This window comes from Ceratotherium simum, chromosome 35 (assembly GCF_057802395.1).
Source record: "Ceratotherium simum simum isolate JZ-2026a chromosome 35, ASM5780239v1, whole genome shotgun sequence".
Taxonomy (NCBI): Eukaryota; Metazoa; Chordata; class Mammalia; order Perissodactyla; family Rhinocerotidae; genus Ceratotherium; species Ceratotherium simum.
In genome coordinates, this window is record NC_141934.1 from 219,034 (window position 1) to 288,223 (window position 69,190).

The 69,190-nt window shown below is 61.7% G+C and overlaps 1 protein-coding gene across 1 annotated transcript; it reads left to right on the forward strand.

Annotated features, from left to right (window-relative positions):
- Positions 1-579: 579 nt before the first annotated feature.
- Positions 580-25,821, forward strand: RTN4R (reticulon 4 receptor). The gene is made up of 2 exons (XM_004442333.3): positions 580-837; positions 24,150-25,821. The coding sequence occupies exons 1-2, from the start codon at positions 816-818 to the stop codon at positions 25,547-25,549; spliced, it is 1,422 nt and encodes a 473-aa protein (XP_004442390.1). The 5' UTR covers positions 580-815; the 3' UTR covers positions 25,550-25,821.
- Positions 25,822-69,190: the final 43,369 nt, after the last annotated feature.

The following is a 69,190-nucleotide window of genomic DNA, read 5'->3' on the forward strand; positions in this document are numbered from 1 at the left end:
CTGGAGCTTGAGGCTCAATTTTCTAACTGAAAAATGGAGCCATCCTACTCCAGCAAAGGGTTGCTGGGTAGGATTTACTGAGGCAGGAAGAGAGTAGGCCAGGCAGAGATGCCGTCCCCCCAACCCCCCCGCGATCCTCAGGCCTCAGGACAAAGCCCTTACCGGTGTCTGGCCGCGTCGGTGACCCCCACACCCGGGCCAGCCCGGCCGCCACGCCCTGAGACGCGCGCTCTCAGCCCTCTCTGGCCCGGGCCGCCATCCCCGCGGCCGCCTGCAGGGGCCGCCGCCTCTTCAGAAACGCGCCGCCTTTGTCTGGGCCGCACGGCGGAGCACCGCCAGCCTGAGCGCTCCTGCGGCTCGGCCCGCGCCCCCGGCCCGCGCCCCCTCCGTCCGGTCCCCACCGCGCCCCGCCCCGGCCCCGCCCGGCCCGGCCCGGCCCGGCCCGCGTGCAGGTGAGCGCCCCGCCCGCCGCGAGGCCACGCCCCGGCCCGCCTCCGCCCCGCCCCGCCGCGCCGCGCCCGGCAGGCGAGGGGACCGGGCGGATTCCTCGCGCGTCAAACCACATGATCCCATAAAACATTCATCCGCCCGGCCCGCGCTGCGAGCGCCCCTCCAGTCCGCGCCGCCGCCCTGCCCTGCCCCGCGCGCCGCGGCCCCGCTGCCCAGGCGCCCAGCGGAGCGGAGCGCACCCAGCCCTGTCCCGCGGCCGGGCCGGGCCGGAGCGGCGACGCCTGGATGCGGACCCGGCCGCGGGGAGACGGGCGCCGGCCCCGACGCGACTTTCGGTCCCCGACGCGCCCTACCCGACCCTTAAGATGAAGAGGGCGTCCGCTGGAGGTGAGTGCCAGGCGGCAGGGGTGGGCGGGGGCGGCCCTCCCCGAGCCGCAGGGCGCGTCCGGGGCTGAGGCAAGCGGGCAGAAGGGTCGCCGGGCGCCGTGAGGGCCACCGCAGTGCCCCGCTGGCTGGGGCAGCGGGCGCCTCGGCCCCGGGAGGGCGGAGCCCGCGGCAGCAGAAAAAGTTGCCGCTTTCCGGGAAAGTTGGCGGCGGCGGGGCCGGGGGCCGCGGGTCAGGGTGGCTCCCGACGCTGGTCCGGGGTTGGAGTGGGGGCTGCCGGCTGGAAGGGCGGGGTCTAGCCTCGGAGGGCCCCGACCGCAAAGGGGTTAATGAGCAGGTTAGCCGAAACGTGGCTACCGAGCAGGTGTCGGGGTATCGGACCGTCTCCACCCTTGCCCGGTGGACTCGGCTCAAGACCTTTCATTTCTCTGGGGTCAAGACGCAGCGGGATGAATGGGGGCGTTGGCGACAGTAGAGGGCGTGGGGGGCGGGGCCGGCCCAGCGCTGTCCCCCGCAGGGCGGGCGATGAGAGGAGGCAGCCAAGCACCCACCATCTGCAGCGTGAGGGCCCCTGTGGGCCGCCGCTGAGGGGGGAGAGGTGGTGGGGCTTGAAGCACTCCCTCCCTGGCAGCCTTCGTGGGACCCCTCCCTCTACCTGGTGTGAGGTCCTGAGAGTGGGGGCTGGGGGGGGGATGACCTCCCTCTGGGGGGGGGCGTTGGGCATGCCCTGCCTAGAGGGTGGTCCCCAGGTGCCCACCGGGGCTCCTCTGCTGATGTCCACGGTGCCGCAGGCTGCACACACGTTTCCTTGCACGTGCACATGTCTACAAGGGCTGCATGCTTGCACACCGCATGTGCACACGCATGCCAGGCTGCCCCAGTGTGCACTCGCACACACACTGAGGGTGCACGCATCTGTGTCCTCGCCCCCGCCTGCACACCCACGGCCACACATGCATGCACATAGCGTGCCTACTGTGGTCTCCATGCCTGGCACATGGGGGGGCCCCTCAGCAGGATCCACTCCTGTGCCTACATGCGCACGTGTTGGGGGGAGGCTCTGGGCAGCCGGCGCTCACAGAGAGAGGGGTGAGAGACCAGCTGCAGGAGCTGGCCCACCTCTGTCCGCCTGCCTTCACGTCCTGGGTGTCTCCCCTTCACAGCCCCTTGGGCCTGTGTGTGTGTGTGTCTGTAACTTGGTGTGCATCTGCACGTGTGTGTCTCTGCTCGCCTGACCATATGTGCCTGTGGGCATATCAGCGTGTATTTCTTTGCCTCCAGGTGTGTGGGGGGCCCTGTGTGCCCAGGTGGGCTCTCCTCGGGTTCTGCCTCAATCTGAGGCAGGGGCATGGGGCCGTGTGTTGGGGGCTAGTTCAGTGCATCCAGCCCAGGGTGTGCCCAAGGGGGCTCCGGCCGCCCCTCCCCCGCTCCCCACGCTGGGCACTGGCGGCCGTGGGGGCTGGAGCTCACCTGGGCAGGGAAGGCCCTTTTCAGACCTCCAGGTCAACACCATGACAAGCAGGCCAGACTCCCCTGCATGCTCAGCAGCCACTGCCACTGGGCCCAGCGGGGGCAGGTCTGTGCCCTCTCTGCGGCTGACCCGGGAAGGCCCTGTGCCCGGTGCGTTGGTTTCTCTGTGGCGGGAGCCTTCATAGTGAGGGGTTCTGTGGTGTGTCAGTTGCCTCAGGGGCTGTGTGGGGAGCTGGGATAAGGGTGCTGGTGACCCGCTCTCGCTGTGGTGAGGCTCCTGACCGGGGCCAGGGCTCGGAGAGGCGGGGCCACACCACCTGCTCCCCCAGCCACCATCAGTCTCCTTGTCTATAGAATGGAAACAAGCAGGTTATCCTTATAGAATGTGGGTGGCGTGGGGACAGAGAGGGGGCTGGAGGTTGGGCCCCATGATGGGGCAGCCAGTGGGGCTGGCCACGCCCCTCTTCTGAGCTTCAGTCTTTCCATCTGTAGAGTGGGCACTGTTCCCACTCCTGCTCCAGTCGAGGTGAGGAGGAGCTAGCGCCCATGTGAGGGGCCGAGCAGGTGGTGGTCAGCACCAGCCCCTGGCTGCAGGCTGTGGGATGGCAGGAGAACAATGGCCTGCATGTGGGTCCTGGCTCAGCCACGCATTCGTGTATAACCTGGGATGTGACAGTTCACTTCTCTGTGCCTCGGTCTCCTCACCTGTGACACGAGCCAGTAATTGGGCCTCCCTCAGGGGTTGTTGGGGGCACTTCAAGGCCGAGGTTCCCGAGGAGTCTGAGCCCAGTGCTTCTGCCTTCAGAATACTCAGGACACTACCACCCACCCTGTCAGCAGTTCCCACGCAGGACAGTCCTCCTGGAACTCTTGCACTGCCAACTAGACCCCTCCCTCCTACCCATTTGCAGATGGGGAAATGAAGGCCCATAGAAGACACAGGCAAGTTAGAGTGAGGGGGTGGGAAAATGGGGGGCAGAGAGGGAGGGAGAGCCCTGCAGGAGGTGGAGGACAGCCACGCTGGGGCAGCATCTGTGCTCTGCCCCCCACCAGCAGGGAGCCAGCAGAAGCCCTGAGCCTCAGTTTCCCTATGTGAAGATTAACGGCTGGCTGGGGGTCCTTCTGTCGGGACTGGCCCTCTCCCTGTGGTCATTGATGAGAGTAGGGGACAGGGCTGAGGGAGGAGAGTCTGAACAAGCAAGCGAGCTTGTGGAGGTCTGTAGGAGACCCCTACCACAGGGTGGGCTGCAGCTCTGGAGGGCAAGGGGCAAGTCCCCCTGTCCTAGGAGGCTGAGGGCTGGCCCGAGGCCCTTGGCAGGGCCAGGTTTGTTTGCTGTGCTTTGTTTCAAGTGACAGACTGTGAGGGGCTGGGCATGTGCTGCTGAGCCTCCCCCACACTATCTGGACCCTGGCCTCCCCCTCCCTCTGCTGCCCCCATGGACAGCTCAGCCCTGGCCTCGGCCCCTCCTCGTGCCCTGCCTGGGCTTGAATTCTTGGCCTTGTGGCATGGACGTCTAAGGCAGGTGGTGCAGCACAGCAGGGGCCAGCTGGTGGGGGAGAGAGAGCCCCCCCAAGGGCCGCCGTTCCTGCTCTCCCGGGCCGGTCGCCAGGAAGCCTCCACGGAACCTCAGTCTGTGCATCCGGAAGGGTCAGGAGAACAGCATGAGGAGGGAGTCCCTCAGTGAATCGAATGGAGGGAGAGCATGCTTGTGTGAGGGAATCAGTGTGTCAGCGAGTGTGGGAAGGAGGCAGTGTGTGAGCGAAGTGCGAGTGTGTGAGGGAGTCTGTGTGTGTGTGAGCGACCCCTCCGCCCCCAGGCTCCGTCATGGGGGTCCTGAGGGCTCCTGGCTCTTGGCTGTGCCTGGTCAGTGAATTTCATGCTGCCCACCCCCAGCCTGGTGGCCCTGGCCTCTGACCCTCTGTGGCCACTGAGCCTGGGCCTCAAGGTCCATAGGAACCAGCCTGGCCACCCCCCACCCCACCTCACAGCCATGCCGCAGCACCAGGCCTGGCCTCCCGCATGCCCAGTCAAGGCCCAGCCTCTGCAGCCTTCAGTGTCCCCCGCCCTGTGGCCTGGCTGCTCCCACTCCCTCCAGCAGCCCAATCCTAGACCTTGCGTTTGCTCCTGACAACCTGTTCGCTCAGACACCCATTCATTCACTCACTCATTGATTCACTCAGTCAGTCATTCATTCCTAGCCTGTCAGACCCTACTCTGAGCCAGGCAAATAAAGGGATGCGATCTTTGCCCTCCTGAATTTATAGGCCTAAATGCTTTAAAGGACAGGCGGTCACAGAGCAGCAAATGGAAGCCCAGCCAGAGGGTGGGCACGCCGTCCACACCCCCTGCACCCTGCATTGTCCCTGGAGCGCGTGGGCCCGGCCGGGTCCCCCCATACCGACTGCTTTGTGCTGCAGTTTCTTCTTTTGTCACTATATTTTAAACATTTTGCACATCGGGAACTATTCTTGTGCATCATGGGTGTCCTGGTGTGTGTGAATCCCTTCCTGAGGATGCACCATCATCTCTTTATCCCAGCCTGCCTTGGCCTCTCACGCTGCCCGGCAGTTGTGTAGCTGGACACCCGGAGATGCACTCTGCATGTGCCCCCACGTGTCCTCAGTGGAGGCCCTGCCAGGTGCCCCGGGGGCGTGGCCACATGCCCCCTCACCTCACGCGGAGGCGGGACCTGATCTCCACCCCTCCCGACCTTTTAGGGGTGTGCTCCGAGGGCCTCTCCCCAGTCCCTGAGGCTGAGTTCCTCACTGGTGGTAAGTGGAATCAGCTTGCCTGCGTTGTCAGGATTCCGGCTCTGAGGATCGCCACGTGTGCAGCCGGCGCTTCAGGTCGCCTCTCTCCTGCCCCTTCTCACAGCCTCTGCCCTCGCTTGCCACGTCCTGACAGTCCTGTCCCCAGGGGGCCTGCTGCCTTGCCCTGCTGGGAGAGGACGGAAGATGGGCGATGCAGCCCCCCAGGACAGGGCAGCCAGGCCCAGGAGATCGAGCGAAAAGGGGGGGCTGTGGGCAGACATCCTGGAGGAGCTGGGGGGAGGGGCTGCATTGGCAGAGACCAGGGTCCCCAATTGGCCCAGGGGGGCCTAGCAGGAGGTAAGCCCCATTCAGGCCCCTGGCACATGGAGCTGGGCCGGTGGTAAGACGGAGCTGGGGTGCAGGGGCCTGGAGTGTCGGGAGCTGGGGTTCTCCTCAGCTCTCTGGCCAGCACTGAGCTGTTTGTAACTGGCCATCACCGTTCATGCTCTGTGGAATTGAAATTCTGCGGAGTGTTGGTGGGGATTGAACGAGGGTTTCGTGGTCACGCGTGTGTGGAGCCGGCTGGGTGGAGTGGCGCTGAGGGAGCTCCTTCACCAAAGGTTTGCACAAGGTGGGGCGGGGCCTCTCTGACGGCTGCTCCTGTCCACACACCGCAGGTGCTGCTGTGCCCAGGAACCCGTTTTGGTTAATGATGGCTGAGGTTCCTCAGAGGGCCTGGGAGGCGGACCTTTGGGCCCCCAGCAAGGGCCCCAGGGATGGGTGGGCAATCCCACACAAGCCGTGCAGCCACGGCCCCTGGTGGGTGGGGGACCACTATTCTCCTGGCAGTGTGAGGCAATGTGCAAATTTAACCTTTGGGTTTATGACTCTATTTCTTTGCAGCAAATGTCACGGGAAATGTCAGGCTGAGCCTGAAGTTGGGTGAGGGGCCTATGGAGGAAGGGAGTGGAGTGCCAAGGGGCTCAGGCCAAGGCGGGGCTCCAGGCCCGTAACCTCCTCCTGGGAGCCCTCTCGGATTGCCCGTTGCTTACCTGGGCCCAGCACCGTGTCCTCAGTCTGTCCCAGCCTGGTGACCTTGTTGAGATGTTGCCTTTGTTCGTTTCCTGCCAGGGCTCAGATGGGGTGGGCTCGGGGACCTGCCAGAAGTCCCCCTGCAGCCCGAGTCTGGGCAGCCATTGGATCAGCCTGTGCAGTGCCAGCTCGCTGTGTGACCTTGGGCAGCACCCGCCAATTCCTGGTCACCAGAGGCCTCATCTGTAATCCACAGCTGTTGACCGCAGGTGGTGTTCCTTGCTCAGTGCCTTCATGGGTGGGAAAATGCTCCAAGTCCGAGGCATGCTGGGTGCTGGGCTCTGGGGGAGGTGAGTGGGGACTGCATGCAGGGCCAGCAAGGGTGGGTCACTGGCTTGTGGCATCCTGTGCCTGTTCCAGGCACACAGTAGGTGCTCAGTAAAGAGCAAGGGGCAGGAGTGGACGTGGAAGTTGGGGAGGGCTCAAGGCCAGTTGAGAATCCACAGTCCCCAGACTTACCTGCCTCCCTGCCCACCCCGACAGGGCCAGCCCTGAGGCCTCAGCCTGGCCTGTCGCCAGTTCTGCTCCAGCTCTCAGTCCCAGTGGTTGATTAGTGAAGTTTACTGCCCCCCTGCTGTGTGTGGGCCGTGTGGCTGGGTGGGGGGTGGCACTCAGGCCCCTAGGCTGCCGCCTCCCAGCAGCTCCACATCTGTCTTCCCTGCTCCACTCCGCTGGGCGTCCCGGGTCCCCCAGATTCAGCTTCAGCCTGTCCGGTGGTGAACACCTCTGTACCACCTGCTCCTCCAAACCCCATATCTGGGCTCAAGGCCCAGGGTCCTGGTCACCTCCCTCTACCCATCCCCAAAGGTAGTCCAGTGTCCAGTGTGACTTGCTCCCTGTCCATCCCCTTTTATCCCTCACTGAGGGCCTGCCTCCAGCCAGGCCCACGGCCACGAACACCCACAGCTCCCTGCCTGCCACCTCGTCCTCCATTCGGGCACTGAGATGCTTTCCTAAAACATGTTGCCAGCCAGGCCCCACTGCCTCAGCCCTCCCACGTCTGCCCTTGGATGAGCCCTCTTTGTTTTCAGGGCCAGGGCGTCTCACTGGGGAACTTGCTCTTCTACTCTCCCTGGGGAAGGCCCTGGCTCCCTGGTCCCAGCGCCCAGCGGGCACTGTGTCTGTCTCCCCATCTCAACGTCCCCACGTCCAGCCCAGGCCTGGGTCCGGGGTGCAGGGAGCCATGAACGGTGGGGGGCCTGACAGGCAGTACCCTGAGTCAGCTCCCAAGGGACGCAGGAGCTGGCAGCCCTGCCCTTGGGGATGGCCACTGCCCGCCAGGCACAGGCCAGTCGTCTAGGGGGCGGCAAGAGGGCTGATGAGCAAAGGCCAGGGTCTGGAGAGCGAGCAGGTGGGCTGACCTGGGGGATGTCCTTCAGGCGGGGGCGGGGAGGTGCTGCGTGCCATTGGGACCCCCTGGGCTTTAGCCCAGAGCCAGCTGTGCACTTGGGCGGGTCACTCTGTTGCGAGAAATATTGTGAAGGAGGAGTCAGTGGTGAAGGCCGCCCACAAGGCCCAGCCCTTCATGGGACCTTGATTGTCCCTGCTCCTGGGGCCCCTTCCCCTTCAGGTGAGACCCTCCTGCCCTGGGCTGGAACTTGCAGTGGGAATAGAGGCTGCTGATGGGGCTTTCAGGGCCCTCAGTGGGCAGTGGGCCCCCCACCAGGGGCCTCCTCGGATTCCCAGTCCTTCCCAGCTGCTCTGCCCTGAGGGGGTCTATGGTGGAACTCAGGCAGACGGGTGGGGAAGAGTGCGTGGGCCCCACTGTGCTCTCAGGAGCAGGAGCCTCTGCTGAGCCTGGGGAGCGCAGAGGAGGAGCCCCTGTCTGGGCCCGCACCTCCTCGCTCCGTCCTTCTGCAATGAGGGTCCAGGCAGGGCCAGCGGCTGGGGAGTCTGGAGGGGAGGCTGGGGCCTGTAGGGGGGGTCTCCACTCTCTGCAAGGAGCCTGAGGCCCAGCGGGGGTCCGGGCAGGTGGGCATTGAGCCTGGCCACAGGAACTCCGCACTGACTTAGAAGGAAATTCAAGTCCCTCTGCCTCACCATGTGGAGGCTTCCGCCACACAAGTAGTCACTTTACACCAGCCTTGTGGTGCGGTGGGAGGGACGGCCCGTGTTCCCGCCGGGTCCTTGGGCAGGGTGGGGTCCAGGCAGTGGGAGGTGGGCCACCTGCCCCCTGGGTATGGTCTCCAGCCCAGAAGCACTTCCCATCCCCAAAGATGTGGCTGGAAACAGAATTCCAGAGACAGGCCAGTGCTGGCCGGCCAGCAGCGTGCTCTGGGTACCACATCACAGCAGTCCTTGGAGGGCTGTGGGGGCCCGAGGTCACACAGGCCACTCTATACCCGGCTCTCCCAGCTGCCTCCATCGCGCACCTGGCCAGGAACCTGGGAGGGGGCCCTAGTGCCCCACCCTGTCGCCACCCTTCTCAGCCTTGCCAAGGTCCCTCCCACACGCTTTCCACTGTCCATTCCTTCCGTCTATGCTGGTTGAGCCCCTGTGCTCTGGCAGGACACATCCAGCCCCCTCTCCTCCTCAGAGAGCACAGAGCTGGCCAGTCACACTCCTGGCTGTCCCCCCGCCCCTGGCTCCCCAGCGTATCCCTGAGAGATGAGGCCGTGTGAGGCAGTGGCCAGTGGCCAGTGAGCCTGGTGGGGACCCTTAAGTCTCCTTGGGGGTGGAGGCCAAGATCCCCAGGGCCATCTGAGGAAGCAGCAGGACTTTCACTGTCCCCCACCCCACCACATGGTTGGCCTTCACCACATGACAGGGGCTGATGGAGGGACCAGGGGCCCCTGGGGCTGTGGTTCCTGAGTATGGCCTGGCAGGTGACCCTGCCAGTGTCCGCTGGGGAGGACCTCCCTGCCCTTGGTGGGGTTAGCTGGGCACCAAGATGCACATTCGGGGTGGGGGTTAGGGGGAGCCCTGGACAGGTCCCCGAGGGCCACTTGCTTTGCTCTCCATTCTCTCAGCAAATGCTTTCTAGCAGCAGGGACCCCTAGATTCTTGTGACATGTTCTTCCGCCAAGGCCCCCCATGTCCTGGGGAGACACCCCAAAGCCCACGAGGTCCCTAGGAGAGAGAATTGCTAGTTGGGTGCCAACAGAATAGTGAGGACCCTGAAGCCTGAGCCCCCCACAGGGCCCCACCAAGGCCGCACTGGCCTCTGGCCTTAAAGAGGCACAGGAGCTGCTGGCCAAGGGGGTGCTCCTGGCAGGAGCAGAAGCCTGGAGACGCTGAGACGTCCCGCTGCGTGAGGCGGGGTGGCTGGGGCCGCTGGGATGGCCCCAGGTCCATGGGCTGAGGGAGAGGGAGATGGGGGTCAGGTGAGGAGCTTGTGGGAGCCAAGAGGGGAGCAGAGGGAGAGGCTTTGGGATCTCAGGCTGGAAACAGGGTGGAGGCCACGGAGGTGGAGGGGATGCCCCTCCCCCGGCCCCACTGGGAGGCCAGCTTGCTGCTCTGTGTGCTCCCGGTCGTGTGGCACATGGCTCCTGCACACCGGCTGTGTCCAGGCTGTCTTTCATCTGCCTGCCTCAGCCCCAATTTATATCAGGCAGAGGCTGACACAGGGACAGGTATGACAAGTATCTAGCTTCCTGTTCAAAAATTAGCAAAAGAAAAACTCTCCCCGTAAAGATATTCCATCTGCATACCTCCTGGCTGTCACCGAGAGGACCCGTCATGGCCAAGACAGATGGTAGCCCCAATGGACTCCAGTCTTCACTGGCTGCTGGGGCCGCGGCCTGGCCCCTGGGTGGCCCGAGGCGGGCGGTTGGGGGAAGGGGATGGATGGCTGTGTCAGTGCCCCTGTGGAGCCCTCTCCGATGCCGTGGCTACCTGTCCCCCACCCCCAGATCACAGGAAGCCTGATATAGGCATGAGCGTCCTCATCAGTGACAAGGGGCCCTGGGGGAGGGGGCAGTATGCTCCTCTGGTGGGTGGTGGGAGTTAGTTAGGGAGGGAGGGGCTGCAGGCCTTCACACTCCGGCCCCTGCAGCTCATTTCCCGCCAGGTGCCTGACACCAGCTTGTTCACTAACCGCACATTGGCCGGAGGCCCAGGCGGGGTCAAGACCCGCCCAGCATGTCACTCACGCAGGACCCTTGGGCCTAGCTGATGCCCTTTCCCTGCCGAGTACCCCGTGGTGGAGCCACAAGCCATGACTCTGGCCAAACTCCACGGGCTCTGCCTGTGCACCTGCTCCCGCAGTGACCCCATCGGGGCTGAGTCCAGGGTGCGGGGTGGGTCTGAGGTTGGACACCCCAGGCAAGGCTGTGGTGTGGGAGGGGGACCGGTTGGGAAGGGTCGGCCTCTGAGGGGTGGTGTGGTGGGGCTCTGGGGAGAAGAGTCCTTCCAGGGGGGTGTGTCTGGGAGTGTGGCGGGCATTCCAAAGCAGGTGCTGCCTGAGCAGAGGCTTGCGGGAGCCACAGGACCCAGTGCATATGCCAGCATCAGGGTCTGGGATCAGGCCTGTCATGTGAATGTAAGGAATCTCCATCAGGTCCCAGCATGCCCTTTGTGGCTATGACTTGACCTCTCCTCTGTCAGATGGGGACGGCGGTCCCTGCTGGGAGCAATGTGAGGTGCCTCTGGGGTGCTCCCCCAGGGCGTGCACCCACCGTGCGCCAGCCCTGCGGCAGCCAAGGGCCTCTACACACCTGTTGGGGGGGGTGGGCCTCGTTATCTGCATTTTCTGGGCGAGGGAATGGTTCCAAGAAGTTGGGAGACCCGGCTGAGGCCCCACCAAGGCAGAGCCAGCGCCCGAAATCCTGGCCTTCTCCCGTTCCCTGTGGGGCCGAGCATGTGGGCAGGGACCCCACAGCACGGGGCTCGTGCAGGGGCTCCCGTTGCCCGAGGACAGCCTCACCAACCCTTCCTGGAGCAGAGCTGCCCCGTCCAGGGTCGGCACACGAGACCAAGCAGAACCAAACTCAGACACTGCCCATTCCACCCGTTCGTATGGATTGTGGAGAATCTGGAAAAGTAGCAGAGCTTTGAGAAAGAAAGCAGTCAGCTCAGGCTGTCGTAACAAAATACCACAGACTGGGTGGCTTAAACAACAGACGTTTCTTTCTCACAGTTCTGGAGGCTGAAAGTCTGAGATCAGGGCGCCAGCGTGGTCGGTTCTGGTGAGAGCTCTCTTCCCGGCTCGCAGACAGCCGCCTTCTTGCAGTGTCCTCATACGGAGAGAACAGAAACAAGCTCTCTGGAGTCTTCTGATACGGCACTAATCCCATCACGGGGCTCCACCCTCATGACCTCACCTCATCCAAACCCCATCACCTCCCAAGGCCCCGCCTCCAAACACCATCATGTTGGGGGTTAGGGCTTCAGCATATGAATTTCAGGGAGATGTCCCCCACAGGGATGTGAGTGTCCCTCTCCTGCGCCTGGATACCCTCCAGGAATGCCATCTCCACAGCCTCGAAAAGCCTGCAGCTTGCCCTTAGTGATGGACATTTCTGGCATTCACATGACAGACATTTATGGAGCACCTACTGTATGCTGATCACCAGCCACTGTCCTGCCCTCGTGGAGCCCACAGCCCAGGGGGCGGCCAACAGAAACAAACAATGTGGAGGCCTGTGAAGTTGACCAGCAAGGTGTGGGGTGAAGCGGGCACCCTGGCATTGGACGGAGGTGGGGGGTCGGGGACTCTAGGAGTGGGTCCACTGAAGTGCCCCCACCCCTGGGGATTTGTCAGGTGCTCAGACCCAACCCTGTTGTGTTGGGGTGTTGTGAAATCATTAGAAACATTTTTAGGAAAAAGACAAATGGCTTCTCAGGCTTGATAAAGTTGAGTGGTGGTCAGCCTGGGCAGGGGGCCGAGGGAGGCTGGCCGGCGCTGGGTATATCCTCTGTGGGGCAGAAGGTCAGGCTGCCCGGTCCTCGGGGTTACGTGGGGGCTGCAGATTGCCCCCTGACCCTGACGGCCCACCCTGGCTGCCGGTGCCTGTGGTGGTCCCCAGCAAGTGCTTGGGCTTTCAAGGGCTCCTTCCCCGGTCTGACCCTTCCTCAGCCCAGGGGGCATCTGTGCCCTGGGTCTGGTGGGTGGGGTAGGCTGGGCCTCTTTCGGAGCTTCCAGCAGGGGTTGGGGATGGGGAGAGGCCTTGCAGGAGCCTCAGCCGTCCTGGAGGCAGTGCTGAGGAAATGAGGCCACTCTCCCGGGCCCCGCCCCCGGGGCAGCCGACCCCTTTCCGCGTGCCAGGAGCGCCTGGCGCGTCAGCCTCAGGAAGTAGCCGGAATACACTGACCTGCTTTTCCAGGAGGCAGCAGCGGCGCCTGGTCCTCCCACCCTCGCTGGTGAGAAGCCGCCAACAATTTCCATCCCAAATTGATTTCAAATAAGCAAGAGTTATCACACACAATCATATAGGAATAATTTATCACTCATTAATAAAAGAGCAATTATTTATTCTCGTCGCCCCTGCCTGCATGCCCCGGGTTCGGTTGCAGAAACGCAATTGGGGCTCTTGCAGAGGCCGAGCGAAGCCTGTTTGCGCTCTGCTAAGGCCAGGGCGAGCCCTCCCCAGGGGCCACAGACCTCCGCTTCAGAGGCCCCATGTGTAGGCAGCCCCCTGACGGGTTTGCCCGCTGGGCCCCCTGCTCTCGGGGGTCCTCAGTCTGGTGTGGGGGGCTTGGATCTGTGAACTGGCAGCAGGGTGGCGCTGAGGAGGGGCCGGGAGGGGCTTCGTCCTGGTGAGGGGCTGTGGAAGATCCGAGCACACAGCTGGATTTTCAGGCCAGGAGCTGTCCCTTCAAGTGTCTGGATTGCAGAGGCCTCTGGAGCCAAGAGCCCAGAGTGTCGCTGGAGATCCGGGCCGACTTGGGCCACTCTCGGCTGAGCAAAGTGCCAAAGAGCATCATTCGAGGCCACCGAGAGTGCTGCTCAAGCAGTCACGGTCCCACTTTCTCCTCCTGCACCTTGGAGATGCCTGCTTCTAAGCCATGTTCATCTCCACCTTCTGGCAGATACACTTTATTTTTTCATTGTTTATCTCTATTTCTGAGATTTCAGTGCCAAATATTCAGTCGTTTTTAAAAGATAATGTTGTGGTCAACCATATCTTGCTCAAAGTTAAACCCTGCACCCAGCCCTTGGAGGGTGATCTGGAAGATCGGCTTGCTGTGCCCCCGCCCCAGGCCTCCTTGAAGGCAGCCGCTGTTGCCCTGTTCCCTGTTTTTCCAAGTGGTTACCTTCACATTTCTGTTCCTACCCCAGCTCCTCTTCTCCAGCACACTCCCCAGTGTGCTGTCTCGCTACCATCAGTTAAATTCATAACCAGTGTTTCCCAACCCAGGTCACATAAATGCACTTTACCGCCCTGCCACAGGGTAGGGGAGGGTACTATGGTGACCCTCCCGCTCTTGTATGGCCTTCTCTTTTTCCTGGATTTTACAATTGACTTTGTCTTTTCTCTCTTGTCCCATCTGCCACCCTCATGTGCTTGCTCTTCTCCACCTCAGGCGTTCTACTGAGTCTCATTTTACCTGGCGGAGGTCTTACCCCAGGCCTTTGTTCTGCTGTCCCCCCCTGGGTGAGGCATGCTGTGGCCCCTTCACAGCTGCCCAGGACTTCCTTTCATCACCCAATGTTTCCTGGGCCCCATGCATTCCTCTTTTGGGGTTTATGTCCTTGTTTCAGCTGAAGGACATCCCCAGCTAACTCTGTACGGAGGGCGCAGTGAAGAATCGTTCTGCGAGTCCTTGTGTGTTAGCAAATCCATTCAAGCTGGAGTAGCCCAGTCCAGAATTCCGTGTTGAAAATACTTTCCCCTCAGAGTTTTGAAGCCATTGCAGTTTTCTTGTCTTCTGGCGTCCAGTGTGCGGTGGAAAAGTCTGATGCCGCGTTGCTTTTCCCCCGAGAGCTTCAGGCCTCTCTTGACCCCCAGAGGCCAGAAACTGCTCTGTGACTGTCATCCATTGTGTGGCCCTTGCCCAGTGGAGGCCGAGTCTTCGGCTCTAGGAGATTTTCTGGTATTATTTCTGTGATAACTTTTTTCCCTTCTATTTTCTCTTTCTGGAACTCCCCTAGGACAGGCGTTGGACCTATATTTGTCTTCTGAATCTCATCATTTTTTTTTCTCTTTCTCTTTTTGTTTTTCTTTCTGCAAGACTTTCTTGACCTTGTTTTCCAACCCTTCTATTGATTTTTTATAATTTTAGCAATTCTATTTTTAACTTCCAGGCACTCTTCTTGTTTTCTGATGGCTCCTTGTTCATAGCACCCTGTTCTTGTTGTAAATCCTCCTCTGTCCCTATAAGGACACTGAGTAGATTTTTTCCTAATTTTTACTTGTTCCCCTGCACTGTGCCTGCTTCCTCCAGAGTCGGTTTCCCTCTTGTCTGCACTGGCGCATTTTCCAGACGCTTGCTTTTCTGGTCACATTACAGGGAAGCACTGAAGCTGCTTAGATGCTCTGTTGAGAGTGCGGCTTGTCAACGTTTTGGGTGATCAGGCAGGAGCCGCATGGCGCCCCCGCCCGCCCGGAAGCAAGTGGTGGAGACCATTTCTGTGGGTGTTTCTCCCCGGGAGCAGCCCCGTCGCCTGGCTTTCTGCCCCTCCCAGTGGTGCTCCATCGCCATCATCTTGGGTCTCAGGAGTGGGGGAGAACCTCTGTCTCCAGTGTGGGTGGCTGGTGGGCAGGGAGGGGACCGCTGGGTGTGCCAGTAGTGCATGAGAAGCGTCAGCGATCGCATCCACGCTGTGTGGGCGGGGCCATGCAGGGGGTGGGTCGGGGGCTTCAGGCCTGTCTTTGAGCCTCCTCGCTCCACCCCCGGGCTGAGCTCTGCTGAGGTGGGAAGGTGGTTCTAGGCTCACCTGCAGCGCAGTCTGCCCTCTCTTGGACAAAGCAGAGCTGTCAGGCAGGTGGGAGCGCCCCGAGATTGCCCCAAAGCAGAGCAATCAGCATGGCCCCAGGGTGCTGCTCCTGAACAGTGGGCCCCACCCCCCTGGGCTCCTCACCTGAGATGGGGCTGACCAAGGTCAGACCGGCAGAGGCCCCACCCCAGTCTCTGGGGAGGCAGGACACAGGCCACAGAGCCAGTGCCCAGGAGGGGGTGCCCAGTGGGGTTTCCAGGCTAGAGGTGGGTGCTGGCCTGTTGTCATCTTCATGTCACTGGTGTGGAGACAGACTCAGAGCAGGCCGGCAGCTTCCCCAGCCACTTGGTGAGGGAGTACAGCGTCCGCATCTGAGCCTGGGGTTGCCGGACCACAGGGCCCACCTCAGCCAGCCCAAGGAACAGAAAGCCTAGGCCGAGGACAAAGCACTGTGGGGGGTCAGGGAGCCCAGAGCATGGGGGTCTCAACAGCTGGCCCACTGCAGGGGGAATAGCTGCCCCCCTCTGCTCTGTGCATCTCTGGGGCTCAGGGTCTCCCTGGTGCCCTGTGGTCACCTCACCTCTCCAAGCCTCAGTGCCCTTGTCTGAGGAGTAGAGGTAGACGGTCACCCCCTCACTGTGCCGTGGGATGTGGTGAAACCTCCAGGAATGAGGGAAGTCTGTGCCTTGGTCCACCCCAGGAGGCTGAGGGCCCCCGTCGCTCCCCTTCCTCCTCCTTTCCCTCCCCTCTCGTGCTATGTTAGGCTGGGCGGCAGTGGTGGACTGGCAGGGCCTCCCTGGAGACACGCTCGTCCAAGAAGCTCCCGTGCAGCTTCAAGGCACTGATGCTGGAATGGGGTGTCTTGGGACGTGGCCGCCAGCACCAGCCCGCCACTCCCTGGCCTCTGGGCTCCCTGCCCTTGCATGAGGCTGGCTTTGCCCCCGGCCGGCTCCTGGCTGCCTGTAACGTGAGGGTCTTGCACGTGACTGGTGTGATGACGATGATGGTGACAAGGACCGTGGGCCTTCACAGACTACTTTCTGTTCCAGATCCTGGACTGAATCTCAATGTCCTGGGAAGTGCATCAAAACTGACTTGCCATGTCCCCTCCTCCCAGCCCAAGCGGGCAGTGTGATGCTAGTGGGTCAGCGAGCTGCCCTGGGTGTGACCTGGCCACAGAGCCCTAGAGGGGGGCGCAAGGTCCCAGGGCAGTTGAACTGGCCCAGAGACCCCTCTGCCCACCCCAAAACCACCTTCCCCAAGATTCGTCTCCCTGAAGTGTCGTCGTCATCCTGCAAGTGGGGACCGCAGTCAGCACCTCCTCTCTGGGGACGTCCGCCCTCTGCTCCTCATGACCAGCGTTGGCTGCGGTGCTTTAAGTTGTGCTCTTTGACGTGTTTGATTGCGAGCCTACCCGCAACATCTTTAGCAAAATGATTGTTTTTCTTTTGACCTGCAGAGCTTTTCAGAGTCACCTTCTCACCACCCCATGAGAGGCCACTGGGCTGTCCGCCCCAGCCATGTGGCCTCGGCAGGACAGTGGCCTTCTCTGACCCGTGGTTTCCTTTTCGTTAGGTGGAGGTTCGAGTGACCTCTGTGGGGCCTTTGTGAGGGTGCCAGTGGCAACACCCACACGCAGCAGGGGCTTGCTGTGCTCCCATCACAAGCCAAGTCGGCAAACTGTTTCTCTAAAGGGCCAGATACTAAATCATTGCAGCTCTGTGAGCCGCGCCAGGAGTCGTCACCACTCCACCCTGCCGCAGGAGCGCAGAGCAGCCACGGGAGACACACAGGTGCCGCCGCACATCAATAACACATTGTTTACAAAAACAGGCGACAGCCAGCGGGCTGGTCTGCCAGATGCCAGGAGAACAGGAGCACGAGGGCCCATCGGCTCTGACAAGAGTTCACTCTGGTCACCTGGACGCGGTGCGCTGGCCTCAGCTGGTGGTGACTGCAATGGGAGCATCTCGGGCTGAGGGTCATTTGCGGCCTCTCGAAACCCTCATGCCCTGGAAAGCACCAGCCTCCCCACTTGTCTAGGCCGGGGCGCTCACCAGGCCACACTGGGCTTCTCCACGGTCTTGGCAGGTGCTGCCCCCACCCCCCTGCAGATGTTAAACCCGTCGCAGAGGCCCGAGCCCCGCTGGTGAGGAGTGTTTGTGAGAGCTTGGCTGTCCTGGGACCGCTCAGGTGGCTGCAGGTCAGCCGCTCCCTCTGGGCTGGAGCTGATCCCGGGGGGCGAGCAGACGGGGGCCGCCAAGACCTGCGCCTGTCTCTTCACAGCGGAATGAATCCTGCTTGGGCAGAGGCCGCCAGTCTGCCTTGTCGGTGATGTTGAGCAAGTGCCGAGGGCTCGAGAGGATGTGGGGACATGCCTTCCGTGCTCTCCCACAGCAGAGGAGAGCAGACCTTCTCCTGCCCTGGCACCTGGGAGGGCTTCCGTGTCTGTCTGGTCTATCACAGCAACCCCTGTGCCCTGATCCACCCTGGCCCCAGCAGCCAAAGGCCTGAGAGTGCACCCTGAGTGTGCATTCCTAGGGTGTGTGCCCTGCGTGTGTACTTTGCCCTGTTGGAGTTTGAGGCTCTAGACCTCAAAAGAATGGTCAGCTTCGTGCAGGCAGCAGAGGCAGGGTCCCAGGAGGAGCTGGCCTGGATTTGGGGGGAGGGCAGGACCCAGTGCTGTTGGCCCCACCAGGCTAGGCACCCCCTCTTGGACAGGAGCTGGCGGTGAGAAGGGGTCAGGCCTGGTGGATGGGCATGGTGGTGAGTGTGGCAGTGCAGGGCCCAGGCCCCAACACCAGGAGTACCCCCTTCCTGAGCCCCCAAGGGCAGGGACATGTCAGCCACCGGCCGCTTCCTCATGAGTGTCTTCTGGGGACTTGAGCCCATGCTGGCCGCTGGATTGAATTAGCAGAGGGACTGTGATGAGCTGGTTGTGGAGACAGAATTCTCCAGGTAATTGGGCAGTGGGCATTTGTTGGTGGCCTGATGGAGGGGTGCCAGCCTCCTGTTGGGGAGGGGATGCTGGCTGAGGCCCTGGAGCACTGGGGTCGGGGGCAGCCTCCAGATGCTGGCATCCTCAGCTCCCTGTGCAAGCTCCCTGGGGTGGGGGCCAAGGGAGGTGGGCATCAGGTAGAGATACGTGGGCTGGACAGGGCAAGGTTCCGGAGCCTCCAGGCCAGCAGCCCCGCCTTGGCCAAAGGTAATTCCCGAGGCCTGGTTGCCAGGCCAAGGATCCTGCCCATCAGAGAGCCTGCCTGGACCCTCACCCTGACAATGGGCTCTGGGGCTCCTCCCCTGACATCCCCCTGCCGTCTGGGGCCAGCTCAGGGCTCCAGGACCCCTTAAATCCCCCATGTGGTGCATGCCATGCGGCAGGGTGACCGCCTATGGTCAGCCCCTCCTGGATCACAAGTGTCACGAGCCGAGGTCTGCATCCTGGTCTCGGGCCTGCAGTGCCCAGCGCAGCGCCTGGCCCAGGCACTGCCTGCGTGTTTGCTGAGTGAGTGCATGAGGGTTGGGTGAGTGAGTGCAGCCCCTACCACAGGCCGCCCCTTGGAAGCGCACCATGGGGCAAGCTGTGCGTCCAGGGCCCCCAGCTCACCAGTAGGCTGGGCCCCTCCCCTGCAGCCGCGGTTTCCTTAACTCAAAAGGGGCCTAGGCTGCCCTCCCAGCTGCTGTGTGGGCTGGAAATTTGGGGCGGCACTGGAGCTTGGGTTCAGGGTGGGGGTGATGGGTAAGGTGGGGGTGGAGAGCTTTAACCCTAACTGCCCTGCAAGGCCTTTCAGCGACCGGTCACCGTGGGGGTGGGAATCCTGCTAGCCCTGGGGCTGCAAGCAAGTGGCCCCCCCGAACTTCATTTTCCTCACCTGTAAAATGGGCCGATAAACTAGACCCTCACAGAGTTCAGCAGACAGAGGGGCTCAGGCAGCACAGAACAGTCAGGAGGCTGGTCTTGCCAGCTCTGCCCATGCTGGGCCTCAGTTTCTCCCACTGCACACAGCTTGGCCTGGAACTGTTCAGCTCTGGGCCCAGCACCCTCCTGCCGTGGAGGATGACCTTGCCTATTATCAACCCGGCCAGCTCGACCTGCCCCTGCAGCCACCACCCCAAGAAGATCAATAAGGAGCGGGGCCTCCAGGGGCTGGCAACTACGCCCCCAGGAGATGCAGGGCCCCGAGGGTGGGCTGCCCCGTGGGAGCTGCTGTCACCCTCCTCTTCCTGCACCTGGAGCTAGGGAAGGGGCCCAGGAAATGCCATGGGCATGCACACTGCTTCCGTCGTGTCTGTGGACCAGAGGACGGACGGAACGTGGGTGGTGAAGTGTGAGAAGTGAGTGAAGACCGAGGGGGGCCAGATGGACGACGGGGGGGGGGGGGCGGGTGAGCCAGTCGCTAGCGGAGGGGGAGGGTGTGAGCACAGCACTGCCGGGGAGCCCTGACCCTCCGCGTCTTGTGGAGGACACCGGCCCCCCACCCCCGCCCAGAGCTATTTCTGGCCTCAGTGTGCTGAGCTGTGGCCTCCTGTTCTGCCTTGTAATTGCGGTCTGTGACGTGACCCTTCATGGGACGTTCTTGGTGCTCCAGAGGGTCCTGAGCCGACCCGTGTGCTGGCTGTGCTATAGCTGCCCACCCCCTCCACAGCCTACTGACCCCAGCCTCCTGAGGGGGTGGGCAGCAGCTGAGAATCTCCTGGAGATGTCCCCTCCCAGCCACCCATGGCACAGGAGGGAGCCGTGGGCCCCAGCGCCCCGCTACAGAAGGGCCACACCATGGCTGCTCTTCAGGCTTGGGCTGAGTGTGCCTCCTTCCCTCTCCCACCCTTCCTCCTGGACCTCCCTGGGTGGGAGCCAGCCAGGGGTTAGCCGCTCGCTGCCTCAGTCTCTTAGCCTGTAAAATGGGCTCACGATGCTGAGGAGACAATTGATTCTTATGCAGCTCTGAATTCCACCTTTTCATAACAGCCGGTGGACCCACTTAATGACCTCCAAAGTGAGTGTTCCTGCCACCCCATTGCAGCGGGAGCATGGAGGCCCGAGGTCACGAAGCCTGTGCCCTGGGCCTCTCAAGCTACCAGCCCCGTGCTGTCTCTGTGGCCTCACCTGGGGGGGCAGAGGCGTCCCCATGGGACCTCAGGGAGCTGCACCTTCTGGACCTCAACCCCGGGCTGGGGGCCCCGGGAGCAGCGGGGGCCAGGGAACACACCAGAGACCGCCCCTGGCCTGCAGCCTCCAGCAGTCCCTGCCCCTGAGCTGCTGAGCTCTGCAGCCGCCTGCCCGACGCCCACTGGCTCCCGCGGCTGCTGGTGAGTCCCCAGAAGCCACCCGCCCCCGCTGGCTCCCTCCCTTCTCTTCTCCTTCCCTCCTCCCTCCACCTGCCTCCCCCCTTGCGGTGACCATCAAGGGGAACCTGGGCCCTTTGCTGTCCAGGAGCTGCGGCAGAGTGAGGATGCCTGTGCCCCTCGGGGCCAGCCCCAGCTGGCGCCCCCCAGCCTCCTAGGCCTCTGGCTCCATGGTCTTGTCGGCTGTCATTCCTGCCCCATCTGGCTGCCCCAGCGGGAGAAGCCCTGAGCAGAATCCAGTCACTGTCCCCCTCTATCCTCCCAGGCGGGAGTGGCTGGTCGTCCCCCAACCTCGGCCCTCATGCCCCAGCCACTGATCCTGAGCCAGACCTGGGCTAAGGCGGGAGCCCTTCGCCATGACCCGGTGGGCCCCTCCATGGGGAGAGCACTGGAGGAGGCCCTGGCCATTCTGTGGTGAGGCCTGAGGAAAGAAGGAGCGAAAAAAAGTCTCAGGGATGACGGGAAAGGGACTGGTTTGGGTTTGTGCAAAGCTCAGGTGGCCTGGTGGCCAGGTGTGGGACTGTGATGGCTGCAGGGGCCTGGAGGTGCCTTGCCATGGTTTCCGTGAGTGAGACCTGGAGTTGTGGCAGGGCTGTTTTCTTGCCACATGTACCTAGGAGCGAGCTGGCCATGGGTGCTCACTGAAAACTGGGACCCAGGGAGGCTGGGCACGAGTGGGAAGTGGGGCCGAGGGGAGGCCGGCAGCCAGCTGGAGCCGATAGGCAGGCTGGGTTGAGAGGAAGGAGAGGCAGCCAGGGCAGGGTGCAGCCCGGGGCCTCCGACAGATGGGCAGGACCCTCGAGGGTGCAGATCTGGAGGCCAGAAAGGCCTTCTGGCTCAGGGGTTGCAGAGGCCAGAGAGGACCGAAAGGGGATGGGACCATGGGTTGGGCTGGGAGGACAGCCGGGGGAGAGGACGGGGAGGCCTTTTAGGGTTGGGAGGCGTCAAGTGAGTGACCAGGTCCAGCCCATGCGGTGTGGTCAGGGGACGCCCTCCCACTAACTGGTGGGGTTGCCCGTGTCCCTAGGACTCCTGCCATGACTGTGAAGCCACACTCCAAAGTTGGGTTTGATTATCTCATAAAAAGACGCCCCCTCTGCTTGCTCAGCAGAGGGGTTGCCATAGAGATCAGCGGGCAGGCCCCAAGAGGGGCCGGGCTGGAGCCGATTACTGTGGCTGCAGCAAGGAGAAAGCCCACCGCCAGCCACGCCGCTGACAGCAGGGCTACTGTGGAGGGACCGACCCTCAGAAGTTAGTGTCCCAAAAGCGTTTGGCTCGGCAGGGACAGAGCTGTGTCTTTGCGCCCGATGCCAGCTTCCCGGCAGGGCTGAGCCACGCAGCTGCTCTGCCACTGGCCCCCACAGCGTGGCTCAGCAAAGGAGTCTCGCTTGGGGCGTTCTTAGAGTGGGCATAGCCCCAGGCACGTGGCTCATGGCCTCCTGGGGGCCCGGGTTGGGGAGGGCTGGAGGTGGGAGGAGCTGACAGGTCTGGTGAAGTCAACTGGCCTGACCGCAGCCGAGCTGACGGACCAAGGCCAGAGGCCCGGGAGCCACGGGCTGGGGTGTGGCGGGGACACAGCTGTCAGTGATGTGGTGGGTGTGCTCATGAGGGTGGCTGCTGACATAGCCCAGTCAGTGGTGTGGACAGGAGCATGGCATGGTGCAGTTGGTGACGTGGCACAGTTGTGATGTGGCACAATTGAGGACATGACCCACCCGTGGTGGGTCCAGAGCCTGGCCGAGTGAGTTCCTGGGGTCTCACCCCACCCTGTCTCAGGTCTTCCTCTGCCACTGAGGTGTCAGGGACAGGAAGTGCTGTTTTCGTAGTGCAGGTACCTCCTGCAACAGCAGGTGAGATGCTGGTGGGAGCTGGCATAATCAGGCCCGACTTTCCCAAGGAGGCCCCCTAAGGAGAGAGCCGGGAGAGGGTGTCAGCAGACCGAGGCGCCCCCTCACGGCCTCCCCTGCATGGCCAGCCCAGGGAGGGGCACCAAGGCTTGGGGGGTCCTGGGCTGGGCTGCTTCTCTGGACCCCCATCCTGGGACTGCCGTGTCCCTGGCAGCCAACAAATGGCCCAGCCCAGCGGTAGGCAGAGCACAGAGGAGGCCCCCAAGCTGTGGGCGGGGGCTCCCAGGACCTGGGGACCAGAGTCCAGGAGGGTGCATCCCTCGTGACCGCTGCACGTGCCAGCTTGCTGGGACTCTGGGCTTGGGGTGAGCATCTGCGCTGACCCAAGCAGAGAAGGCCCAGTGTGTGGGGTCACAGCATGGGTGGGGCCCAGAGGTCACGGTTCTGGGTGGGGGAAGCTGGGCCATGGTCCTCTCCTCCCTCCCTCCTGGCTCTCGCCCCAGCACTTAGCAGGCCGCATGTCTGCAGAATCCCGCTCTTAGCTAGCTGCCAAGGAAAGTGTTAGCTGTCAACGCAGGTGTTAGCTGTCAACACGGGTGTTAGCTGTCAACACGGGTGTTAGCTGATAACTCAAGTGTTAGCTGATAAGCCATAACCCTCCCAGGGGGATTCACGTTTTAATCGACTCACTCCCGAAGGAGGAAATAACCTTCGGCATTCAAAGGGGGGGCTCTAATGGTTGAATGACAGGCAATGAGCTTAGTATTGGGGCATGTGTCCCTGCCGGTGAGACCAGGCTGGACGCAGCACCCCACAGGGATCTCCTGCCCAGAGAGGTCATTGGTGAGGCCCCCGATGGGGGAGGGACTGTGCGGGGCTGGGCAGAACCCGTGGGGAGTGTATCTGGGTGGGAGGGTTGAGGTAACTGGTATTGTGCAGGGAGTGATTGGCGGGGAAGAAGTCAGCTCCTCACCGTGGGGAGGGGATCAAGCAGAGAGCGAGGCCGAGGGGAGGAGGCTGCAGGAGGTGCTCTCCTGCCAAGTCCGGAAGCGGAAGCGCTGGAAGCTGCTCTGCTCCGAGGAGGGTGTGTGGAGGAGGGAGCCCCTGCCTGAAGGGGGCTGCTGCGCCCGCTCTTCTGAGCCCCGGCCGGCCTGCACTCCTGCCCTGCCCTCGGCCTCCAGGCTCCTGATCTGTGGTGGGAGAATTGCTCCAGAGCCTGGGGCTCCCGGCAGTGTTTCCTGGGGACCCAGATCCTGCAGGAGGCCGCTGGGGGCTGTGGCTCCCGGCTCCCCCAAGGCCCCTGCAGTCTCCTCCTTAAAGCACAGCTCCCTGCAGTGGTGAGGCCTCAGAATCCGGCAGCCCTGGGGCTGCAGGGGCTCTGGGGGCCTGGGCAGGGCACGGGGGTCTGAGCCACAGCCCCTGAGGGCGCCCTAGGGAGGGGCTGCTGCGGAAGCTCCTGGAAGCCCAGCAGCTAACTGTGGGCAGGCCTGGGCCCGAGCCTTGGCTCAGGGCTCCTCTGCGTGAGCTCAGCCAGCCTGGTGCCCAGGTGTTTGCCAAGGGCCTCTCTCCCGGCCTGGCCTGTGGGCTGTGGGTCATGAGACAGGCCAGGGATCGCACTGGGACCGACAGTGATGGCAAGCAGGTCCAGGGGCCTCTGTGTTCGCTGGAGTCCCAAGGAGGTTTCTGCAGGCATGAGTGTCCATCCCAGGAGGCCTTCAAGTGGGCCCCAGCGGTGACCCTGCTCACCCAACGTGGGAGAGGGGGGTGCAGGCACGTTAGCTCGTGGGTGTGAGTGCCGGAAGGGTGACGGGGGCGTCTGTGGGCGAGGTTCCTGGTGTGAAACAGGTGACCCCCTGGCAGGTTTTGGTGCAGTAGCTTCCGCATGGCGGGTGGAGCCAGAATCCCAGCACCTGAGATCCCAGCCCCTCCCAAGGGCCAATCCCAAGTCTCTGGATAACCCCCAGCCTGCTAACTGCCCCCTCCTCTGCCCTCAGGGAGCTGGCTGCTGGCCTGGGTGCTGTGGCTGCAGGCGTGGCAGGTGGCAGCGCCGTGCCCAGGCGCCTGTGTGTGCTACAACGAGCCCAAGGTGACAACAAGCTGCCCACAGCAGGGCCTGCAGGCCGTGCCCACTGACATCCCGGCCGCCAGCCAGCGTGTCTTCCTGCATGGTAACCGCATTGCGCACGTGCCGGCCGCCAGCTTCCGCGCCTGCCACAACCTCACCATCCTGTGGCTGCACTCGAACACGCTGGCCCACATCGACGCTGCCGCCTTTGCTGGCCTGGCCCTCCTGGAGCAGCTGGACCTCAGTGACAATTCGCAGCTGCGCACTGTGGACCCCGCCACGTTCCATGGCCTGGGCCGCCTGCACACGCTGCACCTGGACCGCTGTGGCCTGCAGGAGCTGGGCCCCGGCCTGTTCCGTGGCCTGGTCGCCCTGCAGTACCTCTACCTGCAGGACAACAGGCTACAGGCGCTACCCGACGACACCTTCCGAGACCTGGGCAACCTCACACACCTCTTCCTGCACGGCAACCGCATCCCCAGTGTGCCCGAGCGCGCCTTCTGTGGCCTGCACAGCCTCGACCGCCTCTTGCTGCACCAGAACCGCGTGGCCCGCGTGCACCCTCACGCCTTCCGCGACCTGGGCCGCCTCATGACGCTCTACCTGTTTGCCAACAACCTCTCGGTGCTGCCCGCAGAGGCCCTGGCGCCCCTCCGTGCCCTGCAGTACCTGCGGCTCAACGACAACCCCTGGGTGTGCGACTGCCGGGCGCGCCCGCTCTGGGCCTGGCTGCAGCAGTTCCGAGGCTCTTCGTCCGAACTGCCCTGCAGCCTGCCCCTACACCTGGCCGGCCGTGACCTCAAGCGCTTGGCCCCCACCGAGCTGGAGGGGTGCACCGTGGCCAGCAGGCCCTCCCATCCTGTCTGGAGCAGCGGGCCTGCGGACGAGGAACCCCTGGGACTGCCCAAGTGCTGCCAGCCAGACGCCACGGACAAGGCTTCGGTGCTGGAGGCCGGGAGTCCAGCCTCGGCCGGCAATGCACTCAAGGGACGTGTACCGTCCGGCGACAGCATGCCCAGCAATGGCTCCGGCCCGCGGCACATCAACGACTCCCCCTTCGGGACCCTGCCTGGCTCGGCCAAGCCCCCACTGACAGCGCTGCGGCCTGAGGACTCTGAGCCTCCCGGGCCACCCCCCACAGGCCCTCGCCGGAGACCAGGCTGCTCGCGTAAGAACCGCACGCGCAGTCAGTGCCGTCTGGGCCAGGCGGGCAGTGGGGGCGGCGGGGCCGGCGACGTGGAGGGCTCAGGCGCCCTGTCCAGCCTCGCCTGCAGCCTTGCACCCCTGGGCCTCGCACTGGTGCTCTGGACAGTGTTTGGGCCCTGCTGACTGGCCCCCAATTGCGAGGCCTCTCTCAGTAGCCAGGTGTATGTACATATGGGGTCCCCTCCATGCCGCCAGCCAGCACCGGGTGGCAGGCCCTCCCTAACGGACGCTCCCGCCCCCCCGCTCCATCTCCACCCCGTCATGTTTACAGGGTGTAGTGCAGCATTTGTTCCAGAACGCTGCCTCCCACCTGGATCGCGGTATATAGAAATATGCATTTTATTTTACTTGTGTAAAAATACCGGATGATGTGGAATAAAGAGCTCTTTTCTTAAGCTGTGGCCTCTCAGGCTGGGGGTACTGGGGACGGTGAGAGGCAGGGTGGCTGTGGAGGTGCAGCCCAGTCCCTGGCACATGGAGGCCTCGAGAAGGAAGGGAGTTGCCAGCCACACAGGTGGTGCAGCCTGGGCAGCTCGGCCCATCTCAGCCCAGCACTGTAGTGGCCACCAGGGGTGCATGGTGCCACAGCCCACCCCCAGCCACAAAGACTGATGTCCGTGAGCCTCCCCTGCCAGCTGGGCTGACAGCGGCGTCCGAGGAGAAGTGTGTGTCCAATGCAGACCACACGCCTGGCCCATGGAGCCGGATGTGGCTGCCTACGTGGGGACATCTGTGGTGGTGCTGCATGGGGCCTCTGGAGGTCCCAGCCTTCCACCCCAGCCAACCCAGCCCCAGCTGCCCTCTAGCTCCCATGTGACTTTGGGTGGTCCCAGGAGGAGCCTGGAGTGCTGAGGTCCAAGAGGACCCTGTGCATGGGGCAGGGGTGGCCCTGATGGAGAGCTGGAGGGTGAGGCCAGGTCCCTCCCTTTTGAGGCCTGGCAGGGGCTGTGTGCACCCTCACACCACTGCCCGTGGTCACATGCCAGACCTGCAGCCACACCTGCACGGGCATGTGCCCAGGGCGCCCTGCACGTATACCATGCCCGACCCCAGGCGCAGGCCATGTGGGTCTGTGTGCCCCTGCAGACACGTGCACACACAACACAGGGGGAGCAGGGACACGTGTGCACACACATGCACGCGCAAACACAGAGTACACGCGGCACAGGCAGAAATACGCACACACCGCTTTCTCCAGGCCTGGGCCTGTGAGGACTCAGAACAAAGGGAAGAGAGGCCACGTGGCCAAGGCTCCCCCTCCCCTCAGGGCAGGGCCTGGGGGAGCAGGGGGAGAGGGAGAAATGAGTGAGTTGGGGAGGGAGTGGGGAGCGTTCCTGGTGGAGCCAGATGGCCGTGGGGGTGGCCCAGGCTCCAGAAGCCTAGGGGAGGGAAGAGGGGGAGGGGCAACGTGCTCAGCAGCCAGGCCCCCTGGCTCCCCCACAGGCTCCTCTGTTCCCCGTGGGAGGTCAGACCCTCCCCCTGCCTGGGCAGAGTCAGGGTGCTGTGGGGGCACGTCCCGCCTCTCCGGGCTGGCCTTTACCGCTCCTCAGGCGGGGTCTCCCACACACTCCTTCTCCTCCAGGTGACCCTCGAGCCTGGGCCCACTGGCACTGCCCACCCCCTGCATGGGCGCTGGCAGTTTGCCCCTCCTTGCAGTGGACGCCAGCATATCTGAGCTCCAAGGCCCAGCTGCCTTGCCCCTAGGCTGAGAGCAGGCTGCTCAGGCAGGCCCCACACGGGCTCCCGCCCTTGCCTCTCTGGGCCCAGGAGACCTCAGTGCCCCGCTTGGAGCCTCAGCAGAGGCGGCTCTGTGGCGTCTGGCGGCAACGTGTTGGGCAGCCTCTGCCCCATGCCTGAAGGCCCACCTTCAGCACCCCCTGGCACCCTGTCTCTGGGACTGCACAGCCAGAACCGGACTTTGGTGGGCAGAGGGAGCATGGGCAGAAGTTTCTTTATCCAGTTTTCTCCTGAGCAACCCCTGCCATGCCCAGGCAGATGCAGCCAAACTGCTAGATCTGGGTGGGGGGGCCTCCAAGCTGAGGCTGGGGGGCTGTTTCACAACACAGTGGCCCGTGGGCTCCCACCACCCCCCTGGCAGCCAGGAAACCACAGACACCCATTTGCAGAGTTTTGAGGCCCACCTGAGCTCCTCAGCTTGCATGCCTCCCGGGACAGGGTACTCACTACCTCTCTCGAGCCTGCTCTTCATTGAGAGGTGCCTGTCTGCCCTCAGGGCATTTTTAAGGCTGACTGTGCCTGTCACCACAAGCTGGTCCTCAGGAGACCCACACTGAGCTGTGACTTGGCTGACCTCCCCAGATACCCTCCATGGGCCCTGCCTCCACAGCCACATGCTCCTCCTGGCACTGCCAGAGCCCCAGCCCATCCCTTGGGGTACATCCTCCTGTCTCCCAGGAGGGGAAAGCTGAGGCCATGGTGGGGAGTGGGGACAAGGGTCTGAGGGCAAAGCAGGAGGAAGGGTGAGCCCAGGTGGACCAGGGGCATGTTGGGGAGGTCCCGCAGGCCTTGGGGACTTTCTCCCGAGGAGGTCAGGAGTGGCATCTGACTTCCTGAGAATTGTGGGGGCTTGTGCAGTGGGGCAACGGGGGACAAACAATCTGGCCAGGTTCGAGGATGGGGGTGGGGGGACCGGGAGGGATGTGGCCACATTCTGAGTTGGACCTGGCAGAGGTGGCAGGCGGGGCTCTCAGTGTCTGCCCTGAGCAGCCGGCATGGGCCCCATCCCTGAGTGGGGTGCCAGGAGGAGCGGCCGCTGTCGCCGGAGCCCAGGAGACATCTGGGCGGGGGCGTCGCGTGGGCTGTGCAGGCTGAGCTCAGGAGAGGGGCCCGGCTGGAGGACAATTTGGGAGTCGTGAGCATTTGGGTGATATTTACAGACCAGGAAGAGATGAGATCACCGGCCTGTGCTGGCGAGGGGCCGGGAGGGGGTGGGCGTGCTGGGCCCAGGGCAACGGGCTTGGCTCCTGCCTGTCCCCACCAGGACCCCAGCCTCTCACCCTGGCCCTGCTTGTTCCTTGAGGTCGGGCCCACTGGACCCAGGCAGGCAGGCGGCTGATTCTGATGTCCAGCCTCCGTCTCCCGGAACTTGAGACCTGCGTAGGAAGCTGATTAAAGACATGAGGAGCAGTGGTGAGCATGTCAGCCTCCCCCGACGCCAACTGCTGGTTTACCACGGACGCCCCGGCCCCTGTCCAAGGATGCCGGGCCAGCCACAGGGAACCTGTGCACAGAAACCTTCACAGCTCCCAGGCCAGTCCTCATGTCCCAGGCCCTGGCCACACTGGCACCACGTGTGCCGTCGTTGGAGGGTGACACTCAGGGCCAGGGCTCACTGTGGGTGAATGGGGCAGGCAACCAGCCCTCCCAGGGTCCTGGGCTCGGGGTTGGGCTGCTCCCGTGGGTCACTTCTCTGCCAGCCCTGACCCTGGGGCCCTGGGAGGGCATTGAGACATGACTTCGGGCCCTCTGCGGGCCGAGAGGTCCCTGGGGACACCCTGTGCTGCCACCCACCCAGGGGCTGCAAGGTTGGCCTGCGTCCTTGGATGGGAGCACCTGACCCCATTTATCTGGCTGCCCCAGGCTTTGCACAGTAATTGGAAGATTACTAATTTAATCCTTAAATTAGTTCTGAAATAATAGAAGCAACAGAGCGTTCAGCAGTTGGTGGTAGACTGAGGTCCAGTGAGACTGAGAACATGCCGGAAATGTGTTTACAGGGAAGTAAGTGTTTATTTGCTGGATGAGCTGGGGCCAGGGACAGCCTGGGCGCCTACCCCAGCTCTCGGCCGCCCAGGCGTGGGGTGGGCACCCCACACACCTCGTCTCCTTTGTGTCCTCACAGGAAAAGGCTGCTGATGCCCTTGGTGTGCAGGTCGAGGATGCTGAGGGCCAGATGTGTGATGTGACGTGTCTGGGCAGGATTGGACCCACCTGAGGCCACCCTTGTTCAAACACACCTGCTGCAAATGGCCTTGCCCTTGGTCCTGCCTCGCTCCCACCCCTCACTCTTTCCCACCCTGTGCTGGGCTGAGGCTGCCCTGGAAACGTGGACGACAGGCCTGGCCCCATGCACGTTACAGCCTGGGGCTTGGCAGGGCTCCCCACTCAAGGACTGGGCAGCCCCAGGGAGACAGCCTTCTGGATGCGGCCCTCCCCACGTGGCCAGGCTGGAATCCAAGGGGAATCTGGGGGTCCTGCCCCATCTCCCCACGCTACTGCCCACCCCAGCTCCCAGCCACAGAATGCCTCGGGATCCTCTTGCGAGTACCGTCCACTTTGCTTCAACACTCAGCTCTGACACGACCCCCTCTTCCAGGAAGCCCTCCATGGTACCCCAGGCTGATCCCCACGCAGCCAGATGGTCATGGAATGGATCCACAGGGCTCAGACCCCACACGGCCAGGGCTTGCAGAGGTCTGGAACTGAGTCCTGGCCCAGGGCAGGTCCCCACTTCTGACTGGCCCTCAGTTTTCCTGCCTGTTGGGAGAGATGTGTAAACCCTCATGGAAGGGGCCCCTGTGGCTCATGAAGCCGCTGTGAGAGGGGCCCAGCTTGGGGCTCACAGACTGCCAAGACGGCGAGGCCCCCAGCAGAGGGGCCAGATGGGCGTCCTGCTCCATCCCCCCAGGGCTTCCTCCCTCCATCCAGCAGGCCTGTCTTCTTTGCCCGCGGACCTTGGCATGGAGCACACACTTGGATTCCCAGGCCCAGCAGGCTGAGGGAGTCCCCGGAGCCTGTGCTGTAAGTCGTGGGGCCAGCAGGCTGGGCCACTGGAGCACACTTCACCCCTGTCGGGCACTGGAGCCTGCTGCAGGGACCCCTCACCTGGACATCAGCTGAGTGCTCAGCCTGCCCACCATCCTGGGCATTGCACACACAGCATTTCCTTCCTTCCTGCAGCTGATCGCACGGCAGGGCCAGCAGGGGCCTGCTGCCCACAGGGGGAGGACGGGACTCAGAGCCTGCTCCAGGCACAGACCCCCTCCAGACCTGCAAAGGGACAAACTGGCCGTGAGGCCACGTTCCAGGCCAAGCCCGACTCAGGGTGACCACACAGGCCGGGGCCGTGGTGCTGTTGCCTCCATGCCTGCCATGCCCAGGGGAGCCTGTGGCCCTTCGCTCCCACTGCTGGGGCTGGTCTGTTCAGGGACCCAGGCGGGGTTCATGGATGGCTTTTGCCCTGCCCTGCCTGCGTGGACCCTGGTCTGTTGGGGACAGATGTGTCCAAGGGGCGAAGACGCCCCCCAGACCTGCTCCCGCACGAGGTTCACTGGAGCACAAAGACTTTTGCAGATTTCCCCACCGCATTAGGCTCATTCTGTAAAAATGCACCCCAATTAACACAACCAAACAGAAGCACCCAGAGCTGCCCTCCAGAAATAGGACGTGCACAGGGTGAGAACTGCTGTGCGGCAAAGCAGGGAGGCCCAGCATCCTCTGCCCCCACAGCGGCATCCGGGGCGCCTCAGTGTCCTTGCCAGCTGTCGTGGGCATTCCAGGCAGCAAGCGCAGTGCCTGGCACTCAGCACTCTCCACCCTAACGAGGTCTATGGATACTCCAAGACCTGGCTCTGGGGCTACCTCCCTCTGGAAGGTGGCCTTGACTGCGCTCCTCAGCCCTGGAGTCTGAGCCTTTACCCAGAGCTCCTCTCGCCCTGCTGACAGAACCCTAATTACATTGGTTATTGACTCAACCATCCCAAAACACGGCCCAGGGTGATCCGGTCTCCCGCCGGTGACAGGCAAGTGTCAGGCACATGCTGGTCTCTCCTGGAAAGGCTTCCTTGGTCTGGAGAGAGGACGTGGGAACGACTATGACACCTAGAAAAGTGTCCACCATCCTGGGACCACAGGGCCAGTGTGAGCCAGAGCCGGGCCCCGAGGACAGACGGCACCGCCCAGGGGTCCTTGACCTCGGCCAGCCCTGAGCCTGCTCCTCCTCCTGATGACCAAGACGTGAGCCTCCTACCATGCCGCCCATTGTCTGTCTCCTGTGGCCCCTGGGGCTGGGTCCCACTGTCACCAGTGGGTACAAATAGGGGACTGGGTCTTGCAGAGAAGGAAAAGCTGGGGAGGGCATTGGGGGCCAATGCAGCACGGATAGGAGAGGGCCACAACCAAGGACCCAGGGCCAGCAGCCCTTGTCTTCCACCCAAAACACTGCTGGAAGGCGTCGGGGAGCGAGGAGCAGTGGGTGCTCCAGATGAAGGGCTTTCCTTGAGAGCCTGAAAATATGCTCCGCCCCGTGGAAAGCCAGCCTGCATGTGTCATAGCTGCTCAGTCCCTGAGGGCCTTGTGGAAGGAGCAACTCACACTTCCCCACCCCACCTGGTCAAGCAGGTATCAGAACGGCCATCCTGGCAGAAGGAACAGCCTGTGCGGGGCCCTGAGGCAGGAGAGGATGACTTAGCTTGAGCCTCAGGAGACTTGGTGGGGTGGGGCGCAGGGTGGGGACCTAACTCAGGTGTGTGGGCTCACCTGTTGGCTTTACCTGTTGCTCACGCAGGGTAGGGCGAGGTCCCCCTGGGGAACCCAGTGAGGGGTGCTGGGCTGGGCCAGGGCAAGGCTGAGGATGGGGAGGGAGACGACTGGATGTTTGTGGAAGGACAAGGCTGTAGGCTTTGCCTCACCTGCCTCTGGGGTCCCAGAGCCTCCTTGCTCCCAGCTGGCCTCCAGCTCAGCTGTCTTCATATCAAGCTGGAGACTTGAGTAGGCGCTCAATAATGCAGGATTTGACTTGCAAAATCCGTGCAAAGCAGTGCTAATAAGAGAGTGTGCTCACGTGGGGGTGGGGACTGAAATCCAGGCTTCAGGGCAGGAGAACACCCAGGATCTGGCCCATAGGGGAGTTGGGGGTGGGGCAGGGAGTCTCAGGGGACCCTGGGCCTGTTGCCCTGGCCTCTGCCCCCTCAGGGCCCAGGGACATAGAGTGCTGTGAGCAGGCAGGCAGCCCGAATAGGGGGACAGTGCCCCTCACTTCCAGTCCCAGAGCCTTGACTGGCAAAGCCGTTGGGAACAGAGTGGAGGGACCCAGCCCCAGGCATGTAGTGCCCCCTTCCCCTCCCTGAGACCTTGTGGGGAGGGGCTGGAGGAAGGCTTGCCTGGCACCTCTCACACACAATCTTGGCTCTGGGGACCTCGCACACCCCTCCTGCCCCAGCCAGGCCCCCCACTGCCATAGTTCCAAGTGTGAGTGGTCCTCAGTCCTGACAATAGCAGCTCATCCTCCCTCCACCTGGGTCCCCCACTAGGCCTTGGGGGCTGGCAGGGCGGGCTGGGCAGGGAGCAGGGGCTGAGCACCCAGCAGGGGCTGAGCTGGGCACATGGATGGGGTGGCCTGACGGTGGCATGTGGGGTAAGGTGCTGCATCGGGGGGGTGCATCTCCAAGGAATAGGCTATGGCCCGCGTGGCTGGGGTCAGGGGTGAGGAAATTTCGGCCCTGTCCAGGGTAAGATGGGGAGTTGGGGGTCCACAGACCCTGAGGAACTCCTTGGTAGACCCCCTCCAACGTGTAAGGTCTGTGCCGGGGTGGGGGATGGAGGGAAGGGGAGAGAGGGCTGGCCAGGGATCCTGCTGAACCCTGGGTCTCAGCAACCTTCCCTCCTCCCCCTCCCAACACATCCGCATCACATCGCTGGCCACACTGGGCCATGTGCCTGCCCTTGGCACCAGGGAGGACGCCCTAAGGCCTGGTCCCAGGCACAGTCCATGCTGCACACTGTGGCCAGCTGTTCGTTTAGCCAGGAAATTCCTCAATTACAGCTCTGTCGCCAAGGCCAGCTGTGTGCTGGCCACATGCAGCCATCTCCGGGAGGGGCGCTGACTTGAGGAGCAGGGAGCACCCTGAGAAGGCACGTGGGACCCGAGAGAGGTTTCACCCACTAGAGGCTTTCCCAGAGACCTGCCAGCCCGGCTGCAGGGGTGGTAGGGGTCCTGGCCCCTAGCCCCAGCTGCCCACAGTGGATCCATGTCCTCCTGTGTCCCGCCCAAGGTGCTATGCCCACCCTCCACCTCCCCTCTGCACCTGGCTGGAGTCTGTGCACCTGAGTCTGGCACCCAGCCAGCACCTGAACACACAGGTTTTGGGGTCTGACAGGCGTGGCACCAAGTGGGCACCTGGGGGGAAATGCTCCCTCTCCCGCACCCAGCATTGTCGCTGCAGAGTCATGCAGTCCACCTGCTGGCACCAGTGACCAGAGGCGGCGTGTGGCCACCCCTGCACTCTGCCCAGCCTGCCCAGCCCCCTCACTTCCCCTCCTAACTGGGCCTTCTCCTGGACAGAGTGTCACTCAGGCGCCTCAGTGCCCATTCTGTCAACGTCGGCACAATCTTTGCTCACTGAAGCCTGGTGGAGTGGAGAGGCCGGTGCAGCAGAAATAGCTTCAGGCCCACGGGAACGTGCAGCAAGAGCGGGGAGGGGCATGGATCCTACTGTGATGGGGACAGCCTGGGGCCGCCAAGGCTGCCTGGACCTCCTCTGCTCAGGCCAGGGCTTGGTCCAGGGCCCGGCCACCTCCACAAGACTCAGGGAGGCCCTGCGCCCCGCTCAGGGCATGTCGGCACTGGGCCAAGCGCACGCGCACAATTAGCTTCGAGGACCCAGCCTGGGCAGCAAGACACGAGGGGACCCAGCGTCAACTGCTGTCCCATCTCCTCTGTGAGAGCACTCCTCCCTCCACAGACTGCCTTCCTAGCCCCGCCCAACTCCAAGATCCCCCATTCCTGTTAAAGAGGTGGGCGGGCCGTCGCTGGAGGGTGGATCAGTAGTCTGGGGGCTCTGGGGTGAGCAGGTGCCCTTGGTGACTCCTATAATTGGGCACATTTGGGACACGGACCCCAAAGTGCTGCCCTCCAAATGGAGAGAATTAAGCAGGAAAAATCAAGAATAAATGTCGTTATTTTGTAACCTGGGAAACCACAGATAGAAGCTCTGAAAGGAGCACAGAGGGCCAGCGAAGAGACTGGGCAGGGCTGTCGGGCTGGCCTCCTGCTGCTGGGGGGCACTGGGGGTCACTTCGCCTCCCCAGGCCTTGGTTTCCTTGTCTATGAGAGGGGGTAGTGGTGACACTCACAGCCACGCCCTCAGGGACTCCCCGCCCTCCCAGCTCAGCCACACACACTGGCCAAGAAACCCAGCGCCGTGGGCCGTGCGGGAGAGGGGCTGGCTGCGGGCGCACAAACCACACGTGCACACACAAACTGTCGCGTGTGCCACGAGTGTGCAGTGTGCAGAGGAGGTGGAGCATGGCAGCAGCGCGTCGCTCACCCTGTCAGCGCTCGGCAGGGATGCGGTGGATCCGTTCTCTCCTGGGCTCCCCTTGCCCGGTGTGTGTCCCCTTCGTCTAAGACCTCCTCCTGTCACCACGCAGCCCACAGCAGCGGCTGGCAGCAGACGCATCGTCGGCCCAGGGACGTTCGCCCGGGGACTGGGAGTCCCAGCACAGATCTCCATGGAGGGACCTCAGCTCCTGGGACGTGCACTCCTGCCCCAGGGACTGAGCTCTCTGAGCAGCCAGCCTGGGGAAGCACCACTAATGCCCACCCCAGATGCGCTGTCACCTCCAGGTACTCACTGGTGCTCAGCGCTAGGACACAGAGGGGGCAGCAGGGCTCCCCTCATAGCCACCCCTTGTCTGCGGGCTGACCCCCAGCAGCAAACCCTGCTCAGCCGGGAAGGCTGCCCTTAGGCTCGACTGGGGTCTACAGTGTTGACCTCCTTCTCCCTTGGCACTGCCCACCTGGCTGTGGAGTCCCTGCACCCCATTCACAGAGGATGGTGGTTTGGAGAGGCCCACTCCCAGAAGGCTCCAGAAGCCAAGGCCTGCTCGCATGCTCACATGGACTCTTCATTGTCACGTGGTGTGTTGACAGTTTGCTCAGCATTAAATGTGGAAGCTGCTCCTGACACTTCAGCAAATCCCAGCCCAAAGGGCAGTCACTCCAGCGCACGTGGAAGGTGGCGGGAGGATCGGCTTGGCCTGGGGTGGGTGCCCAGCTGCAAACGTCCATCCCCGGCCGAGTCCTAGCCCAGAGCACCCTGAGAGCTCGGGGCCTCTCTGGAGACGGGCATAGGGGGCAGGTGCAGGGGGCCATGTTGGCCCCACAGTAAGGTGAAGAAGAGACTGGGACGAAGCCCCCAACCCGGCCCCAGAACCCGATAGGGGGCTGTGGGACTGCGGCACCCAGACACAGCCAGGTTCTGCCTGGGTCCTGGGGGCTGTCCAGTGATGTGGCCAAGGAGTCAAAGGCCCAGCTGCAGTCATGGGGAACGTCCCCCAGGTGCCTGGTGGGGATGATCACAGAGGACATTGCCATGCTCCTTCTGGCCCCTTATGGAGCAGCTCTGCTCTGAGGCTCACATGCCTCAGGAGGCACAGGTCTACAGAGCTGTTGCTGGTGCCTCCACCACCACCCCCTTACGGTGCACTCTTTCCTGGCACACCCTCCCTCCTCTTCTGGGCCTGTGCTCATGGCCCACCTTCTCAACAGGGCCTCCTTGACTTCCTAGCTGCACCCCACGGTCTCCCTCACACGGTCCTCCTCTGACACTCTCGAGTTCACTGTGTGCACCCGGCCTCAGCCCCACAGAGCGCTGTCCTATCTCAATTACCACTGCACTCTCCCAGGACAGCGCCCAGAGGCCTCAGTGACCACCCATGACAGTGGCCGAGAGGATGTGGACCTAGGGGGTCAGAGGTGCCTCAGAGTCCTGGAAGTGGCTGGAGGGAACATGCCAGCCCCTAATGCATCCTCTGCCCATCCTGACCCTGGGTCCCCCCACAGGAAGCCAAGAGGAGGCTGGATCCAGCAGAATCGCTGCCCCAGGGGGTGGTTCAGACATGCTGGCTGTAAGCGCTGCTGGTTTCTTAAAGAGCAGAAGAAATTGTTTTAACAGCAGAGCAGTTCTACTCTGTGCAGCTTGGGGCTGAGGGCCTTGGGAGTTCCGTTCCCCCTGGCTGGCCCTCACCCTGGAGCTGCACATGAGAGCATGGTGGCCCAGTGAGCCTCGGGACCCAGGTCAGCCTGTCCAGTGAGTGGTGGATGCCGCCCAGGCCTGGGCTGAGTCCCGAGACCCTCACAGGCCCCAAGCAAGGCCTGGAGTCTTGTTCCCCATCCTCACTGAGAACATGGTTCCTGGCCACCATCTCCAACTTCCTCCTCCTCCGTCTTCACCCCTACCCCACTGCTGCTATGCTGGCGGATCTGCTGACATGGGGGGTTTGCGGAGGCCTGGGCATGCCCAGCCTTCAGGACCACACTGTGCAGTCCCGTGCCCTGGGGCTCCTGCCACGGGGAGCTCCCAGGAACCCTGCAGGTGGGGTGAGGCCTCAGAGCCTCTCCCAAAGCAGAAAGCTGTGGCTGCCCTTTGGCTTTGGAGAAGGTGAGCCAGGCCCAGGGACCAGGGACCAATTATTGCTACAGCAGCCGGCTCTCCCTGCCCGGGGCCCCTGCGTCCTCACTGCAGGCCCCTGCATGGGGATCCAGAGCAAATTTTGAGTGTGCGTCTGTGAACATGATGGCATGGGGGCACGTGTGTGATTGTGGACACTGTACATCTGTGAACGTGCTACGTGAGTGGGCATGCCTGTGTGTGCATGCACGTGTCTGCCTGTGAGGCTGTGGCATCTGCCCTCCTGGGTTTGCATACCTGCCTTGGTCTCCACCCGGTTACCCTCCAGGGGTCCCGACGCTGGCACCCTGGCCCAGAGGCCCCACCCAGTGCAGTGAAGAGATCAAGGACCAAAGTGTGTGCTTCTCCCAGGGGCATGTCTGTGGGATGCCAGGCAGCTGATGACCCCTCTGAGCTGGCTACCACTTTGCTCTCTGCTACGTGAGATCACATGTGGGCTGAGCTCAGGGACTGTGTCCCAGTCACTCCACTCTTGAAAGGTCCCTGGTGTGGTGTCCTGGGGGATAGGCAGAGGGTCCCAGCTGAGGAGGGTTCTGGGCTGGACAGCTACCCACATGGCAGGGCAGGGCCCAGTGCCCACACTGGATGAGGATCCACAAGCCATGGGCAGGAGGAGGAGGCCGAGATCCCGGCAGCTCAGGTCCACTCGGCCCTCCCCCACAACAGAAAATCACCCCTGGGCCGGCTGCCGCTCAGCCCCTGTGCCCGCCAGCACAGCAGCCTCGCGAAGACAGGAAATCCATATTGGGCTGAGCGATGCTTCCAGCGAGGTCAGACCTGTTCGTGGGGGGGGTAGGTGGGAGGGCTGGGCCAGGCTGCCCACCATCACCGGCTCACAGGCTGAAGACAGGCTGAGGTATTCGGGCCAGCTCCTCACATGCCTTCTGCAAGCCAAGCTGGGCCATGCCCCGCCAGGCTCTGTCACCCTTGGGGGGCACCCGGCACACGAACCTTGGGGCCACATCCTCGCACGTAGGCAGCAGGGTCACGGGCACCATGCCGCTGCCTGCCCCAGCACAGGGGGCAGCCAGGACAGGGGCAGCCTTGCTGACCAGGACAGAGCCCATGTGGCCCCCTCCGCACAGCCCCCTTCTACCTCTGCTGCCCACTCTAGAGCTGGCAGAGCTTCAAAGGCCCCTGCTGGTCCCCTCCACTGCTGCCAGAAGGCACAACTCATGTCCACAGGGAGCCATCACCCTGGATACCGCCTGCGCCCCGCCCACCCTCGGCTGTCCGTGCAGCTCAGAGATGCTCCTCTGGGCTCCCACATGCCTTGGCCAGGCCGGGTGACTGATGGGATCAGTGTCCACTGTCCCCCAGGAGACCTGCCAGCCAAGTGTAAGCCCAAGTTGCCTGGCCCCAGGGGGGTCAGGGTGTTTGTGAATGCGTCAGTGAGCGAATGAATGAAAGAGTGAATGTGTTGACCTAAACAAATAAAACAGCCAGTTATTTTACCAGCAAAATGGGTTTATTCAGGAATGGCAATTCAGGACAGGCAAGCTATAGCAAAAGCCATAGGAAGCCCAGCAGACAAGGGAGAGGAACGCTACTTTACAGAGAAAAGGGGGAAGCTGGGAGGGGTGTTTGGAATGGAAATCCATTGGTGGAAAGCGAGAGTTCAGGGTGGTGATGGTTCCTCTACGGCTGAGTTGCTGGGCAAGGAGGAAATCTTCTTCCTCCCGCTGGGGTGGTGACTGAGGGTTCTTCCTGTTGGGTCTGTAACCCAGGTGGAGTAGAAATGTGTGAGGGCTTCCCTTTCTGGCCTCCAACCTCATTTTAAAGAGGTTTCCTTTATTCTGTTTCACGAATGAATGAAAAACAGAACAGTGCCTCGGGCCTCTCTGGGGATGGCCCCAGATGATAGCAAGAGCCAGGAGCTCCAGGGTCCCATTGGGCAGGGGAGTTCTGTTTAGGACCTAGCTTTGTGCGAGGTTCCCGTCAGCGCCTTCTGGCCTCGGGACAGCCAGCGCCTCCTGGTGCCACTGGCCCGCTGCACACGGTGGGCAGGGGTGCTATGGGGCCATGGGGAGGTGGAGGCTGGGGTGAAGCTCCTGGCATTGCTCCCCAAGCGTTTCCCATCAGCCCCTTTCCACCCAGGAGGCCGGCCTGTCTGGCGTGGTAGCTGTGTGGCCGGTTCTGGCCAATGGGCTGTGGGCAGGAGTAGGGTGCGAGGCCTGCAAGTCCCCTCTCTCCCTCTGCCCAGAACCCAGCGATGCCCCAGTTGGTGGCTGCCTGTCAGCCTGGGTCGACAAACGGCTTAGAACTGCCCCCCTACAACCCACAGCGGCATTGACTATGAGCAGGAAATCCTCCTCTGTTGCTTTAAGGCTTGGGCTATTCGTTACGTCAGCATAACTTGCCCATCCTGACTGATACAGGGGACAGCCACTGGGTTGGTTCCTCGCTGGACACAGAAATAGGGTGACAGCAGGGTCTGAAGCTGCCCGGAAGAGGCACAAGTGGAAAGTCCCCTCCCAGGCAGATGTCTGAGCTGGTGGGCCAGCCAAGCCCTGCAGACTTGAAGCCCAAGAAAGGGAGCCCAAGAGAGGGACTTGATGGGGCAGGCCAGCAGGATAGGCATGTTGCCAGGGTGGGCAGTGAGTGGCTCTGCAGGACGGAGAAGGGCCTTGGGCTGTGGGCCATGGTGAAGCTGGTCCCTCCATGAGGAGCCACGCCTCTTGGCCCAGCCAGGTCGGGTCACTAGCATGTCCACCCAGATGTCCCCTGGGCTGAATCATCTCATCAGGACAAAGCTCCCAGCCTTCGTCCCCATCTCCCTCCTCCCGGGGTGCTCTGCCACACTGCCCACCCCTCCCACTGGCCTCCACTGTCCACCTCGTGACCAGCACCCACTGTCCACTCCTCCAGGCCAGGCCGTCTCTTTTGTCTCCCACTGGGTCCCGAGTCCTAGAGCAGCCTGTGTCTGGCACACAGTAGGTGCTGACTAAACAGCTGTGAGGGGGTACCATGGTCACCCCTGTTTTACACGTGCCCCAGCCCCACAGGGTCTGCCACACAGAGGCCCTTTGCCCCAGGCACCCTGCACCTCACTCTCAGGCCAGGTTTATTGGGGAGCCCTGAGACCCCCGTCATGGGGGTGGGGACCACGCTGCCTGCAAAGGCATGTTTTCATTAGCAAGAGATGAATAATTAATGCCATGGCGCCTTTGAAACTGTTTTGGTTTTTATGTTAAAGCTTTTTTTCTATGTATAGAAACAATACTTCCGTTAGGCACCAAATTTATTTTTTAATAAACATGGCAGTTATTTATCCAATCCCTAGTGCACCCTGGGGGCAGCAGGGTGTCAAGGACTTCCGGGGGCACTGCCATCGGCCCCCACGACGCGCCAGCCCAGCCCCCGCAAGCGCACGGCAAGGGCAGAGGGAAGAGGTCGTGGGCAAGGGTGCACAGTGCCCAAGCTGGTTCCGCTCATCCCCCCCACCCCCGCAGGCTTGGGATGGGGTGGCGGGTGGGTGGTGCTGGCTCTGAGCTGGGGTAGGGTGGAGCCCGGGCGAGACAGGCCCCAGGCAGACTTCCAGGTGGAGGCTGGGAGCTGCCCTTGGCGGGGAGCACTCGGTGGGGAGGGCCTGGAGTCACCGTCCTGGAAGGGAAGGCTGAGCTGGCCCTGAGATGCAAGGCCACTGGCCCCGGGCCAGCTCCTGCATCATGCCACCCATGAGGCCTGCCTTCTTTCACACACCAAGCCTGGAACCTGAGCTGGGGGCCTGGATAATTTAGCTCTGTGATTGTCTGGGCCGAGAGTCGGCGGACGGTGATTTCTTGGCTCTGTGAGTCCATCCTCAAATGCCGTTACTTGGTGCTTTCTCAGAGATTATATTAGAAACACTTATTTTTAAGTTACAAGCCCAGGAAAGTGAGGGCAGCAGAAGGAAAACAATATGTTAACACTCTCCAAACGCACCTTCCCAGGCTTGAGGCTCAGGGCTGGCTGAATGTCAGGATGCTGGAGACTCTCTGCCAGGTTCAGGGAGTGGACGTCCCAGCCCCAAACCCTCGTCCTGCTGCCCAGCTGCATTTCCTTGGGTAGGACGTGATGCTAAACAAAAGAATTGGGATGCAGACATTTTTTTCTTGCAAAAAGACGTCATTAATTTTTTAAAGTGAGCAATATTGTTCTCAAAGAAACATGTGAAAAATGAGTTGTCTGTTCCTAATAAATATTTTCTAGATTAAGTATTTGTAACACTATCAATTATTTATCTCCATATATGGAGAACGCACAATTTGTAATAAAATGCAGAAAAGGTTTTAATTTTTCTGCACCATATATGAAATTGAATTTTTGACTAATACATGAATAAATTGACTCTAATCCCTTCCTGTCACAGTGTATGGTCTTGTTTTAGGTATAAATCTCTTATTTTACAGATGTTTTCAAAAAATTAAGCTCCAATATTTAAGGATCGGTGTGACTCTCCATAACGGGGCATTTGGGCGGGTTCCCATTTATAAGGCTTGTCGTTTCCACACGTCCCCCTGAATCATCAACCGCATACGCCAAAATCACACCAGGGCTCTCAAACACTTAAACTGTTCGTAGTTTACAAAACAGACACTGCGGTGGCTGTAAGGAGGCTGCTCCGGGCCCACTGGCAGGAACTGCAGCAACCTGTCCCTGTCCCGTCGGCCCTGTCCCGCCGGCCCCGTCCGGTGGCCCCGTCCTGCTGGCCCCGTCCTGTTGGCCCCATCCCACGGCCCCGTCCCATGGCGCCATTCCACGGCCCCGTCCCACAGCCCTGTCCTGCCGGCCCCGTCCTGCCGGCCCCGTCCCATGGCCCCGTCCGATGGCCCCGTCCCACGGCGGCATCCTGCTGGCCCTGTCCTGCAGGCCCAGGCTCCGTGCAGCAGCTCAGGTCCCCAGCCTGGTCCCTGACGGGCAAAGGCAAGGGCGGGCTGTCCCACATATGACAAGGTTGCAGCTGCAGAAGCAGGTCTGGGCCCCACGCTTGCGTGGCCCAGAGTCTTGAGGAGGAAGGCAGAGTGGGGTCACTGTGCCAAGAGATCAGGGGTACGTGGAAGGGCCGGCATGTGGCTGGGTGAGGGCCAAGGAGAGGATGACAGACAGGGGAGAGAGGGGCCAAGACCCACAACCATTAACTCCACAAACCTCCTGGGCATGGGGATCCAAGCTCACCTGGGGAAGCCAACTAAATCCAGTAACTGTGCACCAAGCACCTGTCCTATCCTGGACACTGGGGACAGGTGCATAAAGGGAGCCCTGTCTCCCCATCGGATTGTGACATCTGGTGGTGACCATCTCAGATTGGGCTAGGCCAAGCCAGGAAAGCTTCCTGGAAGAGGTGGTACAGTGTGGGCTGAGGCACCCAGTCACAGCGCCAGCTCGCTGTGTGACCCTAGGGAGCCCCCCTCTGCCCTGGGCCTCAGTTTCTCCACCTGGATCACAAAGCCCAGTGTTGAGTCCCCACAAGCCTGTGTATTGGCCACAGGGCCAGGCTGGCCGCTCCCATCTCAAAGTTGAACTCTTGCAAAGTGGGGATAATGGCTCTGCAGGGGACAATGCAGTTGGGGTGGCTGAACCCCCTCCCCTCTCCTGTGTCCTCTCTCTCCCAGAGATAGACCCTGTCCCAGGCATGGGGGAGTGGCCCAGGCTGGGCCAATCACAGTACCTCCTCCTCCTGGCCATCTCAACAGTGATTGGGCAGAGTGAAAGTCATGTGACCCGAGCCAGGCCAATCAAGATGCTTTCCTGGAATTTTTCAAACTGAAGCAGGAGGTAGAGCCCCTTTCTCCCTGCAGGGAGGTCTGGAGGTACAAGCCTGGCAAGGCTGGTGCCACAGGTCCAGCTTGGGGACCAGCCAGTCAAGAAGGCTAACTGTGGAGGGAAGGGGCAACAGGGGCTGGGAGGGGCCTCCTGGGGACTCTACATCCAGCTCATCCCTGCAGTCTTGAGGCCATCCTGGAAGCCCACGAAGTCCCCACCCACACTATCACGAAACACTTCCCTGGGCTCTGAGGGGTTTGCATCAGAGCCTGGGTGCGCTCAGGCCCATGAGAACGTACAGTCATGGAGTTGATGCTGATATTCTAGTAACTCGGGATGGGGGGTGGTGGGCAGTGCCCAGGGGCTCTGGCTTAATGCTCAGGCCATCTGAGTTGTCTCTTCCAGGGTCTGCATGTCAGGAAGCAGCAAGTATCATCTCATCACAAATGCTTGATAATTGGAGAACCAGAGATTAAAGTGTGTTGACATCTGAGACTTGAGCCCTCAGAATCAAGAGCAAGACATTCACCCACTGGACCACCCACTGCCGTGGAACACAGAAAGCTGAAATGCCAGGGAGCAGAGAGGTATAAAACAGAGGGGTGCCACAGGCCAGTCACAAAACAGTCCTGCGGGACTCCACTTATGTGAGGTGCCTGGAGTCTTCAGAGTCATAGAGACAGGAAGTAGGATGGCAGCTGCCGGGGGATGGGGAGTTCTTGTTTAATGGGGACAGGGTTTCAGTTTGGAAAGATGGAAGGTTCTGGAGATGGATGGTGGTGATTGTTGCACCACAAGGTAAATGTCCTTAATGCCACTGAGCTCTACACTTAGAAATGGTTAAGATGGTAAATTTTATGTTACATATATTTTACCACATTAAAGAAAAAAAGAACATCTCCCCTACAAAAGGGTAAAACCAAATTATAAGTTTATATGTGATTAAATTTTTAAAAATATAAAAATAGGTCTGTTTTATTCCACCAACCGAGTCAACGTCATGAATACACAATCTTTAACTCAATAAAGGGATCATTTTCGTTTAAAAAAAAAAAAAAAGGAAGGGTCAGGAAAAGAGCATAAAATGGGGCCCATAAAACTGGAGGACCGACATCAGTCCCGCGCAACGTCGAGGCTTCCCTGGAAGAGCCGCCCGCGCAGCCGGGGCGGAAGCAGGGGGCGCACGGCGCCACCGGCCATCCTGAGGGGCCTCTGTGTGCGCTGGGCGCCTGGACGCAGCAGCAGCAGGCAGATGGGACATTCTCAGGGGGACACAGACAGGGGCAGGAAGCAGAAAGTGCCCCATGTCAGAGATGTCCCCTCAGAGAGGACTGCTCCTCCTTCTCGTACTTGTAAAATTTCCCCAGACAAAAACTGTAATGACAAGCCACAAGACCCGTTCAGGAGCCATGCCAGACAGGCCAGCCAGCTGCCAAGAGGGACCAGGCCCGGAACGGGGGCCTGGCCTCTTGGGGCTCTGCCCACCCAGACCCAGGCAAGTCACTGGGCCTCAGGGGTTCTAGCGGGTGACAGGCCTGGATGGCTTAGAGGGGCAGACAGTGAGGGTGGGCCCTGGGGTTCCCTGGCAGGGGGACCCAGGGAGTCAGCACCTGCTAGGCGACGCCCCCCTCAGCCCCCCCCCCCCACTCCGCGCCCCCAGCCTTCCCAGCAGGAGCAGTGTTAACCATGCCTTTTATTTTCAGTGTTCTGACCCTTGACATCTGGGGCTTTGCTGACCTGGGAGGGACCGCCCCTTCCAGGGTGAGCCGGTTCCTAGAGATAGTAAATGACTCATCTGAGAGCACACTTTTCAAATGCAAACCAGCGGATCCAGAGCCCACTCCCGACCACCTCCTCTGGCTCTCACACTCTGGGCCACTGTCCCCCTGCCCTAATCACCCGGGGCTGGTACCAGATACCAGGCACAGCCTGTGCCCCAGAGCCCTGACATGACTCAAACTAGCCCATCCTGAGCCTGCTGTTCCCTCGTTCCCTCGCCTGTTCCTCCCCTCAGAAACCACAATGAAGGCTCCTGCCTCCAGTTCCCCCTCTCCCTCTGCCTCCTGAGCCCCCCTGGTGCTTCCCCATGTGGCCCCCGGGGCTTGTCGTGCCTCCTCCTCTTGTGGTCTGTGGGGAACAAACGATCTTCTCAACGACAGTGGCTCCTGATCTGTTGGCTTTGCCATACCTGAATAATCATAAAACCCACATTAACACAGGCAGCCCACGACAGCTGCACGGGGCAGCAGAAGGGGTCTCAAGGCGCCTCCAGCCAGGCATGGGGGAGGGCAAGGGCACATTGGGCCCCATCCCTCGGGGCCAGCTCCTCTCTCGCCTGGTGGGGGCCCGGGTGTAGAGGGTGGGAGAGCAGCCCTCCCCCTCTGGCTGCTGGGGCCTCCCTGAGACCACCAGCCCCCCAGAATGGCACACACACCAGTGGGCCTGGGGGTGCTGGGAGGGCACCCAGAGCTCTGCTGGGCAGGGGTGTCTGTGTGAGGAGGTGGGAGGCCGCGGCAGGGCCCTGGGCTCAGTGCAGCTGTGACTGTCAATCACACTGGCAGGACCCAGCAGCCCTATCCAGTTCGGTCCTTCCACCCCATGTCCTGGCACACCTGTCCAGCATGGGTGGCATCTCTGAGGTCAAGGACATAGTGAGCTGAGTAGAATGATTACCAGCGATGCTGCCAGCCCCGATTTCCCTGGGGGCCCCCCAGCCTGGGCTCGACAGGCAGGAGAATCCGTCTCTACAATGGTGACAGGCGGGATGAGCGAGAGCTGGCGGGTATCGACTGGAAAGTCACGTCATCAGCAAGGCCAAGGGGCTGACTGGAAGCTCGGGGACGCACAGCCCGGAGGCACTCAGGGGTGGAGGCCAGGCCAGGAGGGCTGAGGGCTGGGGTGTGGGTGGGCACAGAGCAGTGCGGGGCAGGGGTGGTGAGGGCCGCGCGTCTCTCCGTGCAGAGTGGGCAGGAGCAGGGTGGATGTCTGTCCTCTGACGCCCGCCCCAGGCTGTTGGGTGGGAGCTTGTGTTTGGCACCGGAGGACCCTGTAGCAGGCTGAGGCTGAGGGTGTGGGGGACCCCCCCAGGGCCTAGGGTCAGGGACAGGGCGGGGCATGGGCCAGTGCTGGGACAGCCAGGAGAGTGGGTGTGAGCTAAAGGTTAGGGCATGAGTGGGCAGGACATGCCAGGGGACAAGCGAGAGTCAGGCTGCTGCTCCCTGCATGTGGCACCCCACCCAGCCCCCGGGAACCTCTCAGAGCAGTGGTCTTGGTGGTCAGTCCCCGTGAGGGGTCTCAGGGACAGTGGAACAGGTGCCTGCACCACAGCCAGCACAGTGCAGGGGAGCCGGCCAGAAGGGCGAGGCCCCGGCTCCTCAGGCCGGGAGCCGGGGCATGTCCACGGGCCCAGTGGGCACAGGCTAGGCCCCGCTGACTGGCCTCATTACCCTAGGGTGGCTGAGCGGACAAGCAGAGGGCCCGGACTGATAGAGCAGCGCCTGAGGGGACTCGGGGACTGACTCCCGGAGCAGCCCTCGAGTCTGTGGTCCAGGGCTCCCTGCGGTCACCAGCACTCCCTGCGGTCACCAGCACTCAGGGGCCTCAGACCCTTGCTATTGCTGGGCACAGGAGCAACCCGGCACAGGCCATGGCGGAAGGGGGTGGCCCACAGCACTGGACCCAATGCCCCACAGGCCTGTTGTGCCTTCTCCGTGCCTCCTGCCACCCAAGTAGTGGGCGCCCCACTGTGCCAGGTGGAAGGACTTATCTAACACCCTTGGGACCAGAGATTGGATTCAAATCCAATTCAGATTCCAAATCCGGGCCCATGGGCTCCCTGCCTCCACAGAAGCCCCCTTGGGTACAAGGAGGGCCCAGCCCCAGCCCCAGCCCACCACCAGGCCTGACTTCCCAGGGCCCCGCTGGCCAGTGTTTCCCATCTGGCCTTCCTGCCACCAGCCCACCTATGTGTGTGTGAGCGTGCATGTGTGTGAGTGTGTGCGTGCGCGCACGCAAGCACACGCCTAAGCACTTGTGTGTGCTCGTATATGTATACATGTCCATGCGTGTGAGCAGTGTGTGTGTGTGTGCGTGTGTGTCTGTGTGTGTGTAGACATCTGAAGCATGGTGGCAGCCCCAAGGACCAGCTCCTGGAGGGACTCTGTCCCTGTGTCCTCGTATCGTTACATATTTGGAGCATCATGGGAACAGATTCCTAAATGGGCAGAGGCCTAAATGGCAAGGCACCCATGCTGGGGCTGCAGGGGGACAGAGGCCATGCAAGGCCCCCCATCCAACACCCTCAGGTCTAAGCTCAGGGCATCAGGCGCTGGCAGAAGTAGCCGGACACTGTGAAGCAGCCCATTTGAGTTATGAATTCTGTCACTGGGGGAAGGATGGGCACTTCCTGCGGCTGAGGGAGGGCGCTCCCGGGGTGGGGGGCCCGCCTTGGAGGACAGCAGCCCTGCCCACTAGTGAAGCAGGTCCCAGACCTCCAGATGAGCCACTCACCTGCAGGGGACGGTGACACAAGTGTGGGCAGAGACTAGAAGCCTGGAGAGGGTGGAGAGGTGTGGTCCTCTCCCCCACAGAGATTATACACCATTTAATGAGCGGAAACAGGTTCGGGGGTTGTGGGCCTTGAGCAAGGAGCCAGGTTACTGTAGGACCTGAGAAGGATCCTCAACTCTCAGAGCCCCCGGAGGGCCAGAGACCTTGGTGAGGTTCATGACCCATGGCAGGCGCCCTTTCCTGGGAAGATGAGGGTGGTTATCGGTGGGTTTAATGATGGGAAATCCAGAAATTGCACACATGTGGCCCCACAGAGACGCCAGGCCAGGCTGCCCAGCTTCCCTCCCTGCGCCCTGCTTGTGATGCCCCCAGAGAGTCACCCTGCGTGGGAGGGCTCCTCCAGTCTTGCTCCACCTCCTTTCTCGCCTCTTGCTGTCTGCTCGTGAATGAAGAACCCATGTTGCAACGCGGCCGGGGCAGCTGCCAGCCCCTTGACCCTCATCCAATCTCTTGTTAGTCCAGAACTAACGAGGGTCCACCGTCCGTGAAAGGGGCGTGTCCTCCCGGCAGGGTCGGGTCAGAGGTGAGAAGAGGCCCTTGGGTCAAGGGGGGTCGGGAGGCATCCTAGGCCCGAGGTTCTGGCACTGGCAAGGGCCTGGAGGCTGGACCCGGCGCAGAGCCTGGAGCAGCCCCCTGCGGCTACAGTGTGGTGGGGCCGTGGCTGCCCCAACAGAGCTGGGCCCCAGAGGAGCAGGTACCAGGAGGAAAATAAGGCTGGGCGGGCAGGGTGGCCCCGAGTAGCATGGCTGCCCTGAGGGGGAGGCAGGATGTGCACCCAGCTACCCCCAGGCAGCTCCGCAGCCGTTGTGGACTCTTGGGGGAACTCGGGGCCAGCACCGCCCCTCAGGCCCCAGTCCCATGTGTGGACGCCTTGGCCTGCCTCGCCGTGTGTGAGAGCTGGAGGGTGAGGCTATGAGCACCTCGACGCTCTTCTTGCTTTCCAAGTCAAAGGCACAGCTAATAGTGATTCTGCTGACTGAGCACCACCTCATTAGGCCGCTGGTCACGCAACCAGGGCCTGGGCCACTGAGACCAACCTTAGCCAAGCAGTCCTGAGTCCCCTTCACGCCCTACAGATAAATGGCCCCACAGGACCCAGGTTAGACACTCCTCCTCATGCCGACCAACTGCCCATGCACACTCCGGGCCCTGCCTGCCTCAGTTTACTCTCTCTTCCTTGTCTGGAGCCTGTGGATGCATCCCCATGGTCAGCCACAGGGTGGGGGAGGCACAGTCCAGCACCCGCCCCGCCTTCCCAGGGCCAGGACCCACTGCAGGCCTTACCATCAGCTCCCGCTCCCCATTCCCCCCAGGACTGCAGGGTCAGCGATGCCCCCCTAGCCACCAGTGTGATGAGCCAAACAGTGCCCTATTCTTCCCAGGTGCACGGCTTTGAGGACGGCAGAGCCAAATCCTTCCTGGTCCCCAAGTGTCCTCATCCTGTGTCTGTAAGTCACTGCATGTGCTGTTTGCCCCTTTCTGTCCTTTCCCTTCGAAGCCTCAGGAGCGAGGGGAGTTCACACTGCCTTATAAGACTCTGGGACGTCAAGCTCATGGACCTGCTGTGCCCTGAGCAGCAAGTATTTCTGAGAAAATCTTCCTAACTTTGAGGTGCTTCGACAGTTCATGCATCCTGGGACACCAGCCCCCTGCGAGGTTGAGAGGTGTTGGGGAACACCATGTCCCTCCCAGCCCCAGGACACTGCCAGTCTGCAGGCACCATTTGGCAACAGAATAGAGTCAGGCAACAGCGATGGCGGCAGAGCCACTGTGAGCCACCTCGACCAGTTCCTGCAGCAGCAGTGGGACAGGATACTATGGTGGGGATCCGAACCAGGGCCACGGGGCTGGCAGGAGCCGTGCCAGGATTCAAACCCACCTGGGATCACACCCGCTCTGCCTGGGGCCATCGGACACCCCGCCTGACACAAGTGTCCTTCAGGCACAGGCCTGCCCCAGCACCACCACCGGGTCTCTGGGCGTGGTGCTGCCAGCAGACATGGACACAGGGCCCGCATCCCCCGGCGGTGGTGCCTGCCTGGGAGACCCTTCCTCATGGCTTCTGGCCCCGCATGCGTCCCCATCACTCCACGCAGCCCCAGGCTAGAGCCGGCTCCCTGAGTGACAACAATTAGGGCCACGGCTGGCAGAACAGCCTGCTCCCCGCAAAGCACCTGACATGGCAGCAGCTCCCCGGGGGCCGCGCGCTCTGGCTGTGGCGTTTGGAATCCACTGCTTTCTGCTGTAAAAATGGAAACATCCCTTATGTGAGACACAAGCTGGCAAGGAGAACACCACCGCGAAATCTCGCACCCCGAGGCGGGCAGGCGGTGGCCAGGCCTGCCAGGCAGGAAGGGCTGCGCGGGGGAAGCCAAGAGCCTGGGGTATCAGGGGCGAGGCGCAGACCCCCAGCCAGACAACCCTGCTGGGAACATCAGTGAGGCCTTCCCTGCCTCGAGCAGCCGTTTTCCAAAAACGCCAACGGAGCCAGCTACATCCGGCTTTCAGTGCTGCTCGGAGCTGCTGGAATAGCTGTGAGGAAGGTAGGCGTGCGAGTGCGGTCCGGGGGGCCATCCAAATCAGAGAGAGCAGCTACCCGGGCCCAGAGGCACGGCCAGCCGGGTGTCTACAGTTCTGCTGCCAGGTGGAGTGTGGGGTCAAGGATGTGTGTCTGTGCGGCGAGGAGGGGCCCTGAGCTGCACCAGGTGGTCCTGGTTGGGGCTTTGGAACCAAACATGCCAGCGAAGCACACACAGGACTTTCGTGTCCCCTAGACACAGTCAGTCTGCGCAGCGCACCCTGATGACCCCACCCAGAAGCACAGACCCTGGAGTCAGAGTCACCCCACTTTCCTGGCCAGACGCTCCTTCCCAGCCCCTCCACCCCCAGGCACTGCTCAGCTGCTGGCTCAGCACCTCAAGTCTGAAGTCCTCGAGCTAACTAAAGCAGCGCCGGCAAACGCCCACCAGCACGCGGAGCCCATGTGTGCCTGCGAAACGCCCCCACCCAGCAGGGCCCTTCTCACCTCAGATTCACAGGAACCCGGCACGGCGCCCCTTTGCTCTGGCTCACGGTGGATGCTGGCCAGTGGAGGCCAAGACCCAAAGGGGCTGGCCCCGGGCCGTGTCCCCAAGGCAGCCCCGTGTGGAGCCCGGAGCCTCCAGCTTGCCTGTTGGGGGCAGGGGAATCTGGCAGCCTCCTCTGCAGTGTGGTCTCAGAGCCCATGGCAGGCCCACCCTGTTGGCACTTTCCCTGTGGGGTTGCTGGTAACCATAAGGCCAAGAGGAGGGCGAGGGCTGTGTCCTCCAGCCCCAGAGCCTGTGCCCAGTGCCCAAGGCCCAAGCTGGTAATGACCACATGGTCAACAGCATCTAGCCAAGGCTCCACTCAGGGGGCCCCCAGCCTCCTGGGCACGTCACCCGGTGCCAGGAACCAGGCATTCAGCTACTGCTCCGGGCCCACTCAGCCATCAAAATTGACGCCCAGGAAGCCAAAGCCATGCAGATGTAAAACCGGGACCACCCACGCACTCACACGTTTGCACACTCACTCACACGTTTGTTAACACATGCTGACTCACACGCACACTTATCACAAACATGCACACTCACACTAACTCACACAGTGCACAGGCTCTCATGCACACTCACGACACACTCGCATACCCACAGGCTCACTCACATGCATGTACATCACACATACACACTCATATGCTTGCTCACTTGCTCACATTCTCACACACCCAACGTGTGCATTCACGCACTCATACACATACACAGACATGCTCACGCACACTCACCCTTGCACACTCACATGCTCACACTGACAATTCACACATACACAAGCACAGTTTGTCTTTTGGTTCTCACTCAGGCCTGTTGCACAGACCCATCGCTGACACTCTGAGGTGGGTGTCCCACCTGCGACTGCTGCCTAATGCCCTCTCCCATGTGTCAGGCTAGCAGCTGTGGGCCCTCTGGCTACCCCAGACCTTCTCCCTGCACCCCACTGACACCATGTCTGCCCTCATCACCCAGAGAGGCCCTGGGCTGACCCATGAGCAGGCGAGTGGGGAGCGTATCTGCTCAGCTGCCCACTTGCTTGGTGGCTGTGTATACTGGGCACCATGGGACTGGGCATCCTGGGGCCCTGGGCAGGCGTGTGGTCGGTGTGGGGCAGCCAGGACTTGGGATCTGCCCTGTGGGACTAGGGGGACAGAAATGAGGCAGAAAAGATGGGGGCAAAGGCCCCTTCCCGCGTAAAACTCATCCCTGAGATTACCAGAGGCGGGAAAACACGTGGTCCAGGGGGACCTCGTGAGAAGTAGCAGCAAAGGCCTCGAGGAGACACTGAGTCGTACTCCTGGGCCGAGACAGGGCAGGGATCAAGGTTGACCCCAGGGCCCAGGCACTGGGAGCTAGACAGAGGGGCCTTGCTGGGTGGACAGCGTGGAGTCAGAGCTGCGAAGACCCCACTGCCCGGGGCGGCACCACGGGTCTCAAGCAGCCCAGCCCCTCCACACATCAGGCAGCAGCCGAGGGGCAGCCGAGCCTGCAGGGTAGGCGGGGGGGGGGGGGGGCAGGGCAGAGGAGGGGAGGGGTGCTAGGGGGCATGCTGATAGTTGGCTGTCTCAGTTCAGAGTCCCCCAAAGTAGCTGTGCATGGAAAGCGACACTCAGGAGTGAAGGAAGCTGCACAGGGGAGGGATGCCCAGCAGAGACGAGCCTCCTGCGAGGCCAAGGCCAGCCTGGTCCCATGGGAGCACACAGCAGGAGCGGCTTCCGGAGCTGTCGGGCCCTGGGCCAGGGGTCAGCTCTCGTACCCCACGCTGGTCAGACACTGACTGCGGGCCTGAGCCCCCTGACCACCATCACACCGGCCCGGCCCCGCCCATACCTGAGCGGCCCCCGAGCATTTGGTGCCAAGCAAATGGGCTTGTTGACCAAGTTTGCACTGGGTTTGCTCAGCATCCAGGGTCTCCCACAGTAGCCCACCTACAACTTCAAGCCCTGCCCAGTGCCCTGGGCCCTGCCCGGCGAGGCCCTGGCCGCTCCCAACTGGTGGGGCAGAGTTCCAATGTGGCTGCCGGTGGGGCCTGCCCCCAGCGAGGCCAAGGTCCGGCTCACTCACACAGCCAGGACAGGGCAGGACCTTCCAGCACCAGGCAGTTCCAGCTTTCAAGAAGGAGGATTTGGGGTCCCAGGATAGCACCCCAGGACCATCCATGCCTATGCTCACAGAGAAGCAAGGGGGAGAAGCCCACCCAGTTCTCTAGGGCTGGGTGGGGCAGGTAGAGTTTCCGGCTGGCACGGCAAGCCATCCTTGTCACCCGGAGGAGACCAGGCTCCCAAGAGTGGGCTGAGGGAGCGAGCGGGGGACCTGGACTCACCACGGTGGACAGAGGTGTACGGTGCTGCAGTGATAGAGGGAAGCGAGCCTAGATGGCATGACTCAGCCGGCTGTGGTCCCCACCATAGTAGGGGGCAGCCCGGGGGTCCTGGCCTGTTCTAACTTTCTGATTGTCACAGGACACCCAGGCCTATCTGTCTGTGAGCAGGGACTGGCTTGGGGAGGGCCCAGGTGGAGGCCGCCACACCAGTGGGCGGTACCGTCAGGGCTGGGGCTGGGGCTGTAACTGACATTCTCCCCCCAGCCCCATTGCCCCCCGAGGCTCAGACACCCAGAGCTCAGAGACCAGAGCTGCCGGGGACAGGGACCTCGAGTGGGAAGATGTGGCTGGCCTGGTGGGGCCTCAGCTTGCACTTGGCTGGCATCATGGGCACCCGGTCTCCCGCCCATCCTGGGCACTGGCCTAGGTGTGCGGTGGGCTGCTCCACCCTGGTGCCCTGCCCCCGCACAGCTCCTGGAGGCTGCCCAGGGAGCCCGGCCCTCAGCATGCCCTTTGCTCTTCGGGATCAGGACTTCTCCTATGCGGCCCCATGGACCACTAGGTAAGGTCAGGGGCCATAGCCCGACTGGGCTGCCCCTGCTGACAAATGGGAGGGGCTGCCAGAGACTACCAGGTGGATGGTCCACAGGAGCCCTGTCTCACGCTGGGCCAGGGTCTGCAGGCCTGGTGTTTAATCGGGGCAGGGAGTTTTGTTGCTTCAGCACAGCCCTACACCAGCCCAGCTGGGTAGCCCAGCTGGGGAGGGGAACTGAGGTCAGGCACACACCCGACACACTCCAGGATCCGTGGCCAGACCCCCGCGGAGGGGGGATGACACAGCTTCCTGGAGGGGCTGGTCTGGGCCTGGAAACCCCAGCCACTGCCTGGGGCTGGCTTGGTCACCGCCACCAGGCTTTTCTTTGTACCTTTTTTTCAGAGAGGGGTGGTGTGTGTTGGGGGACATCCATGAAGAATTTAACCCTCAGAGTCCCCAAAGCCAATCACGCTGACACCGCCCAGCAGCCCCCAAGCTGCAGGGCACCGATTGCCTCTCTCCCAGGCTCTGAGAAAGGTGGCCCCTTCCAGGCCCCCCTGGGCACTCACCCGCCGCTCTAGGCCTCCCAGGCCCCTCACAGCCCCCAGAGTCAGGCTGGCATGGGCCTGTGGCACTGAGACCAGGCCCAGCGCTGGCTCACCTGTTCTTTCTCAGCCAGTGTCTGCCAGTGCCACCCATCACTGCCACAGGCTGGGAGGAAGAGCGCAGCAGAGACCGCACTCCAGTGCTCTGGAGCCCATCCTGAGTCCTGACCCTGGGCATCACGAGGCCCAGGGACGCCTGAGGTGCCCATGGGGTCCCCAGCCACATTCTCAGGTTCAAGTAGCTGGAACAAGGGGGCGACCACCCTGCTCTACTCCATCCCCACCTGCCCCACAGCAGAAGAGGGGAGGGCAGGCTGGGGCAGGGAGGCTGAGCAGAGGGCACAGGGGAACCCTGGCGGCGGACGAGGGAGGTCCCGCGCTGGGGGTCCCTCACATGCTGAGGATCCGCACACCCGGTCTGGACAGTCACGGTTGCCACCGTGCGTCCTGTGGAGGCTCATCGCCATCCCTTTGCCACAGGGCTTGTCAAATGCGTGAGTGAACGAGTGAATGAGTGATGCATCACTGGCTGCCCCTGGAGTTACACCAAGGCCACCAAGGCTCAGTGGGGACGACGGGACTAGCCTGGTATCACACAGCCAGTGGGGGAGGGGTCAGCCCCTGGTCCCCGCCTGGCCAGAGGAGAAGGGACTTCACAGAAGGTTCCCCCAGAGGCTGGGCTGGAACATGACCCTGCCTCTGTCCCCAAGGCCACCCCCTCACACCCTTGTCTGTCCCCAGTGCCGCCTGGGCCAGGAGTTGATCACCTGATTGAGAGCGGCATTTAAGTGCCCAGGGAGAAAAACCAATTCTCCCGGTTCCACTTTAATCCAACAGTTCCATTTATGATAAATTTCCCTGTGCCCAGGGTCACCACCAAGCCACCGTGCCCAGCAGAGATTAGCTGCCAGGTCAGGAGTGCCGAGGCGACAGAGGCTGTACTGGGGCCTCGGCTCTACCCCACACATGTGCAGTCCAGGCTCACTGCAAGACCGCCCCTGCCTGTCGGGGGCCACTCCAGCCACTCGCTCTCTCTAAGGTGTCAGTGACTAGCTGCAGCCTCAGTTGAGAGGGTGAAACGCGTCACCAGGTGGGCCTGCACGACAGGGGCCTGATGAGCAAGTGGACGCGCCTTCCTCTGCTCTGGGTGTTTCAGACCTGCCACTCAGGGAGGCCTCCAGAGCACTTTGCCAGAGGGCCCCTGAGGCAGGACATGGTAGTCCCTCCTGTATCTGACCAGGAATCGGACTCTGAGCCCCCTGCAGACCCAATTCAGACTCCACCCTGCAGTGCTCCTGGCCTGGGGGCACCTAAGCCCCCGTAGGCTCGAGGGGCTCGCACACGGCCCAACAGAGGCACAGTACCCTCAGGGCCTCCCTGACTCCCTCCCCTTGGAACCACAGAGAGGGTCCAGGGATCTCAGGCAAAACATCTGAGGGGCAGGGTGTAGGGGCCGGATAATGGGAGGCGAGGCCCCAGACCAGAGAGGAGCTGCTTCCAGTTGTGGCAGAAGGAGCGTGGAGCACGTGCTGTGTGTCTGAGGCCCTCGGCCTGTCCCGCTGCAGGGAAAGGGACCCTTGCAAGCAGGGGCTTTGTCCCGGCCCCAGTCCAGCCATCAGGCCCTGCTGAGGTGCCCCACATGGAGCTGGAGTCTGGGCAGACTGGGCTCACCCAGCTCCTCAGAGCCAGGCGGAGCCCCTAGCCCCTCCCCAGCGTGGCCGCAACAGCAGGTGTGACGGACCCTGAGCTGGCCTGAGCCTCCCTCCATGGCTTTGGGGGGCCAGCCTGAGTGCAGGTGTCAGACCTCAGCTCCGGTCCACCTGCTGGAGGCCAGCCGAACCTCAGCTTCCTCACCGTGACCCAGTGACGTTGTGGGGCCAGATTGACCATGTCGAAGCCCAGCCGCGCATGGCCCCTCGGAGGAAGGAGCCGGCGCTGGAGGGCGAGTGGATTCGGCAGCGGGCAATATTTGCGGAATTGAATCGAATCTGTCACCTGGGAGCCGTGCGTGTTCTGGTTAGTTCTGTGGTTTCTGCCGCAGGCGGGAACAGCCCAGTGTGAGGGCCCCTCAGGCCGCAGGGCCGAGCCGGTGGAGCCCCGTGTCCTCCAGACACCCTGGCTGGGCGGGGTGGGAGGGGCCAAGGCTGGGCGGGCGGGTGGCTGGCAAGTGCCAGCGACGGGGTGGCCGGCAGGGGTCTCAAGCTGAGGGGCTCTGCCCTGGCCCCCAGGACGCTGAGGCCCACGGCGCAGGCCCCAGCCCGTCCTGGGTCCCGGCTGCCCTTCATGAGACGGGCGCGTGGGGCCATGTCCCAGCGGTGAGGCAGCGCGGTGCTGGTTAGCATCTGGGGAGGGCAGACGGAGGGGCAGTGAGGACAAGAGCAGCGGCACAGCCTGGGGCTGTGCCTCCCAGGGAAGCCCAGTCAGGTGGGCCGCAGCCGGCTGAGGCCTGCACTGCCTCGGAGGGTGCCCTCCTAGCGGCCCTCCACCACGGTGCCATGGGAGGGACTCCGAGGGTTGCCCGAGGGCTGGCTGCCCAACTCCAATCCCCAAAACCCAAGTTGGACTAGTCGTGTTTAGAGAGCGGCAAAGCTGCTTACGTCTGAGCCGGGGCTCAGCAGATTATGCTGGCCGAGAGAGGGCCCAGCGCGTGAAGGGTGATCTGACAAAAAACTGCACAAAACAAGTGTTCACTGAGGACAAACTCAAGGGGATGACCCGCTTGGGCTCACCTCCCGCCCGCCAGGTAAACACCTTCTCGGGTCGGTGCTCGGGGACCACGGGGGCAGACACGGGGCAGGTCATAGCCACCAGGCCCCGAGGCCACCGTGTGGGGTCAGGACTGCCCATGGAAGAAGAACATGTGGCCCAGGAGGCAGCCACTCAGGCCCCGTCGTGGGCTTGTGATTCAGTCGCTTACCTGTGTCTCTCTCAGAGGCCCAGGACTCAGCACCTGGGAAGCATGATGTGTGTTTTATTACCACGTCCATTCCAGCAACTGGGAAAGCCTCAGAGGCCGAGGCCCCGCAGGCCAGCCCGGGTCCAGGGGCCCTGAACACAGCCTGGGCCTGGAGGGGACACTGAGGCAGGGCCTGAGAGTGTTGCCTGGTAGGTGGGCCCTGGAGCCACGTAGCTGCTCCTGGCAGCTGTTCCTGGGAGAGGCCTCTTTACCACCCCCTCCCAGACCCCATGCACTGGGTGCCACAGGAAATAATCCACCTGTGTGACCTGCCAATCCCAGGCCAGCCAGGAGGGAGGATGGCAAACTTTTATTTCAAAAATATGCAAATAAAATTCTTCCATCGTAAAGAGCCTGGCTGGCTCTGGGAGAGCAGAGTGAGTGAGAGCAGGGAGGCAGCGTGGGTTTCAAGAGCCTCTCTGCCCGGAGGAATACCATCTTGGGGTGGCCAAGCACCTGGTCACTGACAGACCACTTTACCAACAGAGAAACCAGCTCAGAAAGGGGCTTGCCCAGCCCTCACGGTGGTCTGGGCTCCGACGGGGTGGCCTATTTGCCCTGGCTGGTGTCTCTCCTGCCCCCAGGTCCTGGCAGCCAAGCCTGGCCCCTAGTCCCCACTGGGCTGGGTCCTCAGGGACACCCCACCCTGTCCCTGGCCTCCCTGCATCCTTGGGCAGGGGAGTGGTTCCCGGGCTGCTGGAGATGGAGAGGTAGGAAGGGATGGAGAGAAGAGGGCACAAAGGGGATGAGGACAGATGGCCTGGCAGGTGGGGGTGCTCCCCTGAGGGAGGCTGAGGCTGCCACGAAAGAGGGTGCCGAGGGGTGCCACAACCCACCCCCAAATCCCCCTTCCACTCGTCTCCCACAGCTCAAATGGCTGAGAGCAGAGCACATGGGGCAGGGGCAGTGGCGGACAGGCTGATGGAGCTTCGAAGTTGTTGGGCCATGAGGAGTGGGGGTGAGATGACCCTGGGATCCTCTGAGCTCTGCTCCTGGGGACACTCACCCCGAGTCATTTGTCACTCTTGGTGCCTCATGTCGGGGTCCTCGGGTCCTCTGGCTAGTTTCCCAGCTATCTGCAGCCAGCACTTGGCCGCCCCTCCCCTCGCGCCCCAGTCCCAGCTGCTTCGGCTGACCCCAAGCCAGCAAGGCCGTCAATTATTGAGCTTCTGCCTCTCAGCCTTCTCTCTGTTAGTACCTCGTAAAGATGGGGAAGATAAATCTCCTCTCGGCTTGCTTCTGCCGGCTGACAGGGAGCAGGCGGGCGCTGGCGATGGCAGCCCCGGCCCGGGCCCCGAGCCAGCACGGAGCATCGCGGGCAGCCTGCAGGGCTCCTTTGCTATTAAACCCATAATTCCTCGGAGACAAAGCCGGGCTCCCGGCTCCTCGGTTCCCGTGATACGGAGGGGTCCACCCACCAGTCATAACTGCGCACAAGGGTGCGACTTGCGGCCGCGCACAGGCCGACTCCGCGGGCCTGTCAGGTTCCAGGAGCTGTGTTTAAACCTGTGCCAGTGGAAAGTTCCCGGGCACTGCCTGGGGGAATCACGGAGGCTGCGTGCTCACAGGGGAGGACTGCACGGGTTCTGTGAGGCCGGGCAGCCCAGGAGCACAGGCGCAGGACTTGCAGAGGCGAGCGAGGGGCTAGGACGCCTGGGGCACACAGCGCCCGGTCGCACGCCCTTGGCCACACCCGAGGTGACCATGGTGGTAACCGTGGTCACCCCTGGTGGAAGAGGCAGCCCCCGCCGCACCTTTCAAGAACAGAGCCATTGGCCACCGTGGTGATCTCTGGAGCCTGGGGGCAGCCAGCAGAGGGCAGGCACCTGCCCAGGCTGCCCTGAGGGCGAGGGCCACTCACAGCCCCACACCTCCAGCAAGGCACTTGTCCCAATGAAAACGATGGACAATGATGTCATGGAGGGTGCAGGTCAGAGCCCTGTCCCACGGCGTGGCCAGGAGAATCTGTTGGCTGAGTTCAAGACCCCCCAGCTCCACAGGCCTTGGGGTAGCACCTGCAGGAAGTGGAGTGTGGGCCGAGGGGGGCAGTCACAAGGCAGCAAGATAAGGTGGGCTGGGGAGGGGCAGAACAGGGGTGAGGGTGGGACCCACTCTCAGATCCCCGCCCCCTGACAGAGCCACACACACCCTGTGGACCCTTTGTCCAGGGTCCACTCTTAAACCCCTTGGGCACATGGCCACACAGAGGCTCTGTGAATCCTGGTGACTCCAGGCCAGTGGACCAAAATGCACGCAGAGCAGAGGGGCCTGGCCCACCCAGAGAGGGGTACTCAGCTGCTGGAGGCCTGACCGGAGACCCAGCCTGGCTCCAGCACCCCCCGACCCCTGTCCACATTCCCCTCCCCACTCTACCGCCTCCACGGGCAGTGGCTGAGACCCAGGTGACAGAGGCCCGGAGAGGCCACCCAGTCCCTGCAATTAGCAGTAATAAGTTGACAGGCGCCCAGCGCAGGCCACGATCGGGAGCCTATTGAGACTGATAATTAACTCAACTAGACTGGGAAGAGGCCCGGCCTCTCTGACCATCAGTCCTCTGGATGCAGCAGCTGCCTTGCCCAGGAGCTAATGGGGCTGCATTTCAGCCATAACCTCGAGGCTGCCACCCAGAGAGAGACTGGGCCAGTGAGGGACATGCAGACCTAGGCCGGGACCTCAGGGCGCCCATACGGGCCCCCAGCCCCAGATGGCTGCCCTGATCTGCCCACTGGCTCTGTCTCAGGGCCTTGTTCCTGACTCAGCCATCCCGCACCCCTATGGTCAGTACCCCTATGGACTGTCCCAGTCCTGTGTCACAGCCGCTCACACCCTGCAACTCTGCCTCAAGCTCTGCCTCCCAAGGCTGCCTGCTGACATGGGCCACTCCACAGGTGCAGCCCCCATCCTCTTCCTCTGCCCTGTGGCTCAGGCAGCCTCTGGGGCCCACGTCCAGCTTTGGGTACCAACCACCTGGTACCTGCTTCTGCCACAGCTTCAGGCCCCTCCCCACCCAGCAGACCTGTCCCTTCCCTCCCTCTGGGCCCCAACCTCTGTTAATATGTCCACTGCTGGTATCTGAGCCAGTGTCCAACCACATCAGGGACTCATGGGACTTTGTAGCCTGATTCCGAGTCTCTTTCTTCTCCGTGACCAGCCGAGCTTGCCTCTCCACCTACCCCTGAATGGTCGAGTTTGTGGCCAAGGAGGGGTCCAGTTGATCACGGTAAGGCCCCATCTTGTCCCAGTCATGCGCAGGCCTCATCTTAGAGGCTCAAAGGTCTGGTCCCCACCTGTGCCCCTTGTGCCACTTGTATCCTCAGGAAGACTCCCTTCCGGCCCCAGGGTGCGAGCGCACTCCACGGGCCTGTTGCATGTTATGTCATCTCGCTCTTTGGGAACTGCTTCCTCCCAGGCAGCGCGGCAGGCCACGCCATCCGTCCGTCTCACTGCCTGGCGGCTGAGTGCACTGGCTCCAGCTCACCTCTTGGGCTCCCCTGCCCACGGCTGCCCCCGTGGCCACTCTCACTGCTGAGCGGCAGGAACGGGCTTTCCTCCTGCTCTGCGCCGACATGGCCAGCCCTCCACAGCCCTCAGGGCCGCCAAGGTCGGCTGCGATGGGAAACGCCATCACTGGATCCTGAGCTGCCTCGGAGATGAGTTAGATCCATCGGCTCTGCTGCTCAGAGAGCGACAAAGGCCGTGAGAAAGCGCCCGGAGGAGGGGGAGGGGAGGGGAGGGCGAGGGGAGGGAGAGGAGGAGGGCGAGGGGAGGGGGAGGAGGGGGAGGATGAGGAGGGGAGGGGAGGAGGGAGAGGAGGGGTGGGGAGGGAGAGGAGGAGGGAGAGGAGAGGTGGGGGGAGGAGAAGGGGGAGGGGGAGGAGGGGAGAGGAACCGAGGACAGGCTCTGGCTTCCCTGAGCACAAACCCGCATTCCATCGACCTAATTAGATCAACCCCACTGACGCGATTGTCCTTGTGAGTGGGGGCATCTAGCCTCAGCACACAGGGGAAACCTAAAGCAGAGAGAGCTACCCAGACACAGAGAGGCCAGAGGAGACCATATCCACCCCGCTGTCCCCTCCCCCAGGCACCGGCCCGAGTGAGCTGGGCCCTGCTGGCCTTTCCCAGCCCAAGGGGCCCAGAGGGGCTGCAGCAAGTGGGTCAGAGGCCGGGATTCAAAGCCTCTGACAAAGGGGCCCCAGAAGTTCTTGGTGGGAGGAAATATTTCCGGAAAATTCCAGAGTGCCTCCTATGCACCAGGCACTGTGCTGGACAAGTCACACAATGTTACCTCAATGACTCATCATCCCATTTTTCAGATGAAGAAACTGAGGCTCCAAGACAGGCAGAGGCTTGGTCAGCATCTCTCCTGAGTGGCAGAGCTGGGATTCTGACCGGGACCATTGGGGCTGGAGTCCTCCAGCTGTGCCTCCAGTGGGTGCAGATAAGGGCAGGGCCTCCCCTAGGAGCCCTAGGGTCTTCATGAGAGTGGACGGAGGTGGGTGCAAACTGAGCAGGGGCTCCAGCCACCCAGGCCTCCCTCTGCCCTCTCCCACCCCCCCAAGTGTCCTGAACACCCAACACAGGGACAAAAAGGGCCTCCACGGAGCACTGTCCTCTCCTCTGCTACCTGGCAACCTGCCCGCCCAGGGTCAGTCTCGACTCCACGTGTTTCCAGAGTCCCAGCTCACTCTGCCACCCTCTCCTCCAGCCCCAGCTCCAGCCTCTCAGTTCTCAGCCCTGATTCCGCACCCACCCCCATGCCTGGTACCTCCGTGCTGACACACCGGCCCTTCTCGAGGCCAGGCTGCAGCTGCCCTCAGGAGCTGAAACCTCCCGGCTGTTGAGACCAGTTTATGGGGGAGGGCAGGGACGAGGCTGGGAGGAGAGATGAGGGAGGGAGAAGAGAGGGAGGAATCCCACGTGTCCTGTTGATCAGGGCGTGGGCCGGCAGGTGTAGGCTGGAGGACAAGGTGGGACTGACGGAAAGGAACCAAAACCAGGGAAAGGAACTGGAAGTGAACAGAGGCAGACGTTGACCAAATCCCCGTGGGAAAGAGCTTTCTAAGAACAAAGACAAAGACCAAAGCTCACCTCTCAGGCGGCTCAGGAGAAACCACACAGTCAAAAGGCAAGCAATGAATCGGGCACATTTTTGACACCAATGTAACAAAAAATTAGTACCATTAACATAGCACGAGCCTATTTGAAGCCAAAACACCAAGGACGTGAACAAACACCACAGCAACACGATGGCTACATCCTGACAATGGGAGAAACGCAAACCGGGCACCCGCTTTCCCCAGAGAGGACCCCCATTGAACACACCCTGGCCCCTCCAGTTGGGTACCACAGAAGCCCCTCATCACCGAGGGCAGGGTCAGGAGCCAGGTTTTCAGTGTCCTGAGTCCTGAGATGTTGAACCCTAGCTCAGCAACGCCCCTTCCTGGAATCTGTGCTGATGGGGCCTGACTCAGAGGGGCAGACCCAGCTGTGTGGACTCAGGTGTGGCCACAAGATGACTTGTAACTGCAGAAAAGGTGGGAACAGCTACAATACCCAACCATGCAAAGTGAAAATGCACAACAGACAAGTGCAGAGTCACATATGAAGTTGGAAGGGAGGAAATAAACTACTGTTAACCATGAGGTCTCCATAATTTTTTTTTCATTGTGAAATTTTTGTTGTACGTTACTGTTTGTCAGTCACCATATAAGTGCATCCCTCCACCCCTTGTGCCCACCCCCCACCCCCCTTGCCCCTGGTAACCACCAAACAGTTCTATCTGTCCGTGTGTTGGTTTATGTTCCACATATGAGTGAAATCATGCACTGTTTGTCTTTCGCTTTCTGGCTTATTTCACTTAACATAATACCCTCCAGGTCTATCCATGTTATTGCAAATGGGACGATTTTGTCGTTCGTTATGGCTGAGTAGTATTCCATGGTACATATACCACATCTTCTTTATCCCTTCATCAGTCGAGGGACACTTGGGTTGCTTCCATGTCTTGGCTATAGTGAATAATGCTGCAATGAACATAAGGGTGCATAAGCCCCTTTGGATTGTTGATATCAGGTTCGTTGGGTAGATACCCAGTAGTGGGATAGCTGAATCATAAGGTATTTCTATTTTTAATTTTTTGAGGAATCTCCATACTGTTTTCCATAGAGGCTGCACCAGTTTGCATTCCACCAGCAGTGGATTGGGGTTCCCATTTCTCCACAGCCTCTCCAACATTTGTTGCTTTTTGTCTTGGTGATTATAGCCATTCTAACAGGTGTAAGATGATATCTTAGTGTGGTTTTGAGTTGCATTTCCCTGATGATTAGTGATGCTGAGCATCTTTTCATGTGCCTATTGGCCATCTGTATATCTTGTTTGGAGAAGTGTCTGTTCATTTCCTCTGCCCATTTTTGGATCGGGTTGTTTGTTTTTTTGTTGTTCAGTTGTGTGGGTTCTTTATATAATATGGAGATTAATCCCTTGTTGGATATATGGTTTGCAAATACTTTTTCCCAGCTGGTGTGTTGCCTACTCATTTTGATACTGGTTTCATTTGCCTTGTAGAAGCGCTCTAATCTGATGAAGTCTCACTTGTTTATTTATTCTTTTGTTTCCCTTGTCTGAGTAGACATGGAATTCAAAAAGATCCCTTTATGGCTGATGGCAAGTAGTGTACTATCTATATTTTCCTCCAGGAGTTTTGTAGTTTCAAGTCTCACCTTCAGGTCTTTGATTCATTTTGAGTTAATTTTTGTGTATGGTGAAAGAAGATGGTCCACTTTCATTCTTTTGCAAGGGGCTGTCCAGTTTTCCCAGCACCATTTATTGAAGAGACTTTCCTTTCTCCACTGTATGTCTTTAGCTCCTTTACCAAAGATTAGCTGCCGGCAGATGTGAGGTTTTATTTCTGGACTTTCAATTCTGTGCCATTGATCTGTGTGTCTGTTTTTGCACAGTACCATGCTGTTTTAATTACTATCGCTTTGTAGAGTGTTTTGAAGTCAGGGATTGTGACGCCCATGAGGTCTCCATAATTTAAAATAAATCATGAAACATACAGACATGAGGAAGGGGTTCCTGGAGGATTAAGCCCATGGCAAAAGGGCTTGGGGTGCCCTGGCCTCCCAATCATGTCAGCATCTTCTGATGGTAATGTAAGTCACCAAGGCTTTCCCAGGCTCTTTCATCCCTGGGGACTAGAATAACAGCCTTGTCCCTGGATGAGGGGAAGCTCTGGGGGGAGGGGAGGATGAACAGACAGGTGGGCAGGTAGATGGAGGGTGAAGCGTGGGTGAACAGACAAGTAGACGGGCAGGTGGATGGATGGTGGACAAATGGGTAGATGGATGAATGGAAGGATGGATGGATGGATGGACTGATGGGTGTGTAGATAGATGAATGGAGGGATAGGTGGGGGCCTCTGGGGTGTAAGGCGTAGCCATTGACCCCTCCCCTAGCCTGTCCCTTTGCGCCTCCTACCAAGAGCTCTGCTAGGCCTGCCTCTTCCTGGGGAGCACACACTCCCTTTGCTGCGGCCTCTGCCTCAGCACCCTAGACCAGCCCCTTGCCCAGAAGCTGTGGGTCGACCCTCTGCCAAAAGCCCTGGGTCCCAGGCAGCTAGTTGCCCCTCCCCTCTGTCCACCTTCTGGGCTGTTCAATATGCAGAAGGACAGGTCCCGGCTTGGCCACCATAAATCCTGCCCTGTCCTGCAGCCAGTCAATCGCCAATCGGCCCCAAAGCCCGTGGATTTCTCAGAGCCCAGCCTGTGCAGCTGCCTGGCCCAGCCGTGGGAGCCGCAGCTCAGCCAGCTCTGGAGGCTGTTGGCTACAGATATTGAGCTTGAAGCATCAGATTACGTGTTTGTTCAATAGCAATAAACTCCCAAAGTTTTATGGGGTCATAAAACCACTGTCTGGGCTCCCACTTAGGTGATGAGTAACACACACGGGCTGGTTCCCTGTTGATGGGGGGGTGCGAGTGATTTGGGCCTGTGAACTGGAAACATCACATCTGCATTCCCCAAATTCACATAAAGAAAGCAGCCCACTGATGGTGCCAGACCCAGCCCTGAAGTTCGAGGAGGAGAGAGGGAGAGGCAGAGAGGGCTGGAGACATGAAAAATGATTAGAGGCGGGAGACCGGGGTAGAGTTGCGGGGGCAGTGTCCCTGAGACAGACGGGGAGGGGCAGGCGCCCTCGTCCTGCCCAGCCTTCCCCTCAGGAAAGACTTAGAGGGCATCCTTCAAGGGTCCCAGCCAGGCACTTGCCCTCTGGGGAGGACAGTTCCAGGCAGGCAGGAGCTCAGAGGAAGGATTGGGGGGTGTTAAATTGTGGACAGACAAGGGAAGACGAGCACTCCAGGCAGAAGGAGCTGCCTGCGCAAAAGCCCCGAGGGGCGGCAGGGACCCTAGGGGCCAGGCAGGGATTCGGACTCAGCTCAGCCAGAAAGTGACCAGAGAGATGGAGGGGCTAGACCAGGCGGCAGTGATGGAACTGGCGGGAAACAGCCAGAGTGACCTTGAGCAGGCAGAGACTGCCTCTCAGAGTGTGCGTTTGGGGAAGGTGCCTCCTCTGGGGCCCCAGGGCTAGGGTGAGGCACTTCGGGGACAGAGACCAAGAGGCAGCGTACCAGGTGGTGAGCTCCCCACCCCGGGGTGTGCCAGCAGGGCTAGGAGAGCAGGGGCTGCAGAGAGAACACTGAGGAAGGTCCTCTGCTCCTGCCTGGACCCTCAGCTACCAGGCACAGACCTGCTTGGGTACCACAGCAGACGCACGGGTGGAAGTGACATGAGGCAGGCCCTGTCGGGCATGGGGATGTGCTGCTGGACGACACCTGTCAACCCCTCGGCCACGGCCAGGTGAGGGCAAGGGAGCCATGTCTGCCAAGCCCCTCCCCTGCCCGCCAGCCCCTGGGGTGGACCCAGGTGTCGGCACTGGCCCTCTGGATATGTGGCCAGTACTTTTTCCGCCCTGCCCGGCTCTGAGCAAAACCAGAGTTGGGCGCATGGATGACTTTGTCCTGATCCTTGTAACTTTGCTATCGAGCCAGGTCCTTGGAAACACATCGATTTGCCGGATCAGTATTTATTGCAGCTTCAAAGGCTGGGGGAGGAGCCGCGGGCTGATGAATGGAGGCAAAGCAGCCAGTGAGTGGCGACCCACCCCCCAAGCCTCTCCGCTTCAGCGCCTGCCCTGCCCCCATCAGCAGAGACAGGGCCTGGTGGCCACAGTCACTCACACCGTCGAGGTCCTGTTGTCTTGCTCCCTGCAGGCTGTTAGCTGGTTTTGGTGAGCTGCAGAGGAACCAAGCAATCCAGGGTTAATTCTCCCCAGCAGAAGCCCCTCCCTCCGGGAATCCACTTTCTGCAAAAGCCCCATGTGGGTTGGGAAGCGGTGGGCCGCTGGCCCCTGCAGCATACCCAGATGCCTGTGCAGGGGCACCTTCCCATCCACACGGGGCACCTGGGCGGGCACCTGTATCTGCTCCGGGCCGGGGCCAGCAGCGGGTGCGCTGGGCAAGGAAGCAGAGCGTCCACCCTGCAGAGTCCCCCACGCCCAGCAGAGGGCTGCGCCTGACCTGTGAGGCTTCTTCGTGGGTGGCCTGCTGTGGTGCGTCCTGTGGTGGCAGCTACCTGGCCAGTGTGAGGCGCTGGTGACAGCTTCGCAGCCTCAGCAGCTCTGATTTGCGGCGGTTGCTGATTTCCAGGTGTAAACCTGGCTAGGCAGATTCCAAGGCTACAACAGATGTCACTGTGTTGGGAGTTGGACAGAGACCCAACTCCCTCTCAGCAGGAGTGGCTTCAACACACCGCTGCCTCCAGGGGACGGCCCCCAGCGCTGCTGCTGCCTCCAGGAATGCCACAGCCCGGGGTAGGAGCTTAGGCAAAGGACCAGAGGAGACCCCTTGATGGGCCGAGAGACCAGGCCTGGAGGACAAGCAGCTCCGGGCCATGGAGGTGCAAAGGGGCAGGCGGCCCCTGGCCCACACAGCACCAAGAAACTCATTTCAGAGACTCCAACCCCTGCCCTACAGACCACGTGGAACCAAATAAGATCAGCCAGCTAAGTGCCGGGACGCCAGCGGGGAGGCCAGGACAGAACGCACGCTCACAGAGAGGAATCATGAGGCCCAGGACCCACGGTGGAGCTCAGCTCGCTCATGAGGAGAGATCCCGTGGTGGGAGCAGCCAGGGGAGGCAGACAGTGAGCGTAGAGCCTGAGCAGGCGGCACTCCCAGCCCACGCAGAGCTGGCAGGGAAAGACCTCTGCCCAGGCCCGGCAGGAAGGCCGCTGGGCGCCTCCCATGGCCAAGCGATGGGACAGGTGGATCTGTTCCCTCTGAAGGCTGCAGTGGACTGTGTCCCGACGTCTCAGCAGTGTGCTGGCCGCAGGTAACCCTGTCTATGCCCACCCCTGGGAGGGGGAGTGTGCATGCCCACCCCTGGCCCACGGCCTCTCTGCTCTCTTTCCAATGGTCAAGAGGGCTTGGCCATGCGCCTGAAATCCCACATTGAGGCACCTCCCCTGGAAAAGCCCAGCTTGCTAGAAGGCATGGCTGCCAGCGCGAACCCAAAGGTGGCCCAGGAGGCTGCGCGACCTGTGCAGGCACCGTTGCCTCAGTTTCCTTGTCTGCAAAATGCCCGGAGATGCTCGGGGCGTTGCGTGCACCTGGCAGGCAATGGGCCCTTCCCGCCCTCCCAAGGCCCCTCAGATCAGGGTGGGGCAGAGGAGCCAGTCAGGGTAGGAAGGGGGCGGGGGCAAGGACTCAAAGAACAGCCCTGGCCACAGAGGGAACCTCCAAGGATCAGAGGCAGGAGGGGGGCTCCTGGTGCAAACGCAAACCCGTCCATGGCCCGGCTGTTACTCTAAGCAGCCCAGGGTTGGAGGCAAGCAAGGGGCAGACCAGCCGGGAGGCCTAGGTCTGGAGACATCTCTGGGAGGCTTCCTGGAGGAGGAGGCCCTGTCCCCAGCAGCCTCTGAGAACCACTAATGCTTGAAGGTGGGCATGGCCACTCCCTGCACTTCCCTGATCCCAGATAAGTTTGTCATGTAGAATAAAAGTTGGGGGGAGGCTGGGGCCTGGCGGACCCGCTGCTCTGCAGCTGGTGTCAGTCTCAACCGAGGCCGAGGCTGCGCCCATCCCCTCCCTCCTCCTTCCAGGTCTGTGCCATCCCTCCTCCTGTCCTGTCCTTGGGGCAAATCACTGGCTCCGCTGCCTGCAAGCCTACCATCACTAACACCATCTTGCTCGTGCCCCAAGCATCTCAGCCTTCCAGATTAAATACAACTGTGTTTAGAGAATTCCTCCCAAGAGGGAATTCTGAGACCCCCTTGGCAGAGGCTGGGAGCACAGCCAGGATGGCCTGCAAGGTGGGACCCCACTCCAGAGCATGCTGGGAGGCCCTGGGACCCCAGGGGCACCATGGGAAGAGGAAGGCCAAAGATGGGCCTCTAGAAGTGGGAGGGAGGGGTGCGCTGGCAGGGACCCTCACACACAGCAGAAGGGCATATGCTAGAGCAAGGGTCCAGCGAGGGGCCAAGGTCACAACAGCCCCCCAGCCTTTGGCCCTGGTTCTCAGCCCCCCAGCTGAGGAGGGCATCCAGCAGGTGCCTGATCAAGCATCCAATTCAGGAAGCTCCCCATGCCCAGAGCCGCTCCTGTGGGAAGCTGCCCGGCTGGGCCCTCTTTTGGGGCCTCTGCAGGGGTGCTTCCTCTGCAGGGTTTTCTGGGCTTCCACAGAGCCTCAGTGAGTGGGTGTCCATTTGTAGCTACACTGAGTGTGTCACGTGCCCACAGGAAGGAGTGATAGGTGACCCCAAAAGCCAATCAGGGCCTGGCCAGAGCACCTCTTACCGTCCGGCTGCAGACTGGGGAGAAAGGGCCCATGGAGGGGTCACTCCCGGCCAGGGGCTGAGGGGAGGACAGTGGCTCCTCCCAGGGGAGGGGCTGCCAGGAGCTAAGGCCTTCCCCAGGGAGTGCAGCCAGTCCAGGACCCCCGTCCCCTTCCTCCCACCTCCCCATCCTGCCCCAACCAAGCCCACTGGTCCTGTCCACATGCCAGCCTCCAGGGGCCCAGGACAAGCGGTGGGGACTGACCTGTCAGCGAAGGGAGGCATCTGCACGTGTGTTGACTGCCGTCAGCAGTAGGAAGCATGGGCGTTTCTGAGCTTCAGGCCGCCAGCTGGCCTGGACGGGTGCAGATGGAGCAGCATCGGCCTTCGGGGCCCCAGAGGGCAGCCCCACGAGGACACAGAGAACTCTGGCAGGGTCGGCGCCCAGGTGGGGCCAGGAGGTCTCAGGACAGGGGTGGGGAGGGGTCTGGGAAGGATCAGGGGGGCTTTTGAAGCCACTGGAAGATGGCAGTGCCCCAGCCCACCCAGGGAGTGCAGGGGCTGGGCAGGAGGTGTGTCTGCAAGCAGAAGCCCCTTCCCCCACACACTGTATGGCAGACAAGGAAACCGAGGCTTAGAGAGATTAAAACCCCTACCCAGTGTCTCAGTCAGTTTGGGCTGCTGTAACAGCTATACCACA

Excerpts from the sequence above, each read along its gene's own strand:
- RTN4R (XM_004442333.3), top strand. The coding sequence starts at position 816 with ATGAAGAGGGCGTCCGCTGGAG. Across the intron at positions 838-24,149 it reads GAAGAGGGCGTCCGCTGGAG|GGAGCTGGCTGCTGGCCTGG; the intron begins GTGAGTGCCAGG and ends CTCTGCCCTCAG.